This window comes from Moschus berezovskii, chromosome Y, assembly GCF_049115385.1.
Source record: "Moschus berezovskii isolate FMDL1 chromosome Y, NW_MosBer_1.0, whole genome shotgun sequence".
NCBI classification, from domain to species: Eukaryota; Metazoa; Chordata; class Mammalia; order Artiodactyla; family Moschidae; genus Moschus; species Moschus berezovskii.
In genome coordinates, this window is record NC_142489.1 from 82,901,199 (window position 1) to 82,973,287 (window position 72,089).

Below are 72,089 nucleotides of genomic sequence, written 5' to 3' on the forward strand. Positions count from 1 at the left end.
TTTTATGACTTAGTATTGCAGAAGTTTTTGAATGTAAGTGTATTTTAAAGATTATTTGTAGGGTAATGAATATAAACGTGAGAAAATGGAGGAAATTTGAAAATCTGTTTAGTATATTTTATGCACATGTTATAAAACTTAGATACAGTATTTAGGTTTTAATGAGTGAAACCTTTAAATAATGCAGCTCAAAAGAGATTTACAGCAGCCGTCTAATGTAATTTAAACTTCCAGGCTTTTGTCATCTGTAAAAAACGTCATTCGTTAGTTCAGCGCTTGTTTTCCTTTTTGCGTTACAAGTTTCCTTGTCTTTTTAGTAAACATTTTTTAAAGTTAAGTTTTTTTTTTTTTTTTTTAATGACACTTGAACATTTTGGCTCATAATTAGTTTTTTGGCATATTTTTTGCCACCTAACAGTAAAACGATGGAAGCAGATAGGCCTGGAAAACTCTTCATAGGAGGCCTCAGTGCTGAAACAACGGAGAAGTCTCTTGAAGCTGATTTTGGGAAATACGGTCACATTATGGAAGGTAACTGTAGAATCAATATACATTAAGTCGTTAAAGCATATGTATACTTTGAGTAGTTTGAGATTTTTTTTTTAATTGATTAAGCACTTGGCAGTCAGTGAAAGGGTCTCCTCTTACTGAAAAGGGAAGAAAAGAGTGCTTTTAAAATGTACTAATGGTCCTGGGACATGAAATAGAATAAGATATGGTAATTGTAGAATTCTTGAGATTATTTACTGTTAGTTTTTAAAATACTAGAAGTTATACATAAAAATCAAATTGTGTGGTGTTTTTATATCATATATAAAATAATATATAGATTTTTGTTGCTTTTAAGTAACTTTCAAAAGTTTCTACTCTATTGATAACATTCAAGTATGTTAAAGGGGTCTTATGAGAAAGCGTCAAAGGAGTGATTATTTTGAAAACAATAAAGTTCAGTTTTATGTGACATTTTAAATTAAAAAGATTTATGTATATTACAGTTCTCTTGATAAGGGATCGGAACACAAACAAGTCGAGAGGCTTTGCTTTCATTACTTTTGAGAGCCCGGCAGATGCAAAGGATGCTGCCAAAGGAATGAATGGAAAGGTAAGTCTTAATAATGAATGTTCTTCATCTAGTACTCTTTATAGATTTCTTTATTGTTACAATAGTATAATGCTCTGTAAGGCTTCACTCTCCTTTTTGTCACATAAACACTGGATCCTCTGGTTGGGAAGAGATTGAAGTTAATACCCAGCAGTAACAAAATAGATTAAATCTGTCTTCTATTAGCATTCAAGTGTAAACACAAATAGGTTTTAACCTTCAGCACTCTACCGGTATTCCATTCTGTATTTTAAGTCTTGGCACTTTCTATTTAAGTCAGTCTTCACTGTTTCAGTGTTACGAATAAAAATTTGTCCCTTAGAGGCAGAACTGTTTTTAAACATTGGAGAATTGCTTTACAATATTGTGTTGGTTTCTTGCAGTCTATCAGCATGAATCAGCCATAAGCATCCCACTTCTTTAGCTAGTTACAGAGCACTGTGTTTGCTCCAGGATTTCCCCCTCTGTGGATTGTTATATTAAATAAAAAAAGTCTATTTCCCCCATTTTGTATTGTGGGTCATGGGCTTTTGTACTCATGATATCCTGTTAATTGTTAAATTATCTCTAAAGCTTCTACATTCCCTTAGTGTGACTACATTAATTCCCTATTATCTATAGTTATGGTTCTAGTATATTTCAGGCATGTGGCACAAGCTGACCCTTGTACTTTCATTTTTCAGATATGGTAATACCTAAAAGTTAAGTTTGACCCAGCTTTGGGTCACAGAGATAAAGTTTCCTTGAGACTACTTGATGGTAACTAATTGCTGTTTTTTAATTTGTTCGAGTTGTCTAGCCACAGGAACATGTAATCTGAAATTACACTTGAATTATTCTTTATTCAATAGGTGTTATATTGTAAGGCATTGATTGTATTTAGCAGCTGACTAATGGTTATGGATGAGACAAAGTATTTATTTTCTTGAGCACTGGTATTCTAGGGTGAAGGGAAAAGATGTACGAGAGGAAACATTAATTTCACATGCAGAAATGTTAAGGAAAATGAAGTAGTAATTTTGGTAGAGCTTATTGGGTTTTGGATACTATTTTTAGGTATATCTAGGAATGTAAGCTAAATCCTGCGTTGGGAAGGAGGCAGTGCATGAATTTGTGGAAAATATTTTGAACCAAAAAATAGAAAATAAGACCTAAGATGGGAAAACATGGCTTTTGAGGCTGATTATATTGAGCTAGAGCCCATTTCAGCCAGAAGTCCTGGTAGGAATTTAGGATTTAAAATTATTTTCCAAAAATAATATGAAATAACAAGAGTCTATATAGTATGATTCCTGCTGGGTTTTCAAAACTCCCTTTGGTCTCTGTAAAAGATTAAGGCAGATATTGGAAGATCAATTAAGTTTAAGCATTTCTGAAAAATATGAAGTAGCATTACGGTAACTATTTGGGAACACAAAATAAAACAGTTGTGTAAGGCAAGAAATGTTAAAGACCAAATAAGGACCCTAGTTTTAAAAAAGAAAAAGGAAGAAAATTAATAGAACTAGAGTAAATACAGAGCAGCACTTATATTGAGAAATTTTCTTTATGTTTTTGTCTAATAGAACAAATGCTAAAATGTAATTATGATAGGAACAATAGTTTTGAGTAAATACTGTAAGTAATATGCATGCTTTTACATACCCTTGGGAAACAAATTTTAAATGGAAAAATTACTAAAATGAAGCACGTTACAGAAAATAAAAATGTGTGCTTTTTCATGGTAATGGAGAGATACACATCTTTTAATACCAGAGAACCTTTCAGGAAATTCTGATAGTAAATGCATATGCTTTGTGGTGGATGACTTACGAAAGGCAATTGCCAATTAAGTCATGTTCATCATGTGGAAGGACACAGTCATTTCAGGAAAAAAATGTTTGCTTTTGGGGAAAAAATACTGATTTAACTCATTACAACAATAAGTTAAATTTTATGTAACATTAGTGATGCTGTACTTAATCTTTTAGTTTTTGGATGGAAAAACAATTAAAGTAGAACAAGCCAATAAGCCATCATTTGAAAGTGGTGGTAAACTGAGATCTCAACCTCCTGCAAGAAAAAGGGGCCATCCGAGAAATCTGAGATGTGAAAAAGGAGGAGGAGCAACAGGTCGTGTGTCTCAAGGAGGACACTTTGGTAATGTATTAAAATATAAGGATGCCATAGCACTGAAAACCTGTTAAGTTTGAACATCTAGTAAGCCTTAATTTTTATTGCATTGGTAATGAGCAGAATAATCGATAAGAATATATTAGGTGAGAAATTACCATTCTTGATAATCAAAATTATTTCTAAGTTGTAAAGAATTGTCGTAGTTTTAAAATTACGTATGTGCAAAAAATGTTTATCGTCTTACAGGGAAATCACTTAAATTTTGTTAAGTTTTTTTTAACCATTGTTATTGATGCCTCTTTAAGAGTTTTTCTACAGAATTCATTTCTGTTGATCATACATTAGAATTTTCCAGCTTACAGCAAATAACTTTATTTAAAGAATTAAAACTACGTTGATATACTTTCAGAGTAGTCCTACTGTATTGTAAAAAGTACTGGATAATTTTCAAGATTACATAACAGATAACCACAGTTCAGGGGTGAAAATTCCATATTTTTGGACTGACCTTATAGTGTTTGTCTTGAGCATAAATGTGCAGACAAATCTGTGCAAATATCCACTGTCATTTTGATACGGTGCTTTTGTTCCTGGGTTCTGTTGTAGTATAATTTGCAGTTTGGAAAAGTTGTCTTTGATGCAGATGTAAAAGCATCTGTTTTGTATGTATATTTACATACAAAACATATATATTTACATGTTTGTGTGTGTTAGAGAACAGTGAGTTATTGAAAATGGTAATATGAGATTTTCAAAGAAGTTTTTACTTGGTAAGACAGAAGAAGGGAGTCACTTTCCATTCATAAACTTCCATATATTTAACGAACTTTGTCTCTTCTAGTAACAGTAGCAAATCTTTAAAAAATTTCACTTCTGGTTTTGACAACCAGATGTGCCATTTTTAGAAAATCTTAAGTTCAGTTACAGCGTGTGTTCATTATAAGATCACACAGTTCTGTTGTTTTCTCAAGAGATGAGGGGAAAAGTTTACTAGCTTATACTCTGCCAAGTGTAATTGGAATATATCTGTCAACATTTTTCTAGTTAGATAAAAAGATAATTTTTCATTGCATACCATGCATTTTTAACGTCTGTTAAACTTGAACAGAACATAGCCTTTTACTCAAAATTAACACTAAAGGTTATGCTTGAACAAAACAGAATTGATCTGTGTGAATTCAATTATAAGCAGGATTTTTTGTTTTTTATCGAATTATATATGTATCCATGGTTGTTTGAAAAGTTGCATATTTTCCTATAAAAGGTGTTGTTTGTATTTTTAGGTGCATATTTTTATTGTTTTGACTTAATTATTGTTACATTTTATTTATTTGAAGTATAGTTTATTTAAAAGAATGGATTAGTTTCACTTGTGCAACATTGGGACTTAATATTTGGATAGATTCAAATCAATGTATATTTCATGTAAAATATTCTCTCTTTCTCTATGAGGTACAAATAGCTTTGTGACATGTTTTTTTTTTTTTAATTTACATTATTGTATTGGTTGTCCCATACTTGGCATGAATCCACCCTGGGAGTACATGTGTTCCCAATCTTGAATGCCCCTCCCACTTCCCTCCCCATATCATTCCTCTGGGTCATCCCAGAGCACCAACCCCGAGCTTCCTGTATCTTGCATCGAACCTAGACTGGCAATTCATTTTACATATGATAATATACATGTTTCAGTGCCAATCTCCCCATTCATCCCAACCAGCCCCGTGTCTCTATTGCTGTCTCTCACACAGGGTTATCGTTATTGTCTTTCTAAATTCCCTATGTATGTGTTAGTATCCTGTATTGGTGTTTTTCTTTCTGGCTTACTTCACTCTGTATAATAGGCTCCAGTTTCATCCACCGATTAGAACTGATTCAGATGCATTCTTTTTTTATTATGTTAATTTTAATTGGAGGCCAATTACACTATTGTTTTGGTTTTGCCATACATTGACATGAAACTACCGGGGTGTACATGTGTTCCCCATCTTGAACCCCCGTCCCACTTCCCTACGCATATCATTCCTCTGGAGCATCCCAGTGCACCAGCCCCGAATATCCTGTATCATGCATGGAACCTAGACTGCCGATTAGTTTCACCTATGATGATATACATGTTTCAGTGCCGTTCTCCCAAGTATCCCACCCTCACCCACGGGGTCCGTAACTGGTGTATATATCTGTGTCTCTTTTGCTCTCTCGTATACAGGGTTATTGTTACCATCTTTCTACATTCCATATATATGTGTTGGTATACTGTACTGGAGTTTTTCTTTCTGGCTTACTTCACTCTGTATAATAGGCTCCAGTTTCATCCGCCTCATAGAACTGATTCAATTGTAATTTTTTTCCCTTTTTTAATATTTTTAAAAAATTTTATTTGGAGGCTAATTATTTTACTATATTGTATTGGTTTTGCTATACATTGACATGCATCTGCCCTGGGTGTTCATGTCTTTCCCAACTTGAACCCCTCTCCCATCTCCAACCTATATCATTCCTCTGGGTCATCCCAGTGCATAAGCTCCGAGCATCCCGTATCATGCATCGAACCTGGACTGGAGATTCATATCACATATGATAATACACATGTTTTAATGCCATTCTCCCAAGTCATCCCACCCTCTCCCTCTCCCTCAGAGTCCATAAAACTGTTCTGTATATCTGTGTCTCTTTTGCTGTCTCACATACAGGATTATTGTTACTATCTTTCTAAATTCCATATATATGGACTAGTATACTGTATTGGTGTTTTTCTTTCTGGCTTACTTCACTCTGTGGAATAGGCTCCAGTTTCATCCACCTCATTAGAACTGATTCAAATGTATTCTTATATATATATTGTTTTAACTGGAGGCTAATGACTTTTGAATATTGTATATGTTTTGCCATATGTTGACATGCATCTGTCCCGGGTGTACATAAGTTCCCCATCTTGAAACCCCTTCCACCTCTGTCCCCATATCATCCCTCTGGGTTATCCCAGAGCACCTGTCCCGAGCATCCTGTACCATGCATTGAACCTGGATGGCCGATTCATTTTCACATATATTAATATACATGTTTCAATGCCATTCTCCTACATCATCCCCCCTTGCCGTTTCCTACAGAGTCCATAAGATTGTTGTATATATCTGTGTCTCTTTTGCTGTCTCGCATACAAGAGTTTCATTAAAATCTTTCTAAATTTCATATATATGTGTTAGTATACTGTATTGGTGTTTTACATTCTGGCTTACTTCACTCTGTATAATATGCTCCATATTCATCAACGTCTTTAGAACAGTTACAAATTGCTTCTTTTTTTTATTTTTTAAAACAATTTAATTGGAGGCTAATTTACAATATTGTATTGGTTTTGCCTTTCATTGATATGAATCTGCTCCAGACATACATGTCTTCCCGATCTTGAACACACCCTCCCTCCTCCATCCTTATATCATCCCTCTGGGTCATCCCTGTGCCCCAGCCCAGAGAATCCTGTTTCATGCATCGAACCTGGACTGGAAATTCATTTCACATATGATAATATACATGTTTCAGTGCCATCCATCCATATCATCCCAACTTCGCCCTCTCCCACAGAGTCCATAAGACTGTTCTATATATGTGTTTCTTTTGCTATCTCGCATAAAGGGATATTGTTACTATCTTTTTTAAATTCCATATAAATGTGTTAGTAAACTGTGTTGGTGTTTTTCCTTCTGGCTTACTTCACTCTGTATAATAGGCTCCAGTTTCATCCACCTCATTAGAACTGATTCAATGTTATATATATTTATATATATATATATTTATATTTAATTTTAATTGGAGGCTAATTATTTAAAATATTGTATTGGTTTTGCCTTACATTGCCATGAATCTTCCCTGGGTGTACTTGTGTATCCCATCTTAAACCCCTCTCCCACTTCCATCCACATGTCATTCCTCTGGGTCATCCCAGAGGACCAGCCCCAAGCATCCTGTATCATGCATCGAACCTGGACTAGCTATTCGTTTCTCATATGATAATATACATGTTTCAATACCATTCTGTGAAATCATCCCACCCTCTCCCTCACCCACTGAGTCCATAAGATTGTTGTATATATTTGTCTCTCTTTTGATGTCACGCATACAGGGCTGTTTTTACCATCTTTCTAAATTCCATAGATATGCGTTAGTATACTGTATTGGTGTTTTTCTTTCTGGGTTACTTCCCTCTGTATAATCGGCCCCAGTTTCATCCACCTCATTTAGACTGATTCAAATGTATTCTCTTTTTTTTAATCTTAAAAAGAAAAAAAACAAACTTTACTTAGAAGCTAATTAAAATATTGTATTTGTTTTGCCATACTTTGACATGAATCTGCCCTGGCTGAACATGCATTCCCCATCTTGAATCCCCCTCCCGCCTCCCTCCCCATATCATTCCTCTGGGTCATTCCAGAGCACCAACCCCGAGTTTCCTATAAGATGTTTCGAACCTGGACTGGCAGTTCGTTTCACATATGATAATATACATGTTTCTATGCCATTCTTCCAAATCACCCCACCATTTCCCTCTCCCACAGAGTCCATAAGACTGTTGTATAGTAACAGTAACAGATATCTGTATCTCTTTTGATGTCACGCAGACAGGGTTATTGTTACTATCTTTCTAAATTCCATATATATGCTTTAATACACTGTATCGGTGTATTTCTTTCTGGCTTACATCACTATGTATAATAGGTTCCAGTTTCGTCCACCTCATTAGAACTGATTCAAATGTGTTACTTTTTTTTATCTTTTCTGAAAAATTTTAATTGGAGGCTAATTAGTCTACAATATTGTGTTGTATTTGTCTTACATTGACATGAATCCGCCCCGGATGTACATGTGTTCCCCATCTTGAACCCCCCTCCGACCTCCCTCCCCATATCATCCCTTGGGGTCATCGCAGTGCAATAGCCCCGGGCATCCTGTTTCATTCATCAAACCTGGGCTGGGGATTTATTTCACATATGATAATGTACATGTTTCAATGCCATTCTCCCAAATCATCCCAAATTTGCCCTTCCTTCAGAGTCCATAAGACTCTACTATACATCTGTGTCTCTTTTACTGTCTCGCATACAGGGTTATGGTAACCATCTTTCTAAATTCCATATATATGTGTTAGTGTACTGTTTTGGTGTATTTCTTTCTGGCTTAATTCACTGTGTAAAATATGCTGAAGTTTCATCCACCTCAGTAGAAGTGATTTAAATGTATTCTTTTTTTTTTAATCTTTTCAAAAAATTTTAATTGGAGGCTGATTACTTTACAATATTGTATTGGTTTTGCCATACTTTGCCATGAATCTGCCCTGGGTGTACCTGTATTTCCCATCTTGAACCCATCTCCCTCCTGATAATATCCCTTTGAATCATCCCAGTGCACCAGCCCTGAGGAATCTGTATCATGCATCAAACCTGAGTGGAGGAGATTCATTTCACCTGTGATAATATACATGTTTCAATGCCATTCTCCCAAATCATCCCTCCCTTGCCCTCTTCCTCAGAGTCCATAAGACTGTTGTATATATCTGAGTCTCTTTTGTTGTCTTACATATAGGGTATCGTTACCATCTTTCTCAATTCCATATATATGATTAGTAAACTATATTGGTGTTTTTCTTTCTGGGTTACTTCACACTATAATTGGCTCCAGTTTCAACCACCTCATTAGAACTGATTCAGTGTAGTCATTTTCTAAATTTTAACTGGAGGCTATTTATTTTACAATATTGTAGTGGTTTTGCCATACATTGACATGAATATGCCCCAGTGTACATGTGTTCCCCATCTTGAACCCCCTTCCTCTTCGCAGTATCATTCCTCTGGGTTTTCCCAGTGCACCAGTCCCGAGCATCTTGTATCATTCATTGAACCTGGACTGGCAATTCGTTTCACATATGATAATATACATGTTTCTGTGCCATTCTCCCAAATCATCCCACCCGTGACTTCTCCCACAGATTCCATAAGACTGTTCTATATATCTGTGACTCTTGCTGACTCGCGTACAGGGTCATCATTACCATCTTTATAAATTCCGTATAAATGTGTTAGTATACCGTATTGGTGTTTTTCTTTCTGGCTTACTTCTCACTGTATAATAAGCTCCAGTTTCAACCACCTCATTCCGTCCGTTCCGTTCAGTCACTCAGTCGTGTCCAACGCTTTTACGACCCGTGGACTGTAGCCTACCAGGCTTCTCCGTCCATGGGATTCTCCAGGCAAGAATACTGGAGTGGGCTACCCTTTCCTTCTCCACTGATGCAAATGTATACTTTTTCTAAAAAAATATTTTTATTGGAGGCGAATTACTTCACAATATTTTATTGGTGTTGCTGTACATTGACATGATTCTGCCCCGAGTGCACAGGTGTTCCACATCTTGAACCCCCCGCCCCGCGCCGAACTTCCCTCCCCATATCATCCATCTGGGTCAACCCAGTGCACCAGTCCCGAGCATCCTGTGTGATGCATCGAACCTCTACTGACGATTCATTTCCCATGTGATAATATACATGTTTCAGTGCCATTCTCTTAAGTATCCCACCCTCGCCCTCTCCCATAGAGTCCATAGACTGTTGTATATATCTGTGTCTCTTTTTCTGTCTCACATACAGGGTAATCGTTCCCATCTTACTAATTTCCATATGTGTGTGTTAGTATATTGTATTGGTGTTTTCATTTCAGGCTTACTTTAATCTGTATAATAAACTCCAGTTTCATCCGCCTCATTAGAAATGATTCAAATATATTCTTTTTTAAAATTTAAATTATAAGCTGATACTTTACAATATTGAATTCGTTTTCCCACACATTGACATGAATCGGCCCTGGGTGTACATGTGTTCCCCATCTTGAACCCTCCTCCGACCTCCCTCCCCATATCATCCCTCTGAGTCATCCCAGTGCACCAGCCCCGAGCATCCTGTATCATGCATCAAACCTGACTGATGATTCATTTCACGTATGTCGGCATACTTGTTTCAGTGCCATTCTCCTAAATCATCCCTTGCTTGTCTCTCCCTCTGAGTCCATAAGACTGTTCTCTATATCTATGTCTCTATTGCTGTCTCACATAAAGCGATATTGTTACCATCTTTCTAAATTCCATATAAATGTGTTAGTATACTGTGTTGGTTTTTCTTTCTAGCTTACTTCACTCTGTATAGTAGGCTTAGGTTTCATCCACCTTATTAAAACTGATTCAAATGTATTCATGTTTTATCGTTTATAAAAAATTTCAATTAGAGGCTAATTAGTTTCCAATACTCTATATTGGTTTTTCCATACACTGCCACGAATCCACCCGGTTGTACATGTGTCCCCATCTTGAAATCCCCTCACGCCTCCCTCCTCATATCATTCCTCAGGGTCATCCCAGTGCACCAGCCTGTGTCATGGATCGAACTTGGACTGGTGATTCTTTTCCCATATCATGACATACATGTCTCAATGCCATTCTCCAAATCATGCAACCCTTGGCTTCTCCCACAGACTTCATAAGACTGTTCTACATCTCTGTTTCTCTTTTGCTGTCTCGAATACAGGGTTCTCATTACCATCATTTTGAATTCCAATATATGTGTTGTATACTGTATTGGTGTTAATCTTTCTGGCTTACTTCACTCTGTATAATAGGCTCCAGTTTCATCCACCTCATTAGAACTGATTCAAATGTATTCTTTATATATATATGTATGTATGTATGTATTTAATTTTAATTGCACGCTAATTGCTTTACCTGAATTGCTTTACAATATTGTATTGGTTTTGCCTTACATTGCCATGAATCTTCCCCGGGTGTACATGTGTTCCCTATCATGAACCCTGCTTCCACCTCCCTCCCCACATCATTCATCTGGGTGATCTCAGAGCAGCAGCCCCGATCATCCTGTATAATGCATTGAACCTGGACTGGTGACTCATTTCCCATATGGTTATATACACATGCCATTCTCCCAAATCATCGCACCCTCTCCCTCACCCACAGAGTCCAAAAGACTGTTCTATATATCTGTGTTTCTTTTGCTGTCTCGCATACAGGGTTATCGTTACCATGTTTCTAAATTCTATATATTTGTGTTCGTATACTGCATTGGTTTTTTTCTTTCTGGCTTACTTCACTCTGTATAATAGCTCCATTTTCATCCACCTCATTGGAATTGATTCAAATGTATCCTTTTTTTATCTGTTATAAACAGTTTTAATTAAGAGGCTAATTACTTTCCAATACTATATTGGTTTTGCCATACACTGACATGAATCCACCGGTTGTACATGTGTTTCCCATCTTGAACTCCCCTCCCACCTCCCTCCCCATATCATTCCTCAGAGTCATCCCAGTGCATCAGCCCCGAGCATCCTGTATCATGGATCGAAGCTGGACTGGTGATGCATTACACATATGATGATATACATGTTTCATTGCCATTCTCCCAAATCATCCCTCCCTCACCCTCTCCCACAGAGTCCATAAGACTGTTCTATATGCCTGTGTCTCTTTTGTGTCGCATACCATGTTATTGTTTCCATCTTTCTCAATTCCATATATTTGTGTTAGTATACCGTGTTGGTGTTTTTATTTCTGGCTCAGTTCACTCTGTATAATAGGCTCCAGTTTAATCCACCTTATTAGAACTGGTTAAAGTGTATTCTTTTAATTGCTGAGTAATACGGCATTGTGTATATGTAACACAGCGTTATTATCCATTTGTCTGCAGATGGACATCTAGGTTGCCTCCATGTCCTGGCTGTTAAAAACAGTGCTGCATTGAACATTGGAGTACATTTGTTGCTTCCAATTCTTGTTTCCTCGGTGTGTATGCCCAGGAGTCAGATTGGTGGGTCGTATGGCAGGTCTATTTCCAGATTTTTAAGGAATCTCCCCCACTTTTCTCCATAGTGGCTGCACTAGTTTGCATTCCCATCAACAGTGCAGGAGGGTTCCCTTTTCTCCACATCCTCTCCAGCTTTTTTGCTTGTAGAATTTTGGATAGCAGCCATTCTGACCGGGGTGAAATGGCACCTCATTGTGGTTTTGATTTTCAGTTCTCTGATTAGAAGTGACATTGAGCATCTTTTCATATGTTTGTTAGCCTTCTGTTTGTCTTCTTTGGAGAAATGTCTGTTTAGTTCTTTGGCCCATTTTTTGATTGGGTCGTTTATTTTTTCTGGATTTGAGCTACAGGTGTTGCTTGTGTATTTTGGAGATTAATTATTTGTCAGTTGCTTCATTTGCTATTATTTTCTCGCATTCTGAAAGCTGTATTTTCACCTTGTTCATCGTTTCCTTTGCTGTGCAGAAGGTTTTAATTTTAATTAGGTCCTCTTAGTTTATTTTTACTTTTATTTCCAATATTCTGTGAGGTGGTTCATGGAGGATCCTGCTGTGATTTATGTCAGAGAGTGTTTTGCCTACGTTCTCCTCTAGGAGTTTATAGTTTCTGGTCTTCCCCTTAGGTCTTTAACCCACTTTGAGTTTATTTTTGTATATGATGTTAGGGAGTGTTCTAGTTTCATTCTTTTACAAGGAGATGACCAGTTTTCCCAGGACCACTTGTTACAGAGATTGTCTTTTCTCCATTGAATATCTTTGCCTCCTTTGTCAAAGATGAGGTGTCCATCGGTGTGTGGATTTATCTCTGGGCTCTCTATTTTGTTCCATGGCTCTATATTTCTGTCTTTATGCCAGTACCATACTGTCTTGATGACTGTGGCTTTGTAATACAGCCTAAAGTCCGGTGGATTGATTCCCCCCTTTCTTCTTTCTCAAGATTGCTTTGGCTGTTCGATGTTTTTGTACTTCCATACAAATTGTAAAATTATTTGTTCTAGCTCTGTGAAAAATAACATTGGTAGCTTGATAGGGATTGCACTGACTCTATAGATAACTTTGGGCAGTATAGTCATTTTCACAGTATTGATTCTTCCAATCCACCAACATGGTATTTTCTCCATCTATTAGTATCCTGTTTGATTTCTTTCACCAGTGTCTTATAGTTTTGTATATAAAGGCCTTTTGGTTTTTTTGGTAGGTATATTCCTAAGGATTTTATGCTTTTCGTTGGAACGGTGAATGGAATTGTTTTCTTAATTTCTTTTTCTATTTTCTCATTATTAGTGTATAGGAATGCAAGGGATTTCCGTGTGTTGATTTTATATCCTGAAACTTTACTATATTCATTGATTAGCTCTAGTAGTTTTCTGGTAGAGTCTTTAGGGTTTTTTGTGTAGAGGATCATGTCATCTGCAAATAGTGACAGTTTTAATTCTTTTCCAATCTGGAATGCTTTGATGTCTTTTTCTGCTCTGATTGCTCTGGCCAAAACTTCCAAAACTATGTTGAATAGTAATGGTAAGAGTGGCCACCCTTGTCTTGTTCCTGACTTTAGGGGAGATGCTTTCAAGGGTTCACCATTGAGGATAATGTTTGCTGTGGGTTTGTCATATATAGCTTTTATTATGTGGAGGAATGTTCCTTCTATTCCCACCTTCTGGAGGGTTTGTATGATAAATGGATGTTGAATTTTGTCAAAGGTTTTCTCTGCATCTATTGAGATAATCATACAGTTTTTATTTTTCAGTTTGTTCATTTGGTGTATTACATTGATTGATTTGCGGATACTGAAGAATACTTGCATCCCTGGGATAAAGCCGACTTGGTCATGATGTATGATCTTTTTAATGTGTTGCTGGATTCTGATTGTTAGAATTTTGTTAAGGATTTTTATATCTATGTTCATCAGTGATATTGACCTGTAGTTTTCTTTTTTTGAGGTATCTTTTTCAGGTTTTGGTATTAGGGTGATGGTGGCCTCATAGAAGGAGTTTGGAAGTTTACATTCGTCTGCAGTTTTCTGGAAGAATTTGAGCAGGAGAGGCGTTCAGTTCAGTTCAGTCACTCAGTCGTGTCCGACTCTTTGCGACCCCATGAATCACAGTACGCCAGGCCTCCCTGTCCTTCACCAACTCCCAGAGTTCACTCAAACTCATGTCCACCGAGTCGGTGATGCCATCCAGCCATCTCATTCTCTGTCGTCCCCATCTCCTCCCACCCCCAATCCCTCCCAGCATCAGACTCTTTTCCAGTGAGTCAAGTCTCGCATGAGGTGGCCAGAGTATTGGAGTTTCAGCTTTAGCATCAGTCCTTCCAATGAACACCCAGGATTGATCTCCTTTAGAATGGACTGGTTGGCTCTCCTTGCAGTCCAAGGGACTCTCAAGAGTCTTCTCCAGCACCACAGTTCAAAAGCATCAATTCTTTGGTGCTCAGCTTTCTTCACAGTCCAACACTCACATCCATACATGACCACGGGAAAAACCATAGCCTTGACTAGGCGTACCTTAATTGGCAAAGTAATGTCTCTGCTTTTTAATACACTATCCAGGTTGGTCATAACCTTCCTTAGCTCTTCTGTAAAATTTTGGTAGAATTCATCTGTGAAGCCGTCTGGTCCTGGGCTTTTGTTTGCTGGAAGATTTCTGATTACAGTTTCCATTTCTGTGCTTGTGCTGGGTCTGTTAAAGATTTTCTATTTCTTCCTGGTTCAGTTTTGGAAAGTTGTACTTTTCTAAGAATGTGTCCATTTCTTCCAAGTTGTCCATTTATTGGCCTGTAATTGCTGATAGTAGTCTCGTATGGTCCTTTGTATTCCTGGGTTCTCTGTTGTGATCTCTCCATTTTCATTTCAAACTTTATTGATTTGGATTTTCTCCCTTTGTTTCTTGATGAGTCTGGCTAATGGTCTGTCAACTTTATTTACCCTCTCAAAAAAAAAACAGTTTTTGACTTTGTTGATTTTTGCTTTGGTCTCTTTTGCATTTATTTCTGCCCTGAGTTTTAAGATTTCTTTCCTTCTACTCACCCTGAGGTTGTTAATTTCTTCCTTGTCTCATTACTCTAGGTGTAGAGTTACGTTATTTAGCTGACTTTTTTCTTCTTTCTTGAGGTATGCCAGTATTGCTATGAACCTTCCCTTTAGCACTGCTTTTACAGTGTCCGAGAGGTTTTGGGTTGTCATGTTTTCATTTTCATTCATTTCTGTGCATATTTTGACTTCTTCTGCGATTTGTTGGTTACTCAGCAGCGTGTTCTTCAGCCTCCATGTGTTGGAATTTTTAATAGATTTTCTCCTGTAACTGAGAGCTAATGTTACTGCATGGTGGTCAGAAAAGATGGTTGGAATGATTTCAATTATTTTGAATTTACCCAGGCTAGATTTATGACCCAGGATATGATCTATCCTGGAGAAGGTTCCGTGTGCACTTGAGGAAAAGGTGAAATTGATTGTTTGGGGGTTAAATATCCTATAGGTATCAATTAGGTCTAACTGGTCTGATGTATCATTTAACGTTTGTGTTCCCTTGTTAATTTTCTGTTTAGTTGATCTATCCATAGGTATGAGTGGGGTATTAAAGTTTCCCACTCTTATTGTGTTATTGTTAATTTCCCCTCTCAATTGCTAGCATTATCTTACACATTGCGGTGCTCCTATATTGGGTGCATATATATTTATAATTGTTATGTCTTCTTGGATTGATCCTTTGATAATTATATAGTGTCCTTCTTTTCCTCTTTTCACAGCCTTTGTTTTAAAGTGTATTTTATCTGATATGAGTATTGCTACTCCTGCTTTGTTTTGGTCTCTGCGAGGAGTATCTTTTTCCAGCCCTTCACTTTCCGTCTGTATGTGTCCCTCGTTTCGAGGTGGGTCTCTTGTAGACAACATATATAGGGGTTATAGGGGTCTTGTTTCTGTATCCATTCAGCCAGTCTTTGTCTTTTGGTTGGGGCATTCAACCCATTGACATTTAGGGGAATTATTGATACCTATGATCCCGTTGCCATTTACTTTATTGTTTTGGGTTCGAGTTTGTACACTCTTTCTGTGTTCTTTCTAGAGAAGGTCCTTTAGCATTTGTTGGAGAGCTGGTTTGATGGTGATGAATTCTCTCAGCTTTTGCTTGTCTGTAAGGCTTTTGATTTCTCCTTCATATTTGAATGAGATCCCTGCTGGGTACGGTAATCCGGGCTGTAAGTTATTTTCTTTCAACACATTCAGTATGCCCTGCCATTCCGTCCTGGCCTGAAGAGTTTCTCTTGAAAGATCAGCTGTTATCCTTATGGGAATCCCCTTGTGTGTTATTTGTTGTTTTTCCCTTGCTGCTTTTAATATTTGTTCTTTGTGTTTGATCTTTGTTAATTTGATTAATATGTGTCTTGGGGTGTTTCACCTTGGGTTTATCCTGTTTGGGACTCTTTGGGTTTCTTGGACTTGGGTGATTATTTCCTTCCCCATTTTAGGGGAGTTTTCAACTATTATCTCAAGTATTTTCTCAGGTCTGTATTTTTGTCTTCTTCTTCTGGTACTCCTGTGATTCGAATCTTGGTGCATTTGACATTGTCCCAGAGGTCTCTGAGATTGTCCTCGTTTGTTTTAATTCGTTTTACTTTTTTTCCTCTCTGTTTCATTTATTTCTGCCATTCTGTCTTCTAGCTCACTTATCCTATCTTCTGCCTCCGTTATTCTACTGTTGATACCCTCCAGAGTGTTTTGGTCTCATTTATTGTGTTATTCATGATATATTGACTCTTATTTATTTCTTCTAGGTCCTTGTTAAACCTTTCTTGCATCTTCTCAATCCTTGTCTCCAGGCTAATTATCTGTAACTCCATTTTGTTTTCAAGATTTTGGATCACTTTCACTATCATTTAGAATTCTTTATCAGGTAGATTCCTGTCTCTTTCTCTTTTGTTTGGGTTGGTGGGCATTTATCCTGTTCCTTTACTTTCTGGGTATTTCTCTGACGCTTCATCTTGCTTATATTGCTGTGGGTGGGTTGGCCTTTCCGTCTTCTGTCTGTTTGTGGAGTTCTCTTTATTATGAAGTTTCCTCTCTGTGGGTGGGATTGCACGGTGTGGCTTGTCAAGGTTTTCTGGTTAGGGAAGCTTGTGCCGGTGTTCTGGTGGGTGGGGCTTAATATCTTCTCTCCGGAGTGCAATGAAGTGTCCAGTAATGAGTTATGAGATGTCAGTGCGTTTGGAGTGACTTTGGGCAGCCTCTATATTGAGGCTAAGGGCTATGTTCCTGTGTGGCTGGAGAATTTGTGTGCTGTGCTCTGGAACTTTGTGTGCTTGCTCTGGAACTTGTTGAACCTTGGGTAGTGCTTGGTTTCAGTTTAGGTATAGAGGTGTTTGATGAGCTCCTATCGCTTAATGTTCCATGGGGTCAGGAGTTCTCTGCTGTTCTCAGGATTTGGACTTAAGCCTCCTACTTCTGGTTTTCAGTCTTATTCTTGCAGTAGCCTCAAGACTTCTCCATCTGTCACTTCCAAAGCGGTTCCCTCTGGTTTAGCTTCTTCTGTTTGTTCTTCTCTTCAGTGTCTAGCTTCTGCCCTGACACAAGGGGGCGGTGGTGGACACTTTTTTAGGCTCACGTTCAGTCGTGCTGTGGGGAAGGAGGAAGTCTGCAAACAGATATCACTGGCATTTGTGGGGAGTGCTCGCAGTGTCTCGGCCACACTGGGTTTGCCCCCGCTCACAGCGTGTGTACTTTCCCTCTCTATACTCCTCAAGCTCTAGGTTGCTCTGCCAGGAACTGTCTGAGGCAGGCCCTGGGTAGCATGCACTTCCCAGGTCAAAGCCGCTCAGGTTCAGGTAGTACTCCTCAAAGGCGCAGACTTGGTTGGGCCTGCGTTTTGGGCCCTTCCCCAGTCCGAGCAGCTCAGGTGGCCAGGTGTTTGGCTAGCGCAGTCGCTGTGACTTATCACCTCCCCGGGCCCTGCTTCTCGGTTTTCTGGGTATACAACTGGCGTACCCTCTCAGGCTGTTGTCAACCGTCCAGAATCCCAAGAAAACTTGGTTATCATCGAAGCCTGCTTGCAGTTTGGTAGATGATGCCTCTGTGGGGCCTTGATTGCCCCCTTAAACAGCTCTGCTTGCCCTCTCCTGCCTGTCTTGGTGGGGGATTGGCCATCCGCAGCTGGCTAAGTTGCTCAGTCCTTTGTTCTGTGAGCAGGTCTGGCGGTGTCTTAGGTTTGGGCTTTTTGCCTTTTTGCAGGATATCTATCCCACAGTCTGCTTTGCTATCTCAAGTTAGCTACCTCAGATTGCCCTCGGGGCCTTCAGGTCCGGTCCTTACTCTAAGCAATGCAGCCCGCATCTCCCTGCCAAGCCCCCACTTGCTAGTGGTGGATATGGGCGTCTGTGCTGCTTCTTCACTGGGAGTTACCATTGGGCATGTAATCTGTGGGTTTTAATTATTTATTTATTTTTCCTCCCAGTTATGTTGCCCTCTGAGTTTCCAAGGCTTGCCACAGACTCGCCAGTGAGAATGTTTCCTGGTGTTTGGAACCTTCTTTCTTTTTTTAGACTCCCTTTCTGGGACAGATCTCCATCCTTACCTCTTTTGTATATCCTTTCGAAGACAATGGGCTGATTTTCTGGGTGCCTGATGTCCTCTGCTGGCATTCAGAAGTTGTTTTGTGAAATTTACTCAGCGTTCAAATGCTCTTTTGATGAATTTGTGGAGGAAGTGGTCTCCCTCTTCTGTTCCTTCGCTGTCTTAGGACCGCCGCCCTATTGTGTTACTTTTTTAAAAAGCTTTTTTGATACCAGAGTAGTATGAATTATTATCATTTTCCTCCAAGTGTGTTTAAAAATTTATTTTATCCTGGTTTTTCTCCACCTCCTTTATTCTCTTCAGACTACTATCACAGCAGTGGTTCTTGACTCATTTCGTAAATTTTTCAAACTGAATTGTACTAACTGATGTTTCATTTGAGGAATTAGTTTTATTGGTTTAGGCAAATACGAATGCTGAAGGCAATGGTAGTTCTTTAGTAAATATCTATAAACAGTAAGCGAAACTTAATGTTAATTCTACTTAAAAGATTTCACTGAAATACAGGTGATAATGGATATAGTCGCAATATGAGCTCTTCAAGAGAAACTTATCCACCTAAAAGAGGACCATCCTCAAGATGTGAAGGTCCTTCTCCTAAAAGATCTGCTCCTTCTGCTCAAGGGCGAACCAGTAGTGGAATGAAAGGACAAGGTAAACGCTATATAATATAGGGACTGTTGTTTCTTAGTAAAAGTGAGCAATTTTAAAATGAATGCTTAACTTTAAGATGCACATGTTTACTGATCACTAGTTTATTTGTTGATTCACAGCTGGAAAATAATTCTTTAGCATCTAATTTTAGATGTGTAGTAGGTGATTAACATAGAAGTGGGGAAGACATTTCCTTTAAATCTAAAAGGGAAAGAGGAGAGTGAAAAGGTTGGCTTGAAGCTCAACGTTCAGAAAACGAAGATCATGGCATCTGGTCCCATCACTTCATGGGAAATAGACGGGGAAACAGTGGAAACAGTGTCAGACTTTATTTTGGGGGGCTCCAAAATCACTGCAGATTCTGATTGCAGCCAGGAAATTAAAAGACGCTTACTCCTAGGAAGGAAAGTTATGACCAGCCTAGATAGCATATTAAAAAGCAGAGACATTACTTTGCCAACCAGGGTCCGTCTAGTCAGGGCTATGGTTTTTCCCATGGTCATGTATGGATGTGAGAGTTGGACTGTGAAGAAAGCCGATTGCCGAAGAATTGATGCTTTTGAAGTGTGGTGCTGGAGAAGACTCTTGAGAGTCCCTTGGACTGCAAGGAGATCCAAGCAGTCCATTCTGGAGGAGATCAATCCTGGGTGTTCATTGGAAGGACTGATACTAAAGCTGAAACTGCAATACTTTGGCCACCTCATGCGACGAGTTGACTCACTGGAAAAGAATCTGATGCTGGGAGGGATTGGGAGTGGGAGGAGATGGGGACAACAGAGAATGAGATGGCTGGATGGCATCACCAACTTGATGGACATGAGTTTGAGTGAACTCTAGGAGTTGGAGATGGACAGGGAGGCCTGGCGTGCTGTGATTCATGGGGTCGCGGAGAGTCGGACACGACTGAGCGACTGAACTGAACTGAAGCTTGCTAGAGAATTCCTCAGAATTTTTTTTTTTTTAAGTTGCTAACATTTGCTGCTTAGTAGGAGTTTTCATGTAGTTTCAAGGTCAAGTATTTTTATGAAAACTAATATCCTATGAGTCAGCATTTTGGAATGTAGAATCTTTTAGCTCTGTTATATTGGCTACCTGGTTCATGTAATTATAAACATTAACTGAAATTTGCCATATTAACTTTAGTTTGGATTCTTGACATATTTTTACTTTGTTGTTTGACTCCTGGTACAGTTAAAAACTTTGAATCACTATCAAATTGTCATTTTATGTATAGACTATTATTGAAGCCAAGTGTAATATGGTATTGATTTCAAAATAGTAAAGAAGTTGAGAAAACTAAAGTTTCATTAGACTATTAGCCCAGTAAGCAAACAAAACAAGAGAAGTCTGACCACCAGGAATTAGTAAGAATTAGCACAAGAAGTGAACATTATTTATGGGAATTAGTTTCCTGTTTTGGAAGAGGCAGCATTTTTCAAGTGCGCCCTTTATTACTAATAAGTAGTTGAACTCAAAAGCACTATTGTTTAGAAAGGTCAGTAATTCAGGTTGCGGTTTATGTTAAATTTATCACCATTAGGAGAGAATCAGCTACTTTGTGATTGAATATGTGATAATAGTTTTCAAAAATTAATTAGATTTTACTCAAGTTTTGAGAGATTCTATTACTTGTAATTTAAGGATTATGCAAAATGTACAGGGAGCAGATGGTGTCAGAAAATAAAGTGTTCAGGAATTACATGTATAAAGCAAACTAAATGTGCATTAATGGGATTTTATAAGTAGTTTTTTTAAATTGTTTTGGAGAGAGGAAAGATACCAGTCTTTTGATTTTTTTTTTTTTCTTTGAACTATTACTCTCAATTCTGAGATACTTATGTAAGCATTTTAAAATTAAAGGTCCAGTATTGCGGAGAGAAAATTACAGAGGAGGTCCTCATAGAGAGCCAATGTCTTCTCGGAGAGATAACTGTGTGTCACCAAGAGATAATGGTTGTGCTACTAAAGAGAGGTAAAGAAAAATAAAATACATGCATTTTTAAGTCATAGTTCATTTTGTTGAGGTAAAATTTATCTAACAAAATTTTAAAAGTGAACAATTCAGTAGCATTTAAAATACTCAGAATTCTACAACCACTCTCTCTGTTCAGTTCCAAAATAGTTAATCACCCCAAAACAAAATCCATAAGCAGTTGCTCCCATTTTTATCCTCCTGTATCCCTAGTAAACACCCACCTATATCATGTGTCTGTAAATTTACCTAATCCTGAATATATCATACGTTCACTGTAGCCTGCCAGGCTCCGCTATCCATGGAATTCTCCAGGCCAGAATACTGTAGTGGGTAGCCATTCCCTTCTGCAGAGGATCTTCCTGAGGGATTGAACCCTGGTCGTCCACATTGCACTCGGATTCTTTACCAACTGAGCCACCGGGGAAGCCCTAACAATATGTGACCTTTAATATGTGGCTTTTCCATTAGTGTGAGTGTTTTCAAAGATAATCCTTGCTGAAGCATGAGTCAGTACTTCAGTTTTTGAGTGGGGGTTAACACCATTGTATGTATAGTTAACATGGTTTGTTTATCCATCTTTGTAGTTAATGTGTACAAACATTGGAGTGCCTGTTTTCAATTCTTGGTGTAAACTCTGAATTGGAATTCCTGGGTCGTACAGTAACTTCAGTATTTTAAGGAACCGTTCATCTCCATAACTGCACTGCTGCCAATGCAAGAGACTCAGGTTCAGTCCCGAAGTGGGGAAGATTGCCTGGATGAGAAAACAGCAACTTACTGCAAATTCTTGCTTGGAAAGTCCCATCAATAGAGGGGCCTGGTGGGCTACAGTCCACAAGGTCTCTAAGAGTCTGACACAGCTTTATATTTCTACCATGCACACACAGGATTTCAGTTTCTCTGCATGTTCACAAACACTTGATGTTTTATATTTTAGATTAAAAAATATCTCTCTATATATATAGCCTGTCTGCTAGGTGCAGAGTAGATATCTCATTCGGATTGAGAAACTGTATTTCCCTAAAATACAATTATGTTAAGCAGTGTTTTATATTCTTGTTCATAATTATATATCTTCCTTGAGGAAAAGTATATTGAAGTCCTTTGCACATTTAAAACTTTCTTTCTGAATTCTTGTCATTTAATTTTGTTTGTTTGTTTTAAGTTTCTCAGGCAGAGATTATTCAAGTTCGCGAGACACCGAGGATTATGCTCCACCGTCTAGAGACTATGCATACTGTGATTATGGCCATTCAAGTTCTCGAGATGATTATTCCTCTAGAGGACATAGGTACTATAAACAATTCTGTTTTTAATCAAATAACTTATGGAAATGGTTAATTATAACATTAATTCTCTTAAATGTAGTGATCGTGATGGCTATGGTGGAAACCGTGATAGAGATTATTCTGAACATCGAAGTGGAGGTTCCTACAGGGATTCATACAAGAGTTATGGTAAGAGTACAGTTACAGCTTACAAATGACAAAATTAGAATTGACATGCTAGATCTACATCATTTACTCAAGTTTACTTCTATTTTCTCAGAAAATAAAATGTAATTTCTACCTAATTGATTGGTTTGAAGGTCTTTGAATTATTTTTGATCTGTCATTTCAAATGATATGAAGGATAATTTGGCAGCTCACATTTTTTAATCACAAAAATTATTGTAACATTTTTAAAAGCAAAAGTGCTGTTGAGAGTATGAAGCACAGGAACATTATGAAGTTCAAAATTTTAGTCTTTTCCAAAAAATTAACATTTAAACTCCTGCTAAGGCACTTCAGTCGTGTCCGACTCTGTGCAACTCCATAGACAGCAGCCCACCAGTCTTCCCGGTCCCTGGGATTCTCCAGGCAAGAACACTGGAGTGGGTTGCCATTTCCTTCTCCAGTGCATGGAAGTGAAGTCGCTCAGATGTGTCCGACTCTTAGTGACCCCATGGACTGCAGCCTACCAGGCTCCGCCACCCATGGGATTTTCCAAGCAAGAGTACTGGAGTGGGTTGCCATTGCCTTCTCAACTACTGGAACTAAAAAGTACTGCTCTTTTAAATAAATGTGAAAGCCCCTTCACCACTGCTGCTAATTCATATCTTCACCAGAGAGGCAGATAAAGGCTATCCTTTCAAAGATTTAGTACTTTACAGTCATGTTATAGAAGTAACGGGAAAAGTTTTATAATTTTATCAATTACTGATTTCACAGGGGGCTCCCGTGGTGCTCCGTCAGGAAGAGGTCCACCTCTGAGTTATGGCAGAAGCAGTCGCTATGATGATTATAGCAGTACAAGAGACAGATATGGAGGAAGTCGGAAAAGTTACTCAAGCAGCCGAAGTGATACCTACTTAAGTGGTCGTGACCGTGGCGGAAGACAAGAACAAGGGTTTCCATCCTCCAAGGATAGGGTGTACCCTCCTCCTCGTGAGTCATACAGTAGCTCAGGTTGTGAGGCTTCCAGGGGAGGTCATGGGGGGAGCCGATCTGAAAGAGTAGGCAGAAACAGGTACTAAAAATGTTTTCTTGGCATGGGAAAATTTTTTGTGAGTTTCTGTTTTAACTGGTACTTGAGTATTGCTGAAGAAAACCGTTGGTTTTGGAGGGAAGAGCTGTAAACTTTCACCTCCATGAATTTTCAGATAAATTGAAAAATAGAATTATTCAGATAAGTTGAAAAATAGAGTTATTCAAAGTAATTTCATACTTGTTACTGCTGGTTGAAAGATAGAAGTTAAAATTTTTAAATTTAATGTCTAAATTTTCTGAGTATGTTTTGTAAAGTGTTATTGTTTATTTTACTGGTGGGTTAAACGAGCATAAAAACACTTGTTTCTTGTTTAGAAGGTGAATTGTGCTGTTTGCTTAAAGTTTCCCTTTGTAGTCTTTGCACACGAATGCATTCAGAATTAAGCAGTATGCTATTTCTCCATTGCAAGCCTTACCTGCTTTATATTTAGGTTAACAATATTACATGTTATTTTTGAAAGCAGTGTATAGAAGGTTTGGCAAGGCTCTAAAAACCTGAAGGAAATGTTTGCATCTTTACTAAAATTTTTGTCTAACTTTTTAAAACAATAGTATAAATCAGAAGAAAATTTAGATGTGTGAATAAATGTTTAAGAAGTCTGAAGTTAAGTATCAATTGTCTTAGTCATTCAAGTGGCAAATGATAAAAGTGCCAACCACGATTAAAAAGAAAACAATCTGCACCTAAGTCGGGATTGAACTAGTTAAGTATTCTGAGTATGTATCTTCATGAAAGGAAGCAGTTCTAGATTTGTTGGAAATGCAATGCTTTAAGTAATACTTATTTTCACTTCATTTTGGAGTACTTGGTATAACCCAAAAGTATAGGCTTATCTATAAGGAAAGTTAAGGGGTTTTGTAGGCAATCCTAGGTATCAGTAATAATACATCAACTTTTTATTAAGAGGCAAGGATAAGCGCTGCAGAACAAATTGGAATTTGCAAAATTAGTGGAGAAATTTGCAGTGTCCTTTTAAAGTAACAGAAATTTACTTGTTAAAGGTTCCATTAACAATAAAATCAAAATAACATTTGAGGCAAACTCAGAAGACAGATTAAGAAATTTCTTAGGATTGTTCCACATGTTAGACGTCAAAGGCATAGTTAAAATACATTTTCAAGACAAAGGACAGTGCATAAAAGTGACATTCATGTTCTACATGAAGTTCACCAGGCAGTACTGTCCAGGTAAGCAGGTACAAAATAAGCAGTAAGTTACTGATCCTAGTACGAAGCTGAGAAAGAACAGGATATGTTTTGAGTAGTTGCATTGGTAACTGCTGAAATGCCAACCAAAGTCAGCAACTGCTCCTTTGATATTTTGGTAACATTTTTACTAGACATTATGAAGGCATAATTTTCATTCAGTTGTGCTGTAGTGTTTGTGAGGACTGAATAAGAGTATAAATGTTGTAGCATAATTTCTAGTTACCATAACGGATTCACAGGAAATAGTGTCTGTATTACCTACCCTGGAAGCTTTGAGCAACAGAAAGATCCTTGACAGGATGTCTTGTTATCATAGTGACAACATTTGTGAGAAAATGAGAATGGCAGCCTAGAATATAATTTCTCCCCAACATTGCTACAAGGATTCTGTTTTTGAGCTTGTGAAAGAGTAAATGCTGAAAATTATAACCAAAGTTAAAAGCCTATCTTGTTAAAACGTTCATGAGAATATAATGAATTTGTCTGTAGTACAGAGAATGAGAAGTAAATTTCAACTATAAGTTTTCTCTACATTTTATTTGTAAGGAGTTCCTGTTTTTAAAATCCGTTTGACCTGCAGGTTCCTGTAGTTGGCTTAATTTGAAAATGTCAATTAACCCAGGAATGTAAAATTTCCTGTTGAAAAAGCTTATCGTGTAAGAAATATTGTACCTTTCTGTTGACCCTAGCCATTAAACTGGTGTGTAGTAATAAAGAATATCAAGTTGCTTTAGAAACTGTGGTAAAAAACCTACACAATGAAGTTTTCTTCTTCTCTACATTTACCTAGAACTCTGTATCCCAGGCTTTGCTGTATATACTGAATATAAAGGTGCAATTTGTTTAGTGTCTAGCAACTATGAAATCGTCTACATTTATATAGCCAGAGTAAAGTGGAAAAAAGTCCTTGACTTAAAGTGGTTATCTTCTTGTATCTTGCTTGTTTTCATTTGATGTTCTTTCTGTTAGAGAAAACTTTTTTCACTTGTGATTTTTCATTAATTCTGTATGTGTTGTAAACTTTTAGTAGTTTGTGCTAAGAATTTTTATCTTGAAATTAAAAAGTTACATAACTTTCTAAAAGTGTTAGTTTGACTTTTTACACCTAATCTATTATTTTTTCTTACTGTGATATATGATATAAATATTTTCATTCCTTAGTTAAACACCATTTTTTCCAGTGAAAACTAGCATAAAAGTTAAACTGTACATACATCTTCACTCAGCTCTGTATTCCATTTCTCTTAATGAAAATTTCTGGTATGTATTGCCATGTACCACATTACTTCAGAAGTAACTCAGTTATTGTCCAATTTTATCTTTTATTTTTCTGGCTGTTTGCTTTATATAGTTCCATAGGACACTGAAGCTTTGACTGTCATTGCTTTACATTTATCAATGAATTAGGGTGAAAGTGACTTGAATGTTTTAAACTTTTCCCACCCATCTTTCCTTATATTCAGACTCTATTTAGAACCTGACAGATTCTCAGTAAAGGCCCTTATCACCTCATTTGTTAATGACATTCTCCTATTTACTTGTTTTTGGTTATGCTGGATTTTTGGAGCTGCATGGTGTTTTCTTTAGTTGTTGCAGGTGGTGGTTACTCCCTAATTTCAGTACACAAGCTTCTCATTGCAGTGGCTTCTTTTGTTGTACAGCACAGGCTCTAGGGCATGTGGTAGTAGTGGTTCTTAGGCTCCTGGATTACTGGTTCAGTAGTTGTGGCTCACAGGCTTAGTTGACTCTTGGCATGTGGGACCTTCCTGTACCAGGAAGTAAACCCATGTCTCCTGCATTGATGGCAGATTCTTTAAGAGTGAGCCACCCAGAAGCCCTGTTAGCTACATTCTTAAAGTAATTTTTAATGCTTAGGTCTTGAATGAAATTTTATCTATGTTGTAATTAACGAATAGATGCTCTTTTTGTTAAAAGTTGTTTTATTCAAGTGATATTTTATTAAAAATAACTTCTTAATTGCTCAGTTTCCTGCATAAGCTCGCCATCATTTAAGGACACAATTTTGTTATTTGGTCTGTATCCCTGTTTTCTTCCACCACTCCAAGGAATTAAGCTTTCAGTTCAGCTCAGTTGCTGAGTGATGTTCCACTCTGCAACCCTATGGTCTGCAGCACACCAGGCTTCCCTGTCTATCACCCACTCCCACAGCTTGTTCAGACTCACGTCCAGCAAGTCACTGATGCCAGCCTACCATATTATCCTCTGTCATCGCCTTCTCCTTCCTTCCCTAAATCTTTCCCAGCATCAGGGTCTTTTCAAATGAGTCAGCTCTTCGCATCAGGTGGCCAAAGTATTGGAGTTTCAGCTTCAAAATCAGTCCTTCCAATGAACACCCAGGACTGATGTGTTTTAGGATGGACTGGATGGATGTCCTTGCAATCCAAGGGACTCTCAAGAGTCCTCTACAACACCATAGCTCCAAAGACGAATTCTTTGGCACCCAGCCTTCTTTATGGTCTTACTCTCACATCCATACATGACTAGTGGAAAAGTAACTTTGACTGGATGGACCTTTGTCAACAAGGTAATGTCCCTTCTTTTTAGTATGCTGTCTGGGTTTATCATATCTTTCCTTCTAAAGAGCAACTGTCTTTTAATTTCACGGATACAGTCACCAGCTGCAGTTGTTTTTGGAGCCCAAGAAAGTAAAGCTTGTCACTGTTTCCATATTTTCCTCATCTATTTGCCATGAAGCTGTGGGACCAGATGCCATGATCTTTGCTTTTTGAATGTTGACTGTTAGGCCAGCTTTTTCACTCTCCTCTTTCATGTTCATTAAGAGGCTCTTGAATTCCTCTTTGCTTTCTGCCATGAGGGTGGTGTCATCTGAGATTATTGATACTTCTCTCAGCAATCTTTTGATTCCAGCTTATCTGACATTTCATATGATGTACTCAGTATATGAGTTAAATAAGCAGAATGACAGTATAGAGCCTTGACCTACTTCTTTCCCAGTTTGGAACCAGTCTGTTCCTAATCGAGTCCTTTCTTAACCTGCATACAGATTGAACTTTGAATTGTTGTAATTTCTGCTTTTACCTCTAAAAATACTCTCCAATTTGGTGACTTCTAAGGTAAATCAGTCTCTCCTATTAACGAGAAAGGAAAAAAAAATTTTTTTCTACTAGTTGTTAAGCTATATTTGTTCCTTCTTCATGAGTAAATAGTCATCATGTTCCCAGTGAGTTTAAGATTCTTGCCTCATTGCAGAGAGAATTTCAAGATAAGAAAGGAAGAATAAGAAGTAAAATGAGTGTTTTAGTTAAGCAAGGGTCTGTCCTTGGAGGGAGAACAGGCAGATAGGTGAGGAAGTGCTACTCTGCATTTCTTTGGTAAGCCAGCTATGAGGGGCATACAAATGAAGGGGTAGAATATTCCCAGGGGAAGGATTTTGGAGGTCCTTTCCCTGATTTTCACCCCAGCTCCAGTCTCCTGAGGGGAGGAGGGACTGTTGTCTTTATTTACCTTAGATCAGAAGTGTCATGGTGTTGATGCATGATCTGGTATTTCTTTCTTGCAAGGCTAATTGTTTTGTAATGAAAGCATAATAAGCAATAGGTTACATGTGAACACAGGAGATTCCTTCCATTCCACACATTTCTTTGCTGACTTTGGGACACTTATAGAAAATGTGTGATTTCCTGTCAGTCTGGACATTCCTGCTTTTGTCTGCCTATGGACCCCTGCTGTTAACAGGGTGAATGATTTCCTGCCACATGCCCACTGTCTCCATTTCTCTTCTCATAGCTATCTGCCTATTGTAACAACTAAAACTGCCTTAGTTTTACTGTCATTTAGTTACATGGCAGTCACTGAAAAATATATTTATGCCATAAAACAAAATTTTAGCTATACCACTTAACCACATAATTTTGTTCATGAGTAAGTAATATTCAAATTTCTGTCAACTAAGAAAGATGCCCAACTTGAAAGTTACAAGTTGTCTTTGGGGCAAAATCAGGACTGCAGTGTGGGGGGCAGCACCTCAGATAGCTCTGACAGACTACTCGAAAGAGGTGCATCAGGAGAGGTCAATATGTAATATTTTGGTGACGGGGAAAGTGAAAGTGTTAATTGTTCAGGTGTGTCAGACTCTGTGACTCCATAGACTATAACCTGCAGTTTCTCTGTCCATGGCATTCTCTGGAGTGGCTTACCATTTCCTCCTCCAGGGGATCTTCCTGGCCCAGGGATCAAATCCAAGTCTCTTGCATTGCAAGCATGTTCTTTACCAACTGAGCCACCAGGGAAGCCCCTGGTGAAGGGGAGTGCAATACAATTAAGGATTCAGGTTACGAAGATTTTCTGGTAGTCAAGGAGCTGATGGGATTTAGTGCTTTTCTAACCGTGAGGAGATGCAGGAATTGGGATCATGAAATCAGTTCCTGAAAATCACCAACTATCTAAAACCTGTCGGTCTAGATTCCCTGGAGCACAGAATGCCTCACTGCACACTAGACTCTCTCAAGGGGTGTTGATAGTTGGCAGCCGCCGCAGCATAGGGCAGATAGTAAATGTTCTTGTTCAGCTGTTGGCAGTGCTCTTGGCAAGTGGCAATTTGTAGCTGACACATAATGTGATTTTCTAAAGATACCACCTAAGATTTAATCTTGTATTTTTCTCTCCACTCATATATTTTATTTCTTGTCAGGATTAAGAAATTAATAATTATTAACGTAAAATTTTCTTGATTTCTCACTGTATTCTGAACTTGTCCTTTCAATATACTGACTTGGAAGCTGTGAGTTGGCCTACATTATTAGGTATAAGCCATAAAACCCCTGAAAGGAAACAGGTACAATTTCCTTAAAGATCAATTTCATATAATGCATATAATTGTTATCTGTCTGGTCTGTGGAAAGTGTCCCTATAAGTACCATGATCCAACCACTGGAAAACCTATGAAAGTATCTGTGGAAAGCATCCCTATAAATGCCATGATACAGCCTTAATCTATAAACACTGATGAGCTGGTGTTTATAGAAATGTTCTGTGAAATTCACTGAAACTGCACACCCTATCGAGGCATCATAGTAACCATTTATGTGAGTTATTTTATGACAGGAGGTCCTGGTAAGGAACATGGAAATAATAAACCACCACCAACAGAAGAGTTCAGCAAGATCAAAAGGAGATGCCATGTGTTCTAACACTTCCCAGAATTATATTCACTGGCACTCTTCCTGGTTGAACAATGTCTGCACCACCAGGAAGGATCTTACATCAAAATGCCTGGCCAAATACAACTTGGAAACTAATCCCATCACCATAAAACCTGAGGCTTCCAGCCACCTGGCAGAGCAGTCCTAGGTTCCGTTATCCTACTGCTGTCCATTTGGGTACCCTTTCCCAATAAAGTAATTTGTTAGCACAAGTGTTTTCTCAGACAATTCATTTCTGAGTGTCAGGTTAAGAGTCCACTCTTGGGACCTGGATGGGGTCCCCCTTCCTGCAACACAGGGACTTGTGGTTCATTCTGTACATATGTTTGTGTATGTGCACACATACATATAGGTATGTATATAATTGAATTTATATATCTATAATATGCATATATAAAACGTCTACACACACACACATACAAAATATGTATGTGATGTGCTGTGCTTAGTTGTGTCCAACTCTGAGACCCCATAGCCTATAGTCCACCAGGCTCCTCTGTTCATAGTGAGTCTCCAGGTAAGAATATTAGAGCGGGTTGCCATGCCCTCCATCACAGGATCTTTACAACCCAGGGATGGAACCCAGGACGCCTGCCTTGCAAGTGGATTCTTTACCATCTGAGGCAGCAGAGCAGCCCAGGAATACTAGAACGGGTAGCCTATCCCTTCTCCAGGGAAACTTCACCAACCAGGAACTGAACCAAGGTCTCCTACATTGCAGACTGATACCAGTGGAGCTATCCAGGAATCACATATGAAATATGTATTTATGTATTTGATATGTACTAGGTTTTGTTCCCAGTTTCTGGCACAGAATTGCTGAAACCTGTGGAATTGCCTGAGTGGTTTTGGTAACAGGACTGCATTTTGTTATTTATACGCTTCTTTCAAAAATATGTGAGTTGACACTAAAGAGGTGACTTTGGGTTGCCACTTGATAGCTTTAGAATGGAGACTAGCTACCAGTGAAACTCACCATGAGATTAGAGATTTAGAAGTTTCCCTTAACTCCCGATTTCCTGAGAAGTCGGAGGAATTGGGAATTCAGTTAATCATTAATGACTAACTTCATCAATTATGCATGTGTATTGGAACTGTTTAAGACCAAACAAACTAGTTTGTAATTGAATTCCAGATTGGTGGGAAAAAATGCATTCATGTACCGGAAAGGTACAACTCAGACTCAATGGAAAGCTTGAGATTTTTCCAGACCTGTGTCTTCTGTTCTCGCTGTTCAATTTGTTTCCTTTATAATAAAGTAAATGTTTTTCTGGGTTATATAAGCCATTACAGTAAATTACTAAATCTGAAAATGGGGATAATGAGAACCTGTAATTTTTAACCAAGTTTGGCACACTACTTTGCACTAGTGTCTAAAGATGGAGAGACAGTCTAATGGCACTGATTTCCACTTTTGGGTGTACACTAGGAAGAGAAATGTAAACAGCCAAGGACTAAGGAAAAACTGAGGCCCTAGTCATGACTGTACAGGCTGTAATGAGGCAGTCAGGGACTCAAGGGGTGCCTCAAGCCCAGGGAGCCCCAGGTAAGGGGCAAATATATTACCTGTGTGGAAAGGAGAGACTTCATGTGAGAATGTCTTCAGGCATCTATGCTGCCCCTGGCCCTGGGCCTGGTCTGTAAAGGAACACACTGGAGTAGGAACAATCCTCAGAGACAAAGGCCCCAGTAATTGGACCCTCCCAGTAACCAAGACCGATGAGGCCTGGGATACCCACACAGTTCCTCTTTATAATAACATCTGAGGAGTCCAGGGTACAACTGATGGTGGCTGGATTACTGATTTGTTTTTAGGTACTGGGGATACATTCTCCATTCTCACTGAGACCTCCCAGTCTGCTCTCTGCATCTGCAGCCATAAGAGGACTGGCCAAATAACACCTGGGGAGGATTCATGTCACTGTATCGCAAAACCAACCAATATAATATTGTAAACTAATTCAGTTCAGTTCAGTTCATTTCAGTCTCTCAGTCGTGTCCGATTCTCCGCGACCCCATGAATCACAGCACGCCAGGCCACCCTGTCCATCACCAACTCCCAGAGTTCACTCAAACTCATGTCCACAGAGTCGGTGATGCCATCCAGCCATCTCATTCTCGGTCGTCCCCTTCTCCTCCCACCCCCAACCTTTCTCAGCATCAGAGTCTTTTCCAATGAGTCAACTCGTCGCATGAGGTGGCCAAAGTATTGCAGTTTCAGCTTTAGCATAAGTCCTTCCAATGAACACCCAGGATCGATCTCTCCTAGAATGGACTGTTTGGATCTCCTTGTGGTACAAGGGACTCTCAAGAGTCTTCTCCAGCACCACAGTTCAAAAGCATCAATTCTTCGGCGATCAGCTTTCTTCACAGTCCAACTCTCACATCCATACATGACCATGGGAAAAACCATAGCCTTGACTAGACGGACCTTTGTTGGCAAAGTAATGTCTCTGCTTTTTAATATATTATCTAGGTTGGTCATAAGTTTCCCTTCAAGGAGTTAGCGTCTTTTAATTTCATGGCTGCAATCAGCATCTTCAGTGATTTTGGAGCCCAAAAATATAAAGTCTGACACTGTTTCCACTGTTTTTCCGTCTTATTTCCCATGAAGTGATGGGACTAGATGCCATGATCTTTGTTTTCTGAATGTTGAGCTTCAAGCCAACCTTTTCACTCTCCTCTTTCACTTTCCTCAAGAGACTTTTGAGTTCCTCTTCATTTTCTGCCATAAGGGTAGTGTCATCTGCATATAGCCTCCAATAAAAAAAATTTTTAACAAGTGCTATTTTAGTCAGCCTCATAGCTGTAATTGAGACTCTGGTTCTTTTTAAACTCAAATGCCTTTTTAATAATGCCTGAGAACTCTTATACCTTGTTGGGATGAGATATATTGGTAACAATTTAAGTTTCTGTGCACCTGAACATGAACCCCTCCATTCCCCAGGCAGATCCAGAAGTATGGGCTGAGGGGGACAAATTGGAATAAGTATGCAGAGCTAAGTTTATCAGACTTAAAGATCCTACTTCTTTCCCTTATCCAAAGCAATATCTCTTAAGTTCAAAGGCTAAGGAAAGACTGTGACCAATCATAGAACTTACAAGGGTTATTAGTATCTTTTAATAATCTCCTCCATATTAGGGCTTAGGAAGCCTAGTGGTCAGTAACACCTGGTTCAAAATTTGAGAATTGTCAATGAGGCACTTGTGCCTTTACAGCCCTGTGGTCCCCAATCTTTATACTTTGCCTTCCACTGTACCTGAAAATGCCAAATAGTTTACAATTCTAGATTTAAAATATGCCTTTATCAACATTCCATCAGCCTAGGTAAGTCAGTTTTTGTTTGTTTTCAAGGACCGCATTTGTCCCAAAGGGTTTTGAGACAGCTCTCACTTGTTCAAACTGGCTTTGTCTTGGGACTTAAAAAGATTTGCAGATCAACAGGCTACAGTTTTTAATGATATCTTGTTATGTATGGCCATTGAGGAATTAGGCTCCTCAGCCACAGAGCAACTATTAAATTTCCTAGAAGACTGTAATTACAAGGTGTCAAAGACTAAAGCACAAACACCTCAGGCTTTTGGTCCAATATCTGGGTCTTATAATCTTCCAGGGCACCAAAGCCTTGGGATATGAGAGTCAGATCAATTCTTAAGCTGGATATTTTGAGATAAGATTTTCAGGAATCATGGGCTACTGTAGGATTTGTATTCCTGGATATGGATAATTGCTTTATACATCATCTCCTTAATGAGTCTTAGGCTTCCTTGAGAGCTAAGATGATAAAGAATTTACCTGCAATTCAGGAGACCGGAGTTCAATTCCTGGGTTGGAAAAATCCCCTGGAGTAGAGATAGGCTAGGGACTGGAATGCAAAAGTAGGAAGTCAAGAAACACCTGGAGTAACAGGCAAATCTGGCCTTGGAGCACGGAATGAAGCAGGGCAAAGGCTAATGGAGTTTTGCCAAGAGAACAAACTGGTGATAGCAAACACCCTCTTGCAACAACACAAGAGAAGACTCTACACATGGACATCACCAGATGGACAACACTGAAATCAGATTGATTATATTCTTTGCAGCCAAAGATGGAGAAGTTCTATACAGTTAGCAAAATCAAGACCAGGAGCTGACTGTGGCTCAGATCATGCATTCCTTATTGCCAAATTCAGACTTAAATTGAAGAAAGTAGGGAAAACCACTAGACCATTCAGATATGACCTAAATCAAATCCATTATGATTATACAGGGGAAGTAAGAAATAGATTTAAGGGACTAGATCTGATAGATAGAGTGCCTGATGAACTATGGGTGAAGGTTGGTGACATTGTACAGGAGACAGGGATCAAGACCATCCCCATGGAAAAGAAATGCATAAAAGCAAAATGGCTGTCTGAGGAGGCCTTACAAAGAGCCGTGAAAAGAAGAGAAGCGAAAAGCAAAGGAGAAAAGGAAAGATATAAGCATCTGAATGCAGAGTTCCAAAGAATAGCAAGGAGAGATAAGAAAGCCTTCCTCAGCGATCAATGCAAAGAAATAGAGGAAAACAACAGAATAGGAAAAAACAAGACATCTCTTCAAGAAAATTAGAGAGTCCAGGGGAACATTTTATGCAAAGATGGGCTCGATAAAGGACAGAAATGGTATGGACCTAAGAGAAGCAGAAGATTTTAAGAAGAGGTGGCAGGAATATACAGAAGAACTGTACAAAAAAGACCTTCACGACCAAGATAATCACGATGGCGTGATCACTCACCTGGAGCCAGACATCTTGGAATGTGAAGTGAAGTGGGCCTATGAACAAAGCTAGTGGAAGTGATGGAATTCCAATTGAGCTATTTCAAACCTTGAAAGATGATGCTGTGAAAGTGCTGCACTCAATATGCCAGCAAATTTGGAAAATTCCGCAGTGGCCACAGGACTGGAAAAGGTCAGTCTTCATTCCAATCCCAAAGAAAGGCAATGCCAAAAAATGCTCAAACAACCGCACAATCGCACTCATCTCACACGCTAGTAAAGTCATGCTCAAAATTCTCCAAGCCAGGCTTCAGCAATATGTGAACCGTGAACTTCCAGATGTTCAAGCAGGTTTTAGAAAAGGCAGAGGAACCAGAGATCAAATTGCCAACATCTGCTGGATCATGGAGAAAGCAAGAGAGTTCCAGAAGAGCATAAATTTTTGCTTCATTGACTATGCCAAAGCCGTTGACTTTGTGGATCACAATAAACTGGAAAATTCTGAAAGAGATGGGAATACCAGACCATCTGACCTGCCTCTTGAGAAACCTGTATGCAGGTCAGGAAGCAACAGTTAGAAATGGACATGGAACAACAGACTGGTTCCAAATAGGAAAAGGAGTACATCAAGTTTGTATATTGTCACCCTGCTTATTTAACTTATGAGCAGAGTACATCATGAGGAACGCTGAGTTGGAAGAAGCACAAGCTGGAATCAAGATTGCCGCGAGAAATATCAATAACCTCAGATATGCAGATGACACCACCCTTATGGCAGTAAGTGAAGAGGAACTCAAAAGCCTCTTGAGGAAATTGAAACAGAAGAGTGAAAAATTTGGCTTAAAGCTCAGCATTCAGAAAACAAAGATCATGGCATCTGGTCCCATCACTTCATGGGAAATACATGGGGAAACAGTGGAAGCAGTGTCAGACTTTGATTTTTTGGGCTCCAAAATCACTGCAGATGCTGATTGCAGCCATGAAAGTAAAAGACACTTGCTCCTTGGAAGGAAAGTTATGACCGAACTAGATAGCATATTAAAAAGCAGAGGTATTACTTTTCCAACCAAGGTCCGTCTAGTCAAGGCTATGGTTTTTCCCGTGGTCATGTATGGATGTGAGAGTTGGACTGTGAAGAAAGCTGATCGCCGAAGTATTGATGCTTTTGAACTGTGGTGCTGGAGAAGACTCTTGAGAGTCCCTTGGACTGCAAGGAGATGCAACCAGTCCATTCTAAAGGAGATCAGTCCCAGGTGTTCATTGAAAGGACTGATGCTAAAGCTGAAACTGCAATACTTTGGCCACCTCATGCGACGAGTTGACTCACTGGAAAAGACTGATGCTGGGAGGGATTGGGGGCGGGAGGAGACGGGGATGACAGAGAATGAAATGGCTGGATGGCATCACCGACTCGATGGACATGATTTTGAGTGAACTCTGGGAGCTGGTGATGGACAGGGAAGCCTGGGGTGCTATGATTCATGGGGTTGCAAAGAGTTAGACACGACTGAGCGACTGAACTGAACTGAACTGAACTGACCCACTCCAGTATTCTTGGACTGCCCTTGTGGCTCATCTGGCAAAGAATCTGCCAGCAGTGTAGGACACTGAGGTTTGATCCCTGGCTGGGAAGATCCCCTGGAGAAGGGAATGGCTACGCACTCCAATATTTTGGCCGGGGGTCACAAAGGGTTGAACGTGACCGAGCGACTTTCACTGGCAGACTCAAAAAACAAGTACTGATCAGTTGCTTTGGACCCCAGGGCCACAAACACTTTTAAAATCCTCCAAAAGGCCTTGACTCAGGCCCTGGCTCATAGTCTAGCCACAACACATAAATTTAATCTATACGTCACAGAAAGAAAGTGTGTAGCTATAGAAGAAATGATTGAAACTCGAGAGCCTATCGAAGTAAGGAATTAGTGTCACAGGGATGCTCACATTAATCTCAGAGTCATAGCAGAGTCATAGCCTCACAGTGACTGGGTCTTTAAAGTTCGCAAATGGAAGGGACTGCACTGTTGTAACCACAAAATACATATGCACACTACTTAGTTCAAAGAGCAGTCTGTGGATGTCAGATAATCTTTCTTAAATATCAGTCCCTCTTATTAGAATTTTTTGAAAGATCTTGACGACCGAGGTAACCAAGATGGTGTGATCATTCTCCTAGAGCCAGACATCCTGGAATGTGAGGTCAAAAGGATTTTAGGAAGCATCAATATGAACAAAGCTGGAGGAGGTGATGGAATTCCAGTTGAGCTATTTCGAATTCTAAAAGATGATGCTGAAAAAGTGCTGCACTCATTTTGTCAGCAAATTTGGAAAACTCCATAGTGGCCACAGGACTGGAAAAGGTCAGTTTTCATTCCAACCCCAAAGAAAGGAAAAGGCAAAGAATGCTGAAAGTACCACACAATTGCACTCCTCTCACACCCTAGCAAAGTAATGCTCAAAATTCTCCAAGCCAGGCTTCAGCAGTATGTGACCTGTGAACTTCCAGATGTTCACGCTGGATTTAGAAAAGGCAGAGGAACCAGAGATAAAATTGCCAAAATCTGGTGGATCATGGATAAAGCAAGAGCGTTCCAGAAAACCATCTACTTTTGCATTACTGATTCTGCCAACGACTTTGATTGTGTAGATCACAACAAACTGTGGAAAATTCTAAAAGATATGGCAACACCAGACCACCTGACCTGCCATTGAGAAAGCTGCATGCATATCAAGAGGCAAAAGTTAGAACCACACAGGGAACAATAGACTGTTTGCAAATTGGGAAAGGAGTACGTCAAGGCTGTACATTGTCACCCAGCTTATTGAATTTATATGCAGAGTATATCATGAGAAACGCCAGGCTGGATGAAGCACAAGCTGGAATCAAGTTTGCCGGAAGAAATATCAGTCATCTAAGATATGCAGATGACACCACCCTTATAGAAAAAAGCGAAGAACTAAAGAGCCTCTTGATGAAAGGGAAAGAGGGGAGTGAAAAGTTTGCTTAAAGCTCAACATGCAGAAAATTAAGATCATGGCATCCAGTCCCATCACTTCATGGCAAATAGGTGGGGAAATTTTGGAAACCGTCGCTGACTATTTCTTGGGCTCCAAGATTGCTGCATTTGACTAGGTGGAAAATAGAGTTGGTGGTGGACAGGGAGGCCTGGCGTGCTGTGATTCATGGGGTCGCGGAGAGTCGGACACGACTGAGCGACTGACTGAACTGAGCTGGACGGAACCCACTTCGAGTCCCAACGCCGCCACTTTCTTACTCCCCAAGCCTAAGTTTCTAAGTCTGTGAAATGGGGATAACAGTAATTCTGCTTCCTTGGTGACTGAAAGGTTTGTTGTTAATGCACACAAAAGGCAAGATTCTGTGCCCGGAGTGCAGCAGGCACTCAGTAGCATTCGTCACTAGTTCCTTTCAGTTTTGCTTGAAAGTCTTTTAGATTCTTCTGTGTTGTCTGCTTTCTGCGGATAGACCATCAGTTCTTCAGGAGAGATTTACTGTCTCTTCTGTGGTTGCAGTTCTGACAACAGTGAACGTTTATTGAGCGTTTCCTCTATGCTAGGCTCTGTTAAGAAGGCTTTTTGTCTAATAGTAATAGCTTCTTTTGCTCTTTGCAACATCTCTGTAATGCCAGAATTTGTTATAAATAATTTCTCTGTTGATTTCTTTTGGGTCTTCGTTGCTGCATGGACTTTTCCTCTAGTTGCAGAGAGCAGGGGCCAACTCTTAGGGTTGTGATGCAAGGGCTTCTCATTGCAGGGGGGATTATGGTGGCCACAGCTCTGTTCTTGGAAAAGAAGGAGCTGGTACAATCCTAGGTCTGGACCTGTGTACACCATCCCAGAGAGCCTGACCCCCACCCCCACCTCCGCCCCACCCAGAGGCCTGGCAAGTGGAATGTTAATGTCAGAGAGTTTAATTGAGGGGACCTGGTTTTCCCCTTCCTGCCTCAGAAACAGATCCTAAGGAAATGCAGAAATGTTTAGGTGTGAAACCCACGAGAAGAAGGAGGGTCCTGAGAGAGGGGTTCAGGAAAGGAAAAGCTTAGAAAGCTTTGCATACATCATCCCGGCGGCCTGGAAGGCTCTGCCCCTTGCCCAGCTCTTTGGACTCATCCTTTCCCAGCCTCAGCCTCACTCCGGAGGAAGCATTCCCTCCCAGCTCACACTTCCACCTTCCAGCTCCGTCAGGCCTGCCTGCACTTCCTTCCCCCAGCTCCCCATATTCCTCCTCCAAGGCGTTATCCCCTCTTGTCAAGAAAGAGTTACCTTTGTGACATGTGGCTTCATCACCGACCCTCCACATGGAGGGTAAGCTCCATTAGCTGAGCACCTACTGTGTGCTGGCCTCTCTTGCACAATCGCTGTGCACGCCCAGGGAGCAGAACACACAGGCCATCTCACCCCTCACTCAGCTCACAGCCTGAGGACAAGCAGGCAGCACCTAAGCGTAACAAGCGTGTCAGTTGACCACCAGAGCTTTGGAGAAAGGTAAAGTGGAGAATGGAGAACAGAGGAGGCTCTAGGGCTGGGCAGGCTGGGAGTATCGGTGGTGATCAAGGCCTGCCTGGTTTCAAAGGTGATAGCAGAACAAAGGTGGGAGGAGAGGAAGTAAGCCGAGGGAGCATCAGAGGGAGGGAATTTCAGGAGAGGAAGCAAAGAGTTCAAAGGTCCAAAGGCTAGAGCTTCCTGTGAAGAGCCAGAGTGCCCTCAGGGATGCACAAAGCAAAGGGCAGGGAGGGTGGGGGCGGTGCGGTCATGGAGGTGCCTGGGGCCTTCGAAGGGACTTCAACTTTTAGTCCAAGCACTTCCTTTTAAAGCAGATTCCTGTAACTTTAAAAATGAATTGATTTAGGGGGACTTTGTTACCTGGTTGTCCTTAACACTTGTGGCTCAGTGGCCACAATGCAGGGGCACAGGTTTGATCCCTCTTGGGGACCTAAGATCCCACATGCCTCATGGCATGGCACACTTTCAATTTAGAGGAGACAATATTAATAAGCGCTATAAGGGTGACCATGGGAAAAGCTGAGCACCAGAGAATTGGTGCTTTTGAACTGTGGGCCTGGAGAAGACTCTTGAGAGTCCCTTGGACAGTAAGGAGATTCAACTAGTCCCATCTAAAGGAAATTAGTCCTGGAAACTCATTGGAAGAACTGATGCTGAAGCCCCGATAACCAGGCCGCCTGATGGGAAGAAGTGACACATTAGAAAGACTCTGCTGCTGCGAAAGATTGATGGCAGGAGAAGGGGGACGACAGAGGATGAGATGGCTGGATAGCATCACTGACTCAATGGGCATGCATTTGAGCAAGCTCCGGAAGTTGGTGATGGACAGGGAAGCCTGGCATGCTACAGTCCATGGAGTCACAAAGAGTCAGACACGACTGAGTCAGTGAACTGACTGATAGGGGTGATACACCATGATCGGACCAAAACAGTTTTGTGAGCCTCATGAATCATCACATGAATCCAGAATTGGCGTGCCAGGTCAAGAGCTGGTCTCTGCTGAGCCTACCTGAAGCCCTCTGTTGGGGTGGGAGGGGGAGTCTAGAGCCCCTTTTCCAAGTACAGATCTAACTGAGAAGAACCTCTGCCCCGAGCATGTGCCAGCGATCAAAATCAACTTTGCTTCTATCAAAGTTAGATGGAGAACCTGCTTAGGCCTCCGTTCATGGGCACCCCATGACCCTCGTTCATGCCCTCTCGTTCTTACCTGGAGAATGACAGAGAAGTCCATAGAGCTGTCACTGCTATTCACTTGCCTTCCCACGTTAAAGGGGGTTTCTTAGGCTGGGGTAGCTTATGGTTTGAAATGATCATTTACTCTCCTGAAATGATATACTAATGGATAACAAAACCTCCTTTAAACAAAACTGTCCTGCCCCAGGAAAACATAAAATCAGAAAGAAAAAGAAAAAGGAAAAAACACTGTCCTGGAGATCAACATCTAGTAACACACAGAGATAGGGAGTGAACTCCCTGGTGGTCCAGTAGTTAAGATTTCACCTTCAAATGCAGGGGGTGCAGCTTCTATCCACGGGGAGCTAAGATCCCACAGGTCTTAAGACCACACCATAAAACAGAAGCGATATGATAACAAATGCAATACAGAGCTCAAAAGTGGAAGCAACCTCGATGTCCATCAGCAGACGAATGGATAAGAAAGCTGTGGTACATATGCACAATGGAATATTACTCAGCCCTCTGAGTCAGTTCTAATGAGGTGGATGAAACTGGAGCCAATTACACAGAGTGAAGTCAGAAAGAAAAACATCAATACACTATCCTCAGGCATATATATGGGATTTAGAAAGAGAGTAATGACCACCTTATCTGTGAGACAGCAGAAGAGTCACAGATGTATTGAACAGTCTTTTGGACTCAGTGGACGGGGCAAAGGTGGGATGATAGGAGAGAATAGCGTTGAAACATGTATATTGCATATGTGAAACAGATCGCCATTCCAGGTTTGATGCATGAGAGAGAGTGCTCGGGGCTGGTGCACTGGGGTGACCCAGAGGGTTTGTATAGGGAGGGATGGGGGAGGGGAGAAGGGGGGTTCAGGATGGGGAACACTTCTACACCCGTGGTGGATTCATGTCAATGTATGGCCAAACCACTACAATATTGTAAAGTAGTTACCTCCAATTAAAATAAATGCTTATTAAACAAATAAAACTATGTTGCAAAAATAAGAGTAAGACAATACAAATAACAAAAGTAAGAAAAAAATGGTCCACATTAAAAAAAAATTCTTTTAAGAAATAAGACAAAGTCATTTATACACAAGGGTTCGTCAGGTGGCGGTGGTGGTAAAGAATCCACCTGCTAATGAGGAGACATAAGAGACACAGGTTCGATCCCCGGGTCAGGAAGCTCCCCTGAAGGAGGCCATGGCAACCTGCTCTGGTATTCTTGCATGGAGAATCCCACGGACAGAGGGGCCTGGGGTCTATAGGGTCACAAAGAGTTCGACACGACTGAGCACACACAAGTATTTATACTCACAATAGCACGTGTTCCAGTAGGTAAATGTTTGAGCACACAGCCTTGCACCCAAATGTGCCAACACTGAGATTCTGCCTGGCAAATGCAAGATGACACAAGTGTGTAACCTTGGCCATGCACAAAGCCGTGGAGGTATTGTGGCCATCATGTGATTGCCACAAACTGGCTCTGAATAAAACAAAATATAGACTTCTCCAGTTTACACAATAGTTGCAGCCCTGGAAAGCTTTTAATCAAATTTAAGTGACAAAGAGCAGGTAACGGTCTCCACTCAGGTTATTATGAATGGGCTTGTACTTACTTAACTATCTGGCAGAACATTTGAAAACCATTCAAGCCCAAGGTATGCGATGAAGCAGGCACCAGCCACCATGTGTCGTGCCGCCCATATCGTGACAACAGTCAAAAATCATACCACCAGAATTTGTCACAGTCACTCCTTCTTCAAGAACTAGGGTCGCCTAGTCTAGGGTCGCCCTCCCTTAGTGAACCAGGAGGAGGCAGAGTTGACAGAGATGCCTCTTCATAAACTAAAGTGAAATGGGGTCGCTCATTTGTGACCGACTCTTTGTGGCCCCATGGACTATACAGGCTGTGGAATTCTCCAGGCCAGAATACTGGAGGGGGTGGCCTTTCCCTTCTCCACGGGATCTTCCCGACCCAGGGATCAAACCAAGGTCTCCCGCATTTCAGGCAGATTTTTTACTAGCGGAGCCACCAGAGAAGCCCAAGAATCCTGGTGTGGGTAGCCTTTCCCTTCTCCTGGTGAACTTCCCAACCCAGGAATCTTCCCAACCTGGGAACTGGGGTCTCCTGCATTGCAGGTGGATTCTTTACCAAGTGAGTTATGAGGAAAGACGAATAATAGAGTTCTTTTTTCTTTTCGTTTTTGAGGTCTTAGTTCTCCAACCAGAGACTGAACCCACGCCCCCTGCAGGGGAGGCACAGAGTCTTAACCACTGGACCGTCAGGGAAGTCCTGGAGGTGCCTCTTTCAATTCTGTGTCCCAGGTGCCTCCCTCACCTCACCCTACAGCCACCTGGCTCTCTCAGAAACAGGTGACCAGGAGAGCGCATGTTGCCCTATATCCCTGCTCTGCCTTTGTTGGCTGTGTGGCCTTCAGCCAGCAGAAGCCCTCTCAGAGCTGCCTTTTTATCTGTCACACCTGCAGAGAACAGATGCCAAGGGGGCCCATCTGAGGAACTGGGCAGAGTTAGCCCTCAGTAACCCAAAGAAGGTGTGGTTAATACTCCCTGTGCCTGTGGGGTGGGGGGGTAGGGGAGAGGGGCGAAAGCTAAATCCATCTTCAGAAACTCAGAGGATGCTCTCTCCCCAGGGGAGCAAGCGGAGAAGGAAGACAGGAGCAGAAGTCTGAATTTGCACAGAACAAAGGGGAAAGACTGAATGAGCAGACATTCTAATTAACAATAAAGCAAAGAAGAGGGGATTTCCCTGGTGCCTCAGTCGTAAGGAATCCACCTGCCGATGCAGGAGACACTGGTTCGACCCCTGACACAGACCACGGAGCAGCTGAGCCCATGAAATACCCATACTGCGCCTGTGTTCTAGAACACAGGAGCCTTAACTACTGAGTCCACTTGACCTGAGTCCGTGCTGGACAGCAATAGGAGCCACTGCACGATAACCCCGTATGCGAGACAGCAAAAGACACACAGATGTATAGGACAGTCTTTTGGAATTTGTGGGAACAGCGGAGGGTGGGATAACTTGAGAGAATAGCACTGAAACATGTACAGTATCATATGTGAAACTGAACTCCAGTCCAGGTTGGATGCATGAGACAAGGGGCTCGGGGCTGGTGCACTGGGATGACCCAGAGGGATGGGATGGGGAGGGAGGTGGGAGAAGGGTTCAGGAAGGGGGACACAAGACACCCGTGGCGGTTTCATGCCAATGTATGGCTACACCACTACAATATTCTATAGTTAGCCTCCAATTAAAATGAATACTTTTAAAAAAAAAAACAAAACTACGTTGGAAAAATAAGAGTAAGACAATAAAATAACAACAGTAAGAAAAATAGATGGTCCACATTAAAAGATTTTTTAAGAGATAAGACAAATCATTTGTATGCAACATCCCACAGGTGGCGGTAGTGGTAAAGAATCAACCTGCAGATGCAGGAGACATAAGAGACACAGGTTCCGTGGGATGGAGAGGGAGGTGGGAGGGGGTTCAGGATAGGGAACACATGTACACCCATGGTGGATTCATGTCAATGTATGGCAAAACCAATACAGTATTGTTAAGTAATTAGCCTTCAATTGAAATAAATATACTTATACTAAAAAAAAGAAGAAGCCACTGCAACGAGAAGCCTGAATACCACAACTAAAGAGTAGCCCCTGGCACCTTCAACAAGAGAAAAGCCCTCATGGCAATGAAGACAAACATAACCAAAGATAAATAGCTTTTATTTATCTTTTTAATAGGGCAGAGAATTGATAAAAGAAACAGGAGAAGTCTGACAAAAAGAAGATACAAAGTAAAGTGATATCAAAAATAAAGCCAAATTTCAAATATCAAGCAAATGAATTTTAAGATGAAAATAATACTAAAATGTCAGAAGTAGAAAAAGTATTCATTTGACCTAATTTGCAAATAGCTAATAAAATACCTTAAGAGAGGAGGACAAAACAAAAATCTGTGCACGTAAGGAAACTCACCTCAATGTCTTGTTTGGGCAAAGACCACAGGAGCAGTGTATCACTGAATCCAGGCTGAGGGAGGGGATGAGGTGGTCCCCAGCGGGGCCAGGTTCTTTGCGACAGAGTTTGTGTTGCCAGTGATGCCGACCAGCGGCTTCAACAGTCGAGAGCGGTCTCTGTCTCCCATTAGATGCCCATAGAGCTACCAGAGCACCAGGGACCCAGGCCCCCTTTGTCTTGTTGCTCCGCCAATCCAAGTACTGCTCTAACTACACAGGCCAAGCTGGCTTCTCAGCCCCTCAAGACTGCAATCCCCCTGCATCAGGAAAGTAAAGGGGGAGGGAAGAGGGATCGACTCCTATTCCCTTTAAGAGCACAGCTGACACATGTCGACATCACTGCCGCTCAGATCCCTTCAGCCACGTCACCGAGTCAGAAAAATCACACCTTGCCACCAAGGGAGCTGGAAGATGTACCCTTTATTTTCAGCCATTCCTGCCTAGCAAGGAGAGAAACAAATACGGGAAATGTTCTGAGAGAGAATGGGAGAACGAATGCAGGGAGACAGTCAGCTGTCTGCATCACAGCTGGCAGCTGGTGGGGCTGTAACTGGCACCCTACCTAATCCGAGGACTTACGCACTACTCTTTATTACTGATCGTCATCATTTTATTTAATCCTCCAACCACTGCCCCCCCCCCAACAAATGGGTACCATACCCCTTCAGTTTAGAGAGAGACTCAGAGAGGTTATTTAATTTACTTAAAGACACACAGGGGCTTCCCTGGTGGCTCAGAGGTTAAAGCGTCTGCCTCCAATGCGGGAGACCCGGGTTCGATCCCCGGGTCGGGAAGATCCCCTGGAGAAGGAAATGGTAACCCACTCCAGTATTCTTGCCTGGCGAACCCCATGGACGGAGAAGCTTGGTAGGGTACAGTCCACGGGGTCGCAAAGAGTCGGACACGACTGAGCAACGGAACGGAACGGAAAGACACACAGCTGGTACATGTAAACTGCTATGTGTTTTGCTGCAAACACCTGGTAGGAAGGAGGTGGACTTAGCACTTTCAAACACTGTCGCTCCACATGCCTGAGCCGGTACAAAGAGAGTGGAGTCCACCAAAGAAAACTAGCATACACTGCCCCGCTACGACAAGCTCCCCTGAAAATTCCCACCAGTGTCTGAAGCAGCAGCCTCAGCCCATTCATGAGAAACTCTGTGCTCTAGCTGCTCTCCTGGCCTGATGGATGGGCCTCGTTAGCCCCGGCCATGGACACCTGAGCACTGTGAAATATGGAGACAGGCCGGGGGGCTTTGGCTGTTCGCACTGACCGGGTTCTCAACATCTCCATTTGAGCAGGTCATTTGTCTCCGCCTCTCCACCAGTGATAAATCCACCTGGGCTCTGCAGCCACCAGTCCTGGGAGGGACGCTGCTGAAACTGTCTCTTGCCCTGTGCTCATTTCCTCCCAGAAACATTAATTACATTGTTTAAACAGGGACTGGTTTGACCATGTTGCCACCAACATCCATCGGTGCACAGAATGAAAGGCTCAGCCAGGCTGAGGGGAGGAGAGTGGGGAGCTGAAAGGCATGAAAGAGATGGCATCTGTTGCCCATGATGGATCATTTTCTGCTTCATTTGGGCAAAAGGGGAAAGGAACTGTCCATCGAGGACTTTGAGAAAGTCACCACCCCTCTTTTTCTCCCTCCCTTCCTTTTTTCATTCATTCCACAAATATTAAGTGCCCACTGAGGACCGAGAGGCACATAGGCAGCGGAGAACATGACTTCCCAAGCTCAAACCCTCCTCAGGGCGTCTGCACTTGTTGTGTCTTCAGCCTTGACTACCTCCCCCGACATTTGCATGGCCCCTGCCTTCCCATTCTCTGGGGCTTCCTGAAGTGTCACCCCTCCAGTGAGGCCTGCCCTGACCCAGCTATCAAAAGTGTAGGGGCCCCAGCGGCAGGAAAGGGTTTCTGTGCTCCTGCAACCAAAAGGACACTTGTATAGTTTCTCGGCTCTAGGATTAGAACCTCTCAGGGCAGCAGATATACCACAGAACTGGGGGCGTTCATATATGTTCATCAAGCACCCTCTGTCCACTCAGTTAATACTTGAGGCCAGTGAAAAGGCTCAGTATCTTTTAGCTGTAATGAAGACTTCAACACCTGCTCACCTAACAAGATTAGAAGTAGAGGTACCTTAGATTGTTTGAGTTCGTCCTAAAATTCACCAAGTATCATTTTGCATCACTTTGCTCTTAACTTTCTACACATCCTGGGCCTTTTTGTTCCTGCTATATTGCCTCATGATTTCATAACAGCTGCCACAGCGCCATACCTCACATACTAACATGCCACCATTCAAATGAAAAGGGAACAGGTCTCAGGAACTTCTCTCTAATCACGGAGGAAAATCTCTCCCAGACACCCCCAGCCAACTTAGTCAGAAATAGGATCCCTGAAGTGCCTGAAGCAGGCTGAGGGCATATGACTTTGGACAAATGTTTATTTATAGATTTACCCCAACAAAGAATCTTTGCTTGGAAAATTACAGAAATAAAGAACCGTGAGCGTTTTGTTTTTGTTGCCCTCTTACCCGTCCATTCCCTCATTCTTTGGACAAGGATTCTTTCTAGCCTCGTGTCACAGGGAAGGTAACATCACATGCATTTATTTCTACTTTCAGAGAGAAAGGAGGTGAGTGAACTATTGTGGTTTTCAATCATTTCCCCTCATTGACCCTTTGCCAGGCTGGCAAATGCCAGTAAGGTATGATTTGCGAATCCTGCTCTGAGTTCCAAGCGTTCCCGCCTCTGCAAGTTCCCTGGCAGGTTTGCAAACTGAGAGCTAATTTGGTGGCTTAGGAGAGCAAACGTGGGTCACTAGCTCAGTGTCAAGAGGTCTGCAAAGAGAAAAGAACATAAGTTAGAATGAATACGAAGGAACTAAACAGAACAAATCATAGTCCATTTCCAGTCTATTTGGTGTTTTCCTTCTACAGGGACATAACCCTTGGGTGAAAAGGCAAGCGGCTGCAAAGTGAGAAGTATCCAGTTAGGAAGAGCAGGGGCACCTGGCTCTGGAGGGTTTGGGTCCCAGGGCAGTGCTGGACCCGTGATGAGGGCAGGAGATTGACCAGGAATGATCCTGAGAGGTGCAGGTTGCGAAGCACAAGCTCCAAGTCAGCTGAGCCCAAGGCTCCCGCCTCTGGGTGTGGTTCCTGGAAGGAAAACTCAGGGAGTGGAGTGATGCCAAAATGACTGGAGCTGTGCACCTCTCCAAGGCAATGGGAGCATACAGAACACAAAGTGCAGAGCACTCTGCTGTCTGTGGCAAGCACTTCCAGACCTGCGTGCCTCTTTGCAGGTCGGTCCCACACACAAGAGAACCCCAAGACTTTGGAACCTTCCAGGATAACACGTAAAGGTGGAAGAGGGCCTTGACGTGATCAGCAAGGGGGTGAAAGGAATCAACTGGCACCGAAAAACAACAGCAACAACAAGGGAGTGATTTCATGGACAATGGAACTTTGAATTAATTATTTATTTTAAAATTAAAAGAAATTGGAAGGAAACTTATGACCACCCTTGATAGCATATTAAAAAGCAGAGACATCGCTTTGCCAACCAAGGTCCGTCTAGTCAAGTCTATGGTTTTTCCCGTGGTCATGTATTTATGTGAGAGTTGGACTGTGAAGAAAGCTGATCGCTGAAGAATTGATGCTTTTCAACTGTGGTGCTGGAGAAGACTCTTGAGAGTCCCTTGGACTGCAAGGAGATCCAACCGGTCCATTCTAAAGGAGATCAATCCTGGGTGTTCGTTGGAAAGACTAAAGCTGAAACTGCAATACTTTGGCCACCTCATGCGACGAGTTGACTCACTGGAAAAGACTCTGATGCTGGGAAGGATTGGGGGCGGGAGGAGAAGGGGACGACCGAGAATGAGAAGGCTGGATGGCATCACCGACTCTGTGGACGTGAGTTTGAGTGAACCCCGGGAGTTGGTGATGGGCAGGGAGGCCTGGCGTGCTGTGATTCATGGGGTCGCGGAGAGTCGGTCACGACTGAGCGACTGAACTGAGCTGAACTGAGTGACTGAACTGAACTGAACTGAAGAGGTTATACCTTGTATAACCATACATAAGCACACTCGTCCATGATTAAAACACCGTTGTTCAACTAGACACTTGAGTCACCTCCGTCTTCTTTTCTTTGCCGTCTTCTCATCAGATCCTGTCCCCAGGTTCTGGTTTGTCAAGAAGAACAGAACACAGAGGTGCGTGGATTTATCTCTGGACTTTATATTTTGTTGCATTGATCTATATTTCTGTCTTTGTGCTAGTACTATACTGTCTTGATGACTGTAGCTTTGTAGTAGAGCCTGACGTCAGGCAGGTTGTGTGCTCCTGTTCCATTCTTCTTTCTCAAGATTTCTTTGGCTATTCGAGGTTTTTCGTATTTCCATACAAATTGTGAAATTATTTGTTCTAGTTCTTGGAAAAATACTGTCGGTAGTGTGATAGGTATTGCATGGAATCTATAGATGGCTTTGAGAAGTATACTCATTTTCACTATATTGATTCTTCCAACCCATGAACAAGGTATATTTCTCCATCTATTTGTGTCCTCTGATTTCTATCATCAGTGTTTTATAGTTTTCTATATATAGGTCTTCTGTTTATTTAGGTAGATGTATTCTTAACTATTTTATTATTTTCGTTGCAATGGTGAATGGAATTTTTCCCTTAATTTCTCTTTCTGTTTTCTCATTGTTAGTATATAGGAATGCAAAGGATTTCTCTGTGTTAATTTTGTATCTTGCAACTTTACTCTATTCTTTGATTAGCTCTACTAATTTTCTGAGAAGTCTTTAGGGTTTTCTATGTAGAGGATCATGTCATCTGCAAACAACGAGAGTTTTCCTTCTTCTTTTCAAATCTGGATTACTTTTATGTCTTGTTCTGCTCTGATTGCTGTGGCCAAAACTTCCAAAACTATGTTGAATAGTAGTGGTAAGAGTGGGCACCCTTGTCTTGTTCCTGACTTTAGTGGAAACGCGTTCAAGTGTTCACCATTGAGGATGATGTTTGCTGTGGGTTTGTCATATATAGCTTTTATTATGTTGAGGTATATTCCTTCTATTACTACTTTCTGGAGAGCTATTTTTTATATCATAAATGGATGTTGACTTTTGTCAAAGACTTTTTCTGCATCTATTGAGATAATCATGTGGGTTTTACCTTTCAGTTCATTAATGTGGTGTATTACATTGATTGATTTATGTATATTAAAGAATCCTTGTATTCCTGGGATAAAGCCCACTTGGCCGTGATGTATGATCTTTTCAATATGTTGTTGGATTCTGTTTGCTAGAATTTTTTGTAATGATTTTTGCATCTATGTTCATCAGTGATATTGGCCTGTAGTTTTGTGTGTGTGTGTGTTGGGGGCGGGGGCATCTTTGCCTTTTTTTGGTATTAGGGTGATGGTGGCCTCATAGAATGAGTTTGGAAGCTTATCTTCCTCTGCACTTTTCTGGAAGAGTTTGAGTAATATACGTGTTAGCTAGTTTCTAAATTTTTGGCAGAATTCAGCTGTGTAGCCATCTGGTCCTAGGCTTTTGTTTGCTGGATTTCTGATTATGGATTCAATTTCCGTGCTTTTGATGGGTAGGTTAAATTATATATTTCTCCCGGTTCAGTTCTGGAAAGCTATACTTTTCTAAGAACTTGTCCCTTTCTTCCAAACTGTCATTTTTATTGGCATATAGTTGCTGATAGTAGTCTCTTATGATTCTTTGTATTTCTGTGTTGTCTGCTGTGATTTCTCCATTTTCATTTCTAATTTTGTTTATTTGATTCTCCACCCCCCAATTTTTTTTTTTTTTTGGATGAGTCTGGCTAATGGTTTGTCTATTTTATTTACCTTCTAAAAGACCAGCTTTTAGCTTTGTTGATTTTTGCTGTGGTCTCCTTTGTTTCTTTTGCATTTATTTCTGCCTAAGTTTTATGATATTCTGCCTTCTACTAACCCTGGGGTTCTTCATTTCTTTCTTTCCTAGTTGCTATGGGTGCAGAGTTAGTTTATTTATTTGATTTTCCTCTTGTTTCTTGACGTAAGTTTGCATTGCAATGACCCTTCCCATTAGCACTGCATTTACTATGTCCCATAGGTTTTGGATTGTTGTGTTTTCATTTTCATTCATCTATATGCATATTTCGATTTCTTCTGTGATTTACTGGTTATTCAGAAGCGTGTTGTTTAGCCTCCGTATGTTGGCATTTTTAACAGATAATTTTCACCCTGTAGCTGACATCTAATTTTGCTACATTTTGATCAGAAAAGATGCTTGAAATGATTTTGATATTTTAAAAACTTTCCAAGGTTAAATTTATGGCCCAGGATGTCATCTATCCTGAAGAAGTTTCTGTGTGCCCTTGAGAAAAAGATGAAATTTGTTTGGGGGTGAAATGTCCTATAGATATCAACTAGGTCTAATTGTTCCATTGTATCAGTTAAAGTTTGTGTTTCCTTGCTAATTTTCTGTTTGTTTAGTTGATCTATCCATAGGTGTGAGTTGGGTATAAAGTTTCCCACTCTTACTGTGTTACTGTTAGCTCCCCCATTCATACGTGTTAGCATTTGCCTTACATATTGTGGTGTTCCTATGTTGGGTGTATATATATTTATAATTTTTATATCTTCTTCTTGGATTGATCCTTTGATCATTATGTATTGTCCTTCTTTGTTTCTTTTCACAGCCTCTATTTCAAAGTCTACTTTATCTGATGAGTATTGCCACTCCTGCTTTCTTTTGGTTTCCATTTGCATGAAATATTTTCCCAGCCCTTCACTTTCAGTCTGCATTTGTCCCTTGTCTTGAAGTGGGCCTCTTGGAGGCAGCATATATAGCTGTCTTGGTTTTGTATCCATTCAGCCAGTCTTTGTCACTCAACCCATTTACATTTAAGGTAATTATTGGTAAGTATGATCACAATGCCATTTACTTTGTTGTCTTGAGTTCAAATTTATACACATTTCTTTTTGTGTGTTTCCTGTCTAGAGACGATTCTTTAGCATTTGTTGAAGAGCTGGTTTTGTGGTGCTGCATTCTCTCAGCTTCTGCTTGTCTGTAAAGCTTTTGATTTCTCCTTCATATTTGAGTGAGGTCCCTGCTGGGTATGATAATCTGGACCGGAGGTTTCTCTCTTTCATCACTTTAAGTATGTCCTGCCATTCCCTTCTTGCATGAAGAGTTTCTATTGAAAGATCCACTGTTATCCTTATGGGGATCTCCTTGTGAGTTATTTGATGTTTTTCCCTTGTTGCTTTTAATATTTTTTCTTTGTGTCTGATCTTTATTAATTTGATTAGTATTTGTCTTGTGGTGTTTGGCTTTGCTTTTATCCTATTTGCGATTCTTTGGGTTTCTTGGATTTGTGTGGCTATTTCCTTCCCAATTTTATGGAAATTTTCTACTATTATCTCCTGAAGTATTTTCCGTGGGCCTTTCTCTTTGTCTTATTCTCCTGGGACTCCTATGATTCGAATGTTGGGGTATTTCACATTGTCCCAGAAGTCTCTGAGGTTGTCCTCATTTCTTTTCATTATTTTTTTCTTTTCCTACTCTACTTCATTTATTTCCACCATTCTATCTTCCACTTCACTTTTCCTATCTTCTGCCTCAGTTATTTTACTGCTGTTTCCCTCCAGAGTAAGTTTGATATCAGTTATTGCATTATTCATTATATATTGACTCTTTTTATTTCTTCTAGGTCCTCGTTAAACATTTCTTGCATCTTCTCAATCCTTGCCTCCAGACTATTTATCTGTAACTCCATTTTGTTTTCAAGAGTTTGGATCATTTTCACTATCATTATTCGGAATTGTTTTTCAGGTAGACTCCCTATCTCATCCTCTTTTGTTCGGTTTGTTGGGCATTTATCATGTTCCTGTATCTGCTGAGTATTCCTCTGCCTTTTCCTCTTGTTTAGATTGTTGTTTGGGGTGCCCTTTCTGTATGCTGGAAATTTTGGTTCCTCTTTATTGTAGAGGTTCTTCTCTGTGCGTGAGATTTGACAAGTGTCTTTTCAAGGTTTCCTGGCTAGGGAAGCTTGCATCAGTGTTCTGGTGGGTGGAGCTGGATGTCTCCTCTCTGGAGTGCAAGGAAGAATCCAGCAGTGAGTTTTGAGCTGGGTTTGGTATGACTTTGGGCAGCCTGTATATTAAAGCTCAGGGTTATGTTCCTGCATTTTTGGAGAATTGGCTTGGTATGTCTTGCTTTGGAACAGTTTGGCTCTTGGGTGGAGCTTGGTGTCAGTGTAGGTATGGAGGCTTTTGGATGAGCCTTTATTGATTAATGTCCCCTGGAGTCAGGAGTTTTCTGGTGTTCTCAGGTTTTGTACTTAAGCCTTCTGCCTCTGGCTTTCAGTCTTATTCTTACAGTAACTTCAAGACTTTTCTATCCGTACAGCACTGATGATAATGATAACGCTAGGTTAATGGAGAAAAGATTCTCCACAGTGAGGGACACCCAGAGAGGTTCGCAGAGTTACCACGGAGAAGAGAAGAGGAAAGAGAGAGATAGAGATGACCTGGAGAAGACGGGGAATCAAAGGGGAGCTAGCAATCTAGGCAGTAATACAATCTCTATGTGCTCTCCATGGCCTGGAACACCCAAAGAGGCTCATAGAGAGGTGTACATAGAAAAGAGGAAGGAAGGAGATAGAGGTGACCAGAAGGAGAGTAGGGGGAGTCAAAAGGAGAGAGACAGATCTAGCCAGTAATCAGTTCCCTAAGTTTTTTTCCACAGCCTGGGATACCCAAAGAGATTTACAGAGTTGGCTAGATATGAGAAGCAGGAGGAAGGAGAGAGAGATGACCTGTGGGTGTAAAAGGAGAGTCAAAAGTGGGAGAGGGCAATCGAGCCAGTAATAACACTTCTAAATAAAAATGGGTTGTGAAGATTGGATTTTTAAAGGTACAAAATTGATAGCAAATACCAAAAAGCAAAGATTAAAAACCTAGGGTAGTGGTTAGACTCTCAAAAATACAATGTTATAAAACCAAACAAAATCACAAAAATTATTTAAAAATGTATATGAAATTTGGCTTAAAAATAAGGTATTTTGTTTTTGGCAAGGCAATAGTAGTTTATAAAAATTAAAACAAAAGAAGTATGAAAGAACTTAAAATTTTAAAAATTTAAAAATGATAATAGTAAAATACATCTAGGAATTTCTCTACTCTGGGACTGTTTCAGGCAATGTGGGGTCAGGGCAGTCTCAGATATTTCCTTGTTCCAACTTAGACTTCTCAAGATCTATAGGCCCCTTCCAATGTAGTTGGTGCTAACTACACGGTTTTAATCTGTTGCACCTGTCACTTCCAAAGGGGATCCCTCTATTTTGGCTTCTTCTGTTTGCAAGTCTCTTCAGGGTCTAATTTCCTCCCTGACATAAGGCCCACTTGGTCAGTTGTGCTGTGGGGAAGGAGGAACACTGCAAACAAATATCACTGTCATGTATGGGGAGTTCTCACGGTGTCTCGGTCACATTGGGTTTGTCCCTGCTCACTGCTTGTGTGCTTTCCTGGTCTACACTGCCTGGGCTCCAGGTCACTCTGCAGGGGAACTTCTAAAGTGGGCCCTGGGTTGCATGCACTTGCCAGGTCTAAGCCACCCAGATTAGGTTTTCAGGTACTCCACAAGGCACAGACTAGGTTGGGCCTGCATTTGTTGCCCTTTCCAGGTCCGAGCAGCTCAGGCGACCAGGTGCTTGGTGTGCGCACTCTCCCCAGGTGTGCGGCCCATCTTATCACCTCCCTGGTCCCAGCCGCTCGGTTTCCTTAGTGTGCAGTGGGAGCACTGTCTCAGATGTGTTGTGTGTCTCCTCTGGGGATCTGATCTCTGGCTGCGACCGTCCTGGTGGATGTCCACTGTCAGGATCCCAGGAAGATTTTTTTAAAAACTGGGAGCTTGCTCGTTGTTTGGCAGAGGATACCCGTTTCTGGCTCTGGCTGTCGCTCACCTCCTCCATGCCTCTGGTCGGGGATGGGCCGGTCCACAGCTGACTAGCTCTCCTCTGGTATTTGCTCAGTCTTTTGTTTTGTGAGAGGGCAGGCAGTGCCTTATGTTGGGGATTTTCATGGGAAAGTTATCTCTCTTTTCTCTCTCTCTCTCTGGCTATCCTACAGTTTGAATTGCTATCTCACATTAACTTCACTTCAGGCCTGGTCCTTACCGTAAGCAATGCAGCCCGCGCCTGCCAGTTCGGCCCCCACTTGCTGGTGGCAGATGCGAGTGTTGGCTAATTCTCTGCTGGGAATTGTGGTTAGGCATGTAGTCTATGGGTTTTATTTATCTACTTTTCCTCATGGTTATGTTGCCCTCTGAGATTCCAAAACGCCCACACAGGCCCACTGGTTAGAGGGTTTCCTGGTGTTGGGAACTTCTCCTCTTTCACAACTCCATCCCTGGGATGGGTCTCTGTGCCTAACTCTTTTGTCTCTCTTTTGTATCTTTTATATTTTGTCCTACCTCCTTTTAAAGACAATGGACTGCCTTTCTGGGTACGTGGTCTTCTCTGCCAGCATTCAGAAGTTGTTTTGTGAAATTTGCTCAGAGTTCAAATGATCTTTCGATGACTTTCTATGGGAGAAGGTGATTTTCCCATTCTATTCCTCCACCAGCTTAGGACATCCCCAAGTTACTTTTTTTTAGCAATGCTTTGGTGTCCTCATCAAAAATAAATAAATAAATGATATTAAGGACAAGCAATGTATGTGAGCACTCCCCATACATGCCAGTGATATTTGTTTGCAGTGTTCCTCCTTCCCCACAGCACAACTGACCAAGTGAGCCTTGTGTCAGGGCGGAAATTAGACCCTGAAGAGACTTGCAAACAGAAGAAGCCAAAATAAACAACTTAATAAGTGATACTAAGTACATCACTTCAAACAGACTTGAATATATTACCCTTTTGGGAACTGCTTTTTGGGCTTCCCTGGTGGCTCAGAGGTTAAAGCGTCTGCCCCCAATGTGGGAGACCTGGGTTCGATACCTGGGTTGGGAAGATCCCCGTAGAAGGAAATGGTAACCCACTCCAGTATTAATGCCTGGAGAATCCCATGGATGGAGGAGCCTGTTAGGCTACAGTCCATGGGGTCGCAAAGAGTCGGACACGACTGAGCGACTTCACTTCACTTTTATACCCTCTTGTGGGACATGGCTAGCATTTTGGATCCACTTGTTAAGTGTTTCCTGACATAGTTTAATCTGGGACTTTTAAGAGTCTGGTTTGCTTACTCTGTCTTCTCTGAGGCTTGAGGTCACCAGGATGAATGGAGGTGGTACTTAATTCCTAAGCATTTGGCCAGGTGCTGGGATATCATGACTAAATGAGGGCCCACTGTCACTCTGAAGTGATCAAGTTAGACCAAATTAGGTACTATCTCCTTTAACACAGCTTTAAAATTTCTGTATCTCTCTGTGCAATTAGAGAATGCTTCAATCCATCCTGTGAATGTGTCAACAAAGATTAGAAAAACAAACACAAAAATTGTTTGCCAAAAGTTTCAACTTCCATTTCACACATGAAGCTTTCGTTAACAAAAGAAACCACTCGTTATACAGTATAAACAATTTCAATATTTAATGAAGAATTATCCAACTTACTTTCAGCATACAATCATGAAACTAAAAGAAAAATACAAACAGTAAGGAAAATAACGATACATACATCACCTAACTGGGTTGACCAGCATCCAGATTCAAACAGCTGTGTCAAGTTTCATGTAACAGCAAGCTGGAGTCCCAGCTGGGAGAAGTTCCAAGGCAACATTTCCACTTTGTGAGTGAGACCTCAAAACTGCAATTACAGGGGTTCCTGCTTATAAACCCAGGCATGAATAGATACCATCATCAGTTTCCAAGCAAATTGTGGCTCTCGTTTTATGTTAATCTTTTTATAAAATGATGTTTATTCTGTCATGCAAGACATTGCTAGGCCAGACCCCATCCAGGGGCTCATAAATTGCGATAGCCACATCCTGTCTTACCTATTGTGCTTCTTAGCTTGAAGTCACAACAGGAGCTCATAAAAGGATCATAGTCAGGGACAGCGTCCAGATAGGTCAGAAACAAGATCAGAGGCCTGTTCTATTTTTCTTGTCTCTGAAGACTGAACAAGATTTGTTGTTGTCATTCAATCACTAAGTCTTGTCTTACTTTTTGTGACCTCATAGATCTCAATGTGCAAGGCTTACTTGTCCCTCACTCTCTCAGAAAGTGAAAGTGTTACTACTTGTTCAGTTGTTGTCCCACTGTTTGTCACCCTATAAACTGTGGCCTGCCAGGGTCTTCTGTCCATAGAATTCTCCAGATAAGAATACTGAAATGGGTAGCTATTCCCTTCTTCTGGTGATCATCCTGACACAGGGATTGAACTCAGGTCTCCTGCATTGCAGGAAGATTCTTTACAATCTGAGCCAAAAGGAAAGCCCTGAGTTTGCTCAAATTCATGTCTATTGAATCAGTTATGCTATTCAACCACCTCATCTTCTGTTGCCTCCTTCTCCTCCTGCTCTCAATCTTTTCCAGAATCAGGGACTTTTTCAACGAGTCAACTCTTCATATCAAGTAACCAAAATATTGGATCCTCAGCTTTAACATTAGACCTTCAATGGATATTCAGAGTTGACTTCCTTTAGGACTGACTGGTTTGATCACTTTGCAGCTCAAGAGATTCTCAAGAATCTCTTCCAGCACCAAAACTTGAAAGCATCAAATCTTCTGTGTTCAAACTGTTATGGATCCAACTCTCACATTTGGACATGATATGTTAAAAAACCATAGACTTGATTATACAAACCCTTTCTGCTTTTTAGTACGGTGTCTAGGTTTGTCACAGTCTTCCTTCCAAGAAGCAAGAGCTTTTGAATTTCATGGCCACAGTTACTGTCCCCAGTTATTTTGGAGCCCCTAAAAGAAAATACGTCACTGTTTCCACTCCCCTCTACCCCACTTTGCATGAAGTGAAGTGACTGGACACTATGATCTTAGTGTTTTTGAATGTTTAAATTTAAGCTATATATTATGCCTCCTCAAGCAATCACTTTGTCTTCTTGCATGTCTTTTTCTTTGGGATGATTTTGGTCCCTGCCTCCAATAAAACGTTATGATCTTCCATCCATAGTTCTTCTGGCCTTCTGTCTTTTAGGTCTAATGCCTGAATCTATTTGTCACTTCCTTTTTTTTTTTTTTTTTCATTCCTTATGACCATAAAGAATTTGATTTATGTCACACCTGCATGCACCAATGATTTTCCCCTATTTTCTTCAATTTATCCCTGAATCTTGTAATGAGGAGCTCATGATCTGAGCTACAATCAGCTAAAGGTCTTATTTTTGCTGACTGCATAGAATTTCTCCACCCTCAGCTATAAATAATAAAATCAGATTGATTTTTATATTAACCACCTGGCGATGTCCATTTGTACAGTCATCTCTTGTGTTGAGGAAAGAGAGTTTTTGCTCAGACAAGAGTGTTCTCTTGACAAAAATCTGTTGCCTTCGCACTGAAACATTTTGTACTCCATGGCCAAATATGCCTGTTACTCCAGTTACCTCTTGACTTCCCATTTTTGCATTTTAATCCCCTGTAATTAAAAGGACGTCTCTTTTTTCTGGTGTTAGTTCTAGATCATGTTGTAGATCACTACAGAACCGTTCAGCTTCTTCAGCATCAGTGGTTGGGGCATAGATTTGGATTACTGTGATGTTGAATGGTTTGCCTTGGTAACAAACTGAGATCATTCTGTTGTTTTTGAATTTGCACCCAAGGACTGTGAAGAAAGCTGATCGCCGAAGAATTGATGCTTTTGAGCTGTGGTGTTGGAGAAGACTCTTGAGAGTCCCTTGTACTGCCAGAGATCCAACCAGTCCATTCTAACGGAGATCGATCCTGGGTGTTCATTGGAAGGACTGATGCTAAAGCTGAAACTGCAATACTTTGGCCACCTCATGTGACGAGTTGACTCACTGGAAAAGACTCTGATGCTGGGAAAGGTTGGGGGCGGGAGGAGAAGGGGACGACCGAGAATGAGATGGCTGGATGGCATCACTGACTCTGTGGACATGAGTTTGAGTGAACTCCGGGAGTTGGTCATGGACAGGGAGGCCTGGCGTGCTGTGGTTCATGGGGTCACGGAGAGTCGGACACGACTGAGCCACTGAACTGAACTGAACTGCATTTTAGAGACTTCTGCTAACTGTGAGTGTTACTCAAGTTTTTTCTGAGGGATTTTTGTGGCAGTAGTACATATAATGGTTATCTGAATTAAATCCACCCATTACGTTCCATTTTACTTCACTGATTCCTATGATGTCGATAATTACTCTATCTCCTGGTCATGTCCAGTTTGCCTCCAGTCTGGGCTTAACATTCCAGGCCCCTGTGTCATACTGCTATTTAGAGCATAAAATTTTACTTTCACCACTAGATGCATCCACAGCTGAGCACCATTCCCAATTTGACCTAGCTGCTTCATTCTTTCACATTCTATTGTTAATTGTCCTGTGGTCTTCCCCAGTAGCATATTGGGAAAATTCTGACCTCAGGGCTCATTTTCTGGTGTCATATCTTTTTGCCTTTCCATACTGTTCTTGAGGTTATTATGCAAGAATACTGTAATCATTTACATTTCCTCTTCCAGTGGAAGAAAGTCATTGCTCCTTATTTCATTGAGCTTTGCAAGCCCCTTTGCCAGAACAAGGCTGTGTTCAATAAAAAGGAACTACTTCCACTTAATTTCCCTAAAAGAAATCCTTTGCTACTCAGTGTATCTCTAAAATTCATTTGCTTGTTCTCTCCAAAGAAGGACCCCAAATTTGGATAGGTTTGACTAGGGGAAATGACAACAGTCTGGTTTTTAGATTGTTTCTTAGACAATTATCACAATTCTGTGTTATCTGCTGAATAATCTTAGCTAACAAATGGTAGAGAATGAGCTTAAGCAAGGTGTCCAGATCATCTCTTCCAAAATGGATACTTCTGTGTAAGGAGTTAATGATTTCCCAGACTTGAGAGTCATGGTATACTATTTGAAGCTGCTCAGCCTGTAACCATCCACATGACCCAATCTCCCAGCTGCACTCAGCGTACTGGAAACATACCTTTAGAGTATAATTTGGAGTCAAGGAATCCATGAGGGAAAAGGGGGCAGATAGCAGCAGCAGGAAAAGCTGCCCTAGTGGCTAGTTTTCCCTCCTCATCAGATTTCCTATTATCCTGGGCCTTCTTTACTTCTTTTGGTGACCCTTACAATGGATGACAGATACTTTAACAGGATCTTTGATCACCTCCAGGAACCTAAGAATGAATTTTATGAGTTTAACAATAGAGCTTTGGGCGCTGGTCATCTTTTCCTTCCAGACTGCTGCATGAATATGCAGAAAGAGGAAAATATATTCACAGACTGAATAGATACAAACCACCTTTCCCTCACCTAATTCCAGAGCTCTTATCGGTGAAAACTTAAACCTTTTGGGCTGAGCCCCTAGGAGAAAAGACCCCCGACTTTGCTGTTTTTTTATGGATGCACTATAACATGTCTCAATTTCCTCTCTTCCTTCCCAACAAACCGCTGCTATCTATGTAACCATGCTTCCTCTGGGTCAAAGGGGGGTGCATTAGATACAGCAAGAGTGCAACTCATCAATGACTTTCATGCACTGGTGGCCTAAGGGGAAAATATCTAAAGGGAAAAAAATGTCTGACAGATTGTTTATTTTATTTCTGGAGTGTCAAGAAGAAGGGCATGATATTGGGTGATACTTCCACCTGCCATCCATCTATTCCCTTTAGTCTCCGAGACTGCTTGCACCTGGTCATATGTGTACATCATTGTGGGCTGCCCCAGAGTCAGCTTGGAGGTCTTTTTAACCACAAGAATTGTAGCAGTTACTGCCCAGAGGCAAACGAGACACCCTTTGGTAAACTTGTCTATTTGTTTTGAGAGGTAAGCCTTAGGTTGTTATGATATTTGTCCCAACATCCCAAGAGAGATTCCTATCCTTTCAGAGACATATAGCCTGAAAGACTTCCAAGTTCAGGAGGCATAAAGTTTAAGTCATAATATAGCCTCTTTCAGGGTGTTAAGGTTAAACTTGTAGATCTCATATCAGCCGAGTGGTCTTTCCCCATTCCTTCTTAATTTTTCATATGGGGGATTGGGCCAGATTCCATGACCAGGAACCAAGTTCCAGAAAAATCCAGTCAACCTTAAAAATCCTCTAAGCAGTTTCCTCATTTGGGGATGAGTTCAGTTCAGTCGCTCAGTCGTGTCCGACTCTCCGCGACCCCATGAATCACAGCACGCCAGGGATCCCTGTCCATCACCAACTCCCGGAGTTCACTCAAACTCATGTCCATCGAGTCGGTGATGTCATCCAGCCATCTCATTCTCTGTCGTCCCTGTCTCCTCCCACCCCCAATCTCTCCTAGCATGAGACTCTTTGCCAATGAGTCAACTCGTCGCATGAGGTGGCCAAAGTATTGGAGTTTCAGCTTTAGCATCAGTCCTTCCAATGAACACCCAGGACTGATCTCCCTTAGAATGGACTGGTTGGATCTCCTTGCAGTACAAGGGACTCTCAAGAGTCTTCTCCAGCACCACACTTCAAAAGCATCAATTCTTCGGTGATCAGCTTTCTTCACAGACCAACTCTCACATCCATACATGAACACTGGAAAAACCATAGCCTTGACTAGACGAACCTTGGTTGGCAAAGTAATATCTCTGCTTTTAAATATGCTATCTAGGTTGGTCATAACTTTCCTTCCAAGGAGTAAGCTTCTGTTAATTTCCTGGCTGCAATCAGCATCCGCAGTGATATTGGAGCCCCCCAAAATAAAGACTGACACCGTTTCCACTGTATCCCCATCTATTTCCCCTGAAGTGATGGGACCAGATGCCATGGTCTTTCTTTTCTGAATGTTGAGCTTCAAGCCAACATTTTCACTCTCCTCTTTCACTTTCATCAAGAGGCTTTTGAGTTCCTCTTCACTTTCTGCCTTAAGGGTAGTGTCATCTGCATATCTGAGGTTATTGATATTTCTCCCAGCAATCTTGAGTCCAGCTTGTGATTCTTCCAGCCCAGCGTTCCTCATGATATACTCTGTATATAAGTTAAATAAGCAGGGTGACAATATACAACCTTGACATACTCCTTTTCCTATTTGGAAGCAGTCTGTTGTTCCATGTCCAGTTCTAACTGTTGCTTCCTGACCCTGCATACAGGTTTCTCCAGAGGCAGGTCCGGTGGTCTGACATTCCCTCTCTTTCAGAATGTTCCACAGTTTATTGTGATCCACACAGTCAAAGGCTTTGGTATAGTCAATGAAGCAGAAATCGATGTTTTCTGGATCTCTCTTGCTTTCTCCATGATCCAGCGGATGTTGGCAATTTGATCTCTGGTTCCTCTGCCTTTTCTAAATCCTGCTTTAACATCTGGAAGTTCACGGTTCACATATTGGTGAAGCCTGGCTTTGGGGATAGGAGGTATTTAACCTGAGAGATTTCCTCTGGGGGTCAGGCAGGATTTTTCTTTCTGTAATTATAAATGTACAGTAACTTACTGAATTTCAACTTTTATTGTGATTGGAGACAATGTTTTTTGGCTATTTATAAAAATAAAGAGTTTCACCACATCATTTAGCAAAAGTGATGAATACCTCTATTATAAACTCCACTTAATATGCCACTTTTTGTAAAGTTTTATCTCAATTCTAACAACTTTTACTTCCATTAGGACTCCATCGACAACCCATGCTTTAACGAGGAATTTTGGAAAGCTTAGTTACCTTTTATCTCACAATCATTTTAGTCAATTTTGTTATAAAAGTTTCCGTATCCCCAGTGAGGCTTCCCAGGTGGTGAAGTAATAAACAATCCACCTGTCATTGCAGGGTAAGGGAGGATGTAGTTTCAATCCTTGGGCCAGGAAGATCCGCTTTGGTAGAAAATGGCTACCCACTGGAGTATTCTTGCATGGAAAATTTCATGAACAGAGGATCCTAACAGTCTACAGTCTAAGGTACTCTGAAGAGTTTGACACAACTGAGTGACTGATCACACACACAAACCCACGGAGGGGTTGAATCAAAGGACTCAGGCCTTTTCATCAATCAGGCAACTTGATGAATTGTCCTAACTGTTTTGCAATTTCAGTGTAATTTTCTTCCAGCCTTTTAATTAAGTATATAAACCAGGATAAATAGAATAGTGTTGTATGGTAATCTTCAATGTTGGGGACAAGTAGGGGGACTGTTTGTATCAAAGCACTTTCTTTAAAACCCATAAATGCTTAATAATCAATACTTAATAATCACATAAGAGTTCTTCTTCTTCTTCTTTTTTTTTTTTTTTTGAGTTGTGTCCTTTAAAATTGTTCTACTTTTGGGTAAACGTCCATGGACATACTCTATCTTCATATTTTTATTGTTATTTTTGCTCATATTTCCTTGCTAAGCAACCTATGTCATTCTATGCTGTGCTAAGTCGTTTCAGTAGTGTCCAACTATGTGAGACCCTGTGGACTGCAACCTACCAGGCTCTTCTGTTCGTGGTATTGTCCAGGCAAGAACACTGGAGTGGGCTGCCATTTCCTTCTCTAGATACTCCCCACCCAAGGAGCAAACTCACAACTTTTAAGTTTCCTGCATTGGCTAGTGGTTTCTTTACCACTTAGCACCATCTTTGAAGCAAACTAATTAACATTAATTATTCTAATGTATTTGTTAGAATTTAAAGGCCACTTTAGAGAAAGCAGGGATCACAAATAAGCCTTCCCAAAATGTTTATTTTGGTTTGTTTTAAACCACAGGGAAATTTTTAGGATGATATATATTAAAGTATGTAACCATAACATAATCTTTAAAATGGTATATATAATATGTTATCATGAGTTGTTATACATATGTAATATACAAATGTAAATAGGTAGAATATGCATATATATGTATGCTAAGTATATATACATTTAATAAACATATTTATATATGTGTGTGTATATAGCTTGTGTATGTATACATATCTTGTTTTTAATTTTTTTTCGATAATTTTTTAATTTTTATTCATACCTTGGTAATTTTTTATTTTATTTTATTGGAGGCTAATTACTCTACAATATTATATTGGTTGGTTTTGCAATACATTGACAGGAATCCGCCCCAGGTGTACATGTTTTCCCCATCGTGAACCCCCCTCATCCCATCCCATCCCTCTGGGTCATCCCAGTGCTCCAGCCCCGAGCATCCTGTCTCATGCATTGAACCTGGACTGGCGATTTATTTCACATATGATAATATACAAGTTTCAACGCTGTTCTCCCAAATCATCCCTGGCTTAAAAGACGCTTACTCCTTGGAAGGAAAATTATGACCAACCTTGATAGTATATTAAAAAGCAGAGACATTACTTTGCCAACCAAGGTCCGTCTAGTTAAGGCTATGGCTTTTCCCGTGGTCATGTATGGATGTGAGAGTTGGACTGTGAAGAAGGCTGATTGCCAAAGAACTGATGCTTTTGAACTGTGGTGTTGGAGAAGATTCTTGAGAGTCCGTTGGACTGCAAGGAGATCCAACCAGTCCATTCTAAAGGAGATCAATCCTGGGTGTTCACTGGAAGGACTGATGCTAAAGCTGAAACTCCAATACTTTGGCCACCTCATGCGACGAGTTGACTCACTGGAAAAGACTCTGATTCTGGGAAAGTTTCAGGGCTGGAGGAGAAGGGGGCCACAGAGAATGAGATGGCTGGATGGTACCAACGACTCTGTGGACATGAGTTTGAGTGAACTCTGGGAGTTGGTGATGGACAGGGAGGCCTGGTGTGCTGTGATTCACGGGGACTCAGAGTGTCAGACATGACTGAGCTACTGAACAGAACTGAACTGATGGTCTTTATTATTGCCTTCATTTTGAGGATTTGGGTCTTTATTTATTCTTCTTTTTCTACCTCATTTGTATAGTAAATCAAGTTGTTTATTTCAGTTTCTCCCCCTGCTTTGAGGGAAGCATCTGTCACTATACAATTTCCCCGAGAACTGCTTTTGCTAAATCCAATAGATTTTCGAAAGTTGGTGTTTTTATTAGTCTCAAAGTATTTTCTGATTCCATTTTCTATTTCTTCATTAGCTCATTCTTATTTAGCAGCATGTTGCTTTGTCTCCTTTTGTTTGTGTTTGTCCCATATTACACTCCTGTAATTGATTTCTTATTGTGTACCACTGTGGTCAGAAATAGTGCTTGATATAATTTCTGTCTTCTTAAATGTGTTGAGACTTTTTTGTGGCCAGCATTGATCATCCCTGAAAAAATGTCCTGTGTGCACTTAAAGGTGTGTATTCTGCTATTTTGGGATAGACTATGCCAGGTGGCTCAGATGTAAAGAATCTCCTTGCAACACAGAAGATGCAGATTTAATCCCTGGGTCAGCCAGCAAGTTTCCCTGGAAAAGGAAATGCAATAAACTACAGTGTTCTTACCTGAGAAACACCATGGACAAAGGAGACTTGAGGACTACAGCCCATGGGGTTTCAAAAGAGTCAGGCAACTTAGTAACTGAAGAACAGTAACAAATGCTGTAGTTATCTATTCTGTTCAACTACTCAAATCCGTAATTTAAGACTTCAGTTTTCCTATTGCTTTTCTATCGGGATATTCTGTCCATTGATATAATTGGGTGTTTAATATAGTAAGAGTTTAACTTGCAGTTCCCTTGTCTTTTCATTTTCATCCTAGAGTATCTACTTGGTTGATCCACAGCCTTTACTTTGTGTTTGGGTGTACTGGTGGAAGTTTTTCCCTTCTCTGTAGATTTTTACTTCTTTTTCCACTTAGAGAAGACTATTTAATATTTGCTTCCGAGTTGGCTTAGTGTGGATAAGCGCTTAGTTTTTGCTTGTCTGAGAAGTTCTTCTCTCCAATTCTGTATGAAAATCTTGCTAGGTTGAGTATTATAGGTTGCAAGTTTTTCCCTTTCAGCACGTTAAATATACATTTCTGACCCGTTTCTCTCTCTCTCTCTTTTCCTTCTACGTCGCCAGAGTGTGAATGTTTGTATACTTGATATTGTCTAGATATCTCTTAAACTATTCTCCTTTTTAACTTGTTTTTCTTTTTGTTTTCCCTATTGGGTGATTTCTATAATTTTACGCTCCAGATTAATTTTACTTTCTGTATATTGGGAATTCTCAATTTGGGAGAGGTGGAGATAGATAGAGGGGCCAGAACCAGTGCCAGGTATGAGCTCTGATTTCTCCTATGCTCAGTAGCCACCCCTGCCTATTTGATATTTAGGCTGAGTATCCAGTTGAAGCTAAAAAGCCCTGAGGTTCAGGTCAATGTTGATTCCACTCCATGTCAGTGTGTGCTGTATTCCCTTCCAGCATTGGAAGTTTTGTCCCCAAATATGGAAGTGCTGGAGCAAGAAGGGGTGACAAATATGGGCTTGGGTGCATACTCGGCTCCATTCCTTGCACCTGTACATTCTTCTCAAGCATGGAAGGCTTTCCCACGGTTGTGGAAAGTATGTTATAAGAAATAAGAGGGTCTGGAGTAGGCCTTCAGAGTGGGTTACGTCATGACCTGGCATTGTTATGAGGAAACAGCCAAAATCCTGTATAATTTCAACATGTTTCCTCTGCCTTGCTTTGTGAGTAATCAAACGTGTGCTTGCCTCCGCAAAGTCTTCACATAGAGATAAATAGCCCACCAACCCAAACAAAAGAGGAAGAGATAGGAAATCTACCTGATAAAGTATTCCAAAAAATGATAGTGAAAATGATCCAAAATCTTGAAAACAAAATGGAGTTACAAATAAATAGCCTGGAGACAAGGATCGAAACGAAGTTAGAAAGGTTTAACAAAGAAGAAATAATAAAGATTCAATACATAAGGAATAATGCAATGAATGAGATCCAAAACACTCTGGAGGGAACCAACAGTAGAATAACAGAGGCAGAAGATAGGATAAGTGAGATAGAAGATAGAATGTTAGAAAAAAAGAAATGAAAGAGAGAGGAAAAAGCAAAAACTAATTAAAAGAAATGAGGAAAATCTCAGAGACCCCTGGGTCAATGTTAAATGCCCCAACATTCGAATCATAAGAGTCCCAGAAGATGAGAACAAAAGAAAGACCATGGGAAAATACTTGAGGAGGTGACAGTTGAAAAGTTCCCTACAATGGGTAAGGAAATAATCACCCAAGTCCAAGAAACCCGGAGAGTCTCAAACAGGAAAAACCCAAGGCAAAACATCCCAAGACATATATTAATAAAATTAAAAAAGATTAAAGACAAAGAACAAACATTAAAAGCAGCAAGGGAAAAACAGAAAATAAAACACAAGGGTATTCCCACAAGGATAACAGCTGATCTTTCAATAGAAACTCTTCAGGCCAGGAGGGAATGGCAGGGCATTCTTACAGTGATGAAAAAAAATAACCTACAGCCCAGATTCCTGTACCCAACAAGGATCTCATTCAAATATGAAGGAGAAATCAAAAGCTTTACACACAAGCAAAATCTGAGAGAATTCAGCATCACCAAACCAGCTCGCCAACAAATGCTAAAGGACGTTCTCTAGACAGGAAGCAGAGAAAGGGGGTGTAAACCCGAACCCAAAACAATAACGTAAATGGCAATGGGATCATATTTATCAATAATGACCTTAAATATAAATGGTTTGAATGCCCAAAAGAAAAAGTCTGGCTGAATGGATACAAAAACAATATCCCTGTATATGTTGTTTAAAAGAGACCCAACTCGAAATGAGGGACACACACAGATTGAAAGAAAAGGGCTGGAAAAACACATTCCATGAGAATAGAGACCAAAAGAAAGCTGTAGTAGCAATACTTATATCAGATAAAATAGACTTTAAGACAAAGGCTGTGAAAAGAGACAAAGAATGACACTACCAAGGATCAATTCCAAAGGGAAAAAAAAAAGATATAACAAATATAAATGTATATGTACCCAACACAGGAGCACGGAAATATGAAAGACAAATGCTAATTATTATGAAAGGGGAAATTAACAATAACACAATAGAGTGGGAGACTTTAATACCCCACTCACAACTATGAATAGATCGACTAAACGGAAAATTAAAAAGGAAACAAAAAAGTTTTCAATCCCTGGTCAGGGAACTAAGATCTCACAAACTGCATGGTGCCACCCACCCCAAAAAATTATCTCTCTGTGGTGATCCTGTTTGTCATACACACCGGGAGTGGGCAACCTCCAATGCCCTGCCCTTGAGAACACACTGATCCCACCGATTTCTTAGGATAACAGTGGCCATATTGATATTTGGTCAGTTCCCTCCAAACATTATTTTAATCTTGGGAGAGCTAGCTGTGGGTTGTAGTTGTATCAGCATTTTGTGCCTCCTGAGAACCTTTAGCTACAGCACAGCCGAGTGATGCAACAAAGCCCTTTATGACATAGGTGGCCAGGAGGTGATTTCTGCCTGCTTTTTTCAGGGGAAGTAAACCTTCCCCATCCACACGTTGAACCCTCTTCCCATCTAGGTTCTGGCAATCTAAACCCTACTTTAATCCACAAACCAAATAAAGGCAGCAGTACCACGCCACTAATCCTTGCCGCTGAGAACAATTTTTATCCAGGGTTATCCATCTTCAGTGCAGACTCCTGACCCAGTCCAGACCTCTACTCTCTGATTAACTGGAGGCCTGAGGGTCTGTTCCACAATTTCCCTGGACTCCACACACCTCCCTACTCAGGAGCCCACCTCTTCTCTCCCTCCCCTCCCTTCCCATCAGAGAATTCACACACACACCCGCACACACACACAAAAATATCATGTTTTCACCATTTGATGTTTATTTAACTGGCTGCCTTCAGTTTACTGTGTTAGTGTGAGAGTAAGTCTTTTCCAGGTTGGCCGTTTGTAAGAAAGCATACCTCTGGAGAAACAATTCTAAGCTCTCTGAGCTTTGGTATTACATTACTATCTGCCCAGGTTGCACGTCTCCAGGGTCTCTCATTCTGGGGCTGCTGAGCTTATCTTTTCTTTCGATTCTGCCTCCTTCTTGGACTCTGCCTCATATTTTGGTATTTTTCGGCCTTGATTCAGTGTCTTACGTTCACAGGAAGAGAAAAACCAGTTTGGTTTTTGTTTTTGTTTTTTTTTGCTTTCTTCACCTTCTTCGACTGAGTGGCATATGCTCGGATTTTCTTTTTCAAAGTCCCTTGTAGAGGTCTTCTGACACTCAATGTCATATTTCATGCCTGGTAAGAAAAGAGAATCATATTAGTTTTGAAGAAAGAATATAACAACTGAATTTGAAGGGAGATGTCATGAAAAAAGGATGTGGGCTGATGAGGGATTTTGTGCCAAGCAAAAGCAGTGTAGAGGTCTTGGCCAGCAGAGTCAATGGAGAACATGGAGAACATAGATGGAGTCATCCTACCTTCACACTGCCTCTGTATCTCTGTTGACAACGGTTCGTCATGCTTCCTTTCATCCTTGAAGCAAACCACGTTGCAATGCTTCTTGGCTTCTGTGGCTTCCTGGTTAACTTAGTCATGATGATCCCATGAAGAGGCCCAACCCAGAATCTCTGCCTCTGACCTCCCCCCCCATATATACGTACTCAGGACAATGAGGAGCCACATCCTTCAATCTGATTGGTCAGCTAGGCACTCCCCCAGCCAATGGTGGCCTTGGGGTCTTTGACATCATAATGTAGTACTTTGCCCAACACCAAGGGCTAGTGGATGCTGAGAAAAGCCATGACACAACTTACCCAGTGCTGACACCTCTGTGTGTCTTATTCTGGGGAGTGGTGATTCAGGGGCATGGTGTTCCTGCTCATGACCTTCAGACTTTCCTTCAGTGCGCTTTATTCTTTGACTTATATGTCTCCCTTCAACACTCCTGCCTCCTCCATCCCTGTATGAACACTTTAAATCCCATTTCAGCACTTTAGAGACCTCTAATCACTTCATCTCTAGACCACCCTCTTCCCATTGGGGGTTCTTGAGGTTCTTTACCAAATTAAGAGCATGCACTTAACATGGAAAAAATGTAATTAAGAACATGTTGCATGTTTTTCTACTCCAAAGAGCTTTACAGACCACGAGATTTGTTGAATCCTCAGTCTGTTGCCCAAGGTCAATACACCATATCCATAAGATTACACATCAGAGCAAAGAAAGTGTTCAACATCTCCTCCACTAATATTGTTGGGTCACTTCAACTCTCATATTGAGTCAGGAAACTCAACTTGCCCCATCTACCAGAAATACATTCCTGATGAAAAAAAGTAAGGTGCCCAAAGGCAAGAGTCACACGACCACTGCACCAAGCACTCATGACTGAATAATTTCCCAATGATCCCTCATTGGCACTTATCATCAGGTAGGGCCCACTGTGTAGCTGACCAATAGCTGAGCAGGTGATGTACCAGGAGGTACCTCATTGATGGTTGATTGCTTATGGGCGGGTCCGAGGGATGCACTGTCCAACTGCTGAGCAAGACCTGTTGCTTAGTAACAGGATGTGGAGTAGTAAGGCACAGCAATGACTACCTGCTAAGGGCTGTGCTCACGCTGCTCTGTCACATAAGGACACTTTGGGTCCAGTGTGCTGGAATCTTTTTGATTGACTCGTTTCCAACCTCAGATTTTGATTTCACATGCTTGTTTAACTTTTGAACATCATTCTCTTCATTGTATTCCCAGGCATGCCTGTCAGCAGTGCTATCTAAATTCCTCTCCAAGAGCTGTCACTTGATTCCATTTGCCGCATACAGTATAGCTAATATTTCAAACCCAACAAGAATGTGAAGGCCAGCCCACCTTGATAACTACTTTGACAAACCTTAACATCACAGTGATTCTTATTCTATTCACAGAATAACAGAGCAGAATAATAGAATTTCAAAAAGGATAAAAATGAATTTAGAGGACACCAATAAGTATGTCGACAGAAATACATACTTTTAATATTTTGTCTTTGTTTTTCTACGTAAATGTTTATAACATGTGTATTATATGTGCTATATAATGCTAGAGTATATAATACACATATATTTTGATGAGCATATATACAGCATTGAATTTTTTTATTTATAGAAATTGAATCAAACTATAAACACTATTGTAGCCTTCCTTTTCTATACAATATGCTGGAAGAATTTTTCCATCTCAACGATCATGTATCTGCCATTATTTCTAAGGGTTACTATAGTGTTCAAATGCTTGCTTATCCCATATTCCATGTGAGTACTTTGAAGAGAGGAAACCTGTGTGCTTTGTTCACAGGTTGCTTCCATATCTTTTCTATTGTAAAATTGCTGTAATGCACATTGGAATTCATGTCTCTTTTCAAATTAGTGTTCATTGTCTTCTGATAAATACATCGGAGTAGAAATGCTGGGTTAATTGGTAGTTCTTTTTTTAGTTTTTTGAGAAAGTTTCCTGAGGTTTGCCATAGTGACGGCACAAATTTAAAGCCCCACCAATTAAGTACAAGGACTTCCTATTATCCACATCCTTGTCAACATTTGTTTTTTTCAGACTTTGATTTGATGATAGCCATTCTGATGAGTGTGAGTTGATATCTCCTTGTGATTTTGGTTTTAATTTCTCTGACATTTAGTGATGTCCAGCATTTTCTCATGTACCATCTGTATATCTTCTTTGGAGAAAATCAGATCTTCCCATTGTTTTATTTCAGTTTTTTTGTTTTTTTTTTTTAATATCTAGTTGAATAATCTGTTTACATAGTTTGGATATTAACCCCTTATAGTCATATCCTTTGAAAATACTCACTCCCATTTAGGAGGTTGTCTATTCATTTTGTCAGTGATTTCTTTTGCTGTGCAAAAACTTTTCAGTTTAATTAGATATTTTTTCCTGTACTTCCTTTGCCTTAGGATACAGGTAAAAAAAAATTTGCCATGAATTATGTCAAAGAATGTTCTGCCTACATTTTCTTCTAGGGGTTTCATCATTTCCAGTATTTCATTTAGGGTTTTAGATCACCTTGATTTCATTTATTTAATGATTTTTCTGTAAGCTGAAACTCCAATATTTTGGCCACCTCATGCAAAGAGTTGACTCACTGGAAAAGACTCTGATGCTAGGAGAGATTGGGCGCAGGAGGAGAAGGGGACGACACAGAATGAGATGACGGGATGGCATCATCGACTTGATGGACATGAGTTTGAATGAGCTGCAGGAGTTGGTGATGGAGAGAGAGGCATGGCATGCTGTGATTCATGGGGTCTCAAAGAGTCGGACAAGACTGAGCAAGTGAACTGAACTGAATAAGTATGTCAATAGAAATATATACTGTTAATATTTTATCTTTGATGTTCTAACAAAATGTTTATAACGTATATATTTTATGTGTTATTTAATGATAGAATATATAAT

The 72,089-nt window shown here is 40.7% G+C and overlaps 1 protein-coding gene across 3 annotated transcripts; it reads left to right on the plus strand.

The window, feature by feature from the left end:
* The first annotated feature begins 425 nt into the window (after window positions 1-425).
* Window positions 426-24,138, plus strand: LOC148773186 (RNA-binding motif protein, X chromosome-like). Of its 3 annotated transcripts, XM_088834425.1 has the most exons (9): window positions 426-531; window positions 996-1,102; window positions 3,073-3,241; window positions 19,149-19,295; window positions 21,156-21,267; window positions 21,306-21,316; window positions 22,429-22,561; window positions 22,639-22,727; window positions 23,481-24,138. In XM_088834425.1, exons 1-9 carry the CDS (start codon window positions 426-428, stop codon window positions 23,783-23,785), a joined length of 1,179 nt encoding a protein of 392 aa, XP_088690551.1. In that variant the 3' UTR covers window positions 23,786-24,138. The 3 variants fall into 3 exon arrangements, with proteins under 3 accessions (XP_088690551.1, XP_088690550.1, XP_088690549.1); XM_088834424.1 differs by lacking the exon at window positions 21,306-21,316 and having other exon boundaries at window positions 19,149-19,301; window positions 22,436-22,561; XM_088834423.1 differs by lacking the exon at window positions 21,306-21,316 and having other exon boundaries at window positions 22,436-22,561.
* The last annotated feature ends 47,951 nt before the right edge of the window (window positions 24,139-72,089 follow it).

Bases quoted from the DNA above. Each gene is read 5' to 3' on its own strand.
- LOC148773186 (XM_088834425.1), top strand. From the start codon at position 426: ATGGAAGCAGATAGGCCTGGAAAACTCTTCATAGGAGGCCTCAGTGCT. The intron at 19,296-21,155 runs GTAAACGCTATA...TTAAAATTAAAG, and splicing joins TAGTGGAATGAAAGGACAAG to GTCCAGTATTGCGGAGAGAA. The intron at 22,728-23,480 runs GTAAGAGTACAG...CTGATTTCACAG, and splicing joins GGATTCATACAAGAGTTATG to GGGGCTCCCGTGGTGCTCCG.